Genomic DNA, 54,084 nt, shown 5'->3' on the forward strand with positions numbered 1-54,084 from the left:
CAAGTCGATGTGGTTGACACCAGCACTGGCAGTCACGACGAGTTTGAGTGCCGGTAGTAGCTGAAGGAGGCTTGCATTGACCTTAGTGAACTTGTTACAGAGCATGGCCTGGACTGAGCCTGCATAGGTGGTCAAGAACTGGTGTGGAGGGAGTGGTGACTCCCATGCTTTGAGGATATGGAACTTCTTGGAGAACTCGGATTGGAAAATTGGGAAAGATGGTGGTGGTCGAATTATTAGGAGTTGTGGGAGGTCTTCGATTTCCAAATGGGAGGCCATTGTAGCTTTTTCAGTGATTGGGGGGCTGACAAATTGGATCTATAGGAGATGAATTAGTGAAGTGAAGGAAATGGTTGTCAAAAGACTCAAAACCCAAAATTAGATTCTTTTAACTTTTTTAATTTCAGTTGTTTTTTATTCCTAGATTATTGTAAGCATAAAGAAGTAAAGAACCAAACATAGTGAGTGGGGCACGTCAGCATTGACTGCTATACTCAAGTAGTTTAGTAGCACTCGATTTATTTAAATTTTGGTTTAAGTGTTTAACTTAATTTAATTCTAACAAGAAATTGATATGTATGCTGATAAATCTTTAATGAACACAATTAGTGACTATAATAGTGTATTAAAAGTTTTGGGTCAAAGAAAGTGTGACGAAATTAATAATGACCATGAGAATCACATTTCACTAGTATATTAGAAATTAATAGGAAAATTTAACTCAGTAACTCATTTTTTAGAGCAAATTTTTTTTATAACCCATTTTTTAAAAACTTATTTTTATAACCTTTTTTGAATGTCGACAAAGGTCTAAACTACCCTCCTCATTTTTCACTCTCAGCCTCTCTCTCCCATCCCACACTAATTTCTCCTCTGTCTCCCACCCTCACTCTCAGCCTCTACCCAACCCAGTTTAAGTCATATCAGAGAAATAAATAGGCCTTCTCTTGCATTGATATTGTTTGGGATGAAATGGTTTTTCTGTTAAAATTTGGATTTGCAAGGTTTCTTTTGAATATTGGGTTTGCAAAGGACTGCAATTAGCAACCCATTGAGCACAGCACGGGGAGCAAGGGGAAGAACTTCAAACCACAAGATTTCCTTCTTCTTTTTTTTATTTCTTTAATGTATATTTACAAAAAGTGGTGAATATTTCTTATTGGTTAATGTATATTGATGAAAATTGAAACCAAAACTCTTATTCAAGTTTATAGATTTGGATTTCGATTTACGAGACAAGGGTGGCTTTTTATCTGAGTTTTTTGTATTTCATATCTAAATTGAGTTTTTTATTTTTCTAGGTTATGTCAACTTAATATTATGAGTCGACTATGGTCGACAAGTTGGTCCACGTTGTCCCCAACCTTATTTGTATTTTGAATATGATAAATATGAAGAACAAAATAAGGTAGTTGCAGCAACCATCTAAGGGTAGTTTAGTCCAAAAATTGGCTAAAAAGTCATAAAAGTAATTTTGAAAAAAAAAATAAAAAAGGTTATAAAAACAATTTGCTCAAAAAAGTAGGTTAGTGAGTTAAGGTCTAGAACCATCAAATTTGAAAGGCATTTCCCTATCCAAGTCCGGTAAGTTCCCAACAAGTTCATTCCCACCAAGCTCAACAGCAAACAATTCCGTACAGTTCTCCAAGGATAGTGGTAAGATAGTACAATGATCTAAGGTTTACAAAGTATCCCATAAAGCTTGGAATGCTCCCAGCGAACTTGTTGTTTTCTAAATTTACGGCTTCCAAGCATCCAACAAGCAGGAATTTTCTCAATGAGAAGATTGTTCCCAAGATGAAGGAGTTGTTGTTTTGGACCTTTTGGTGCATCCATCTGATCACAAAAGAAGTGGAACACAGATCCAGAAAATGATGAAGTGGAAAGGTCTAGTGATTTTACTGTGGAGGAAACAAGTGGTAATGAACCATTGAAAATTAGAGGATTTTTAAAAAATTTTAAGGACAAAATTATTTTTCAAAATTTCCCTTTTTAAATTTGTGTCAAGCAATACGGTGCAGTTATAGGGAATTTAGTGACACTAAAAATGTGTCACTAAACAATCCTAAGCTGTTACTTATCTTTTATTTTTCATAGACAATGTTAAATAGGCCAACTAGCAATTTGTCATATTAATCTCGACCAGACGCGATTGCTTTCAGACACATGGAGAATGCCAAGGTTGCTCTCAGCCATAATTCATTGCAATGGTTTTAGCAAGCTTCGGATCTCAACCAATTGAGATTACATGGCCTACAATTTTGATGGCCTGATCAGGCTCCACACCCCCTGCTCCAACATAAAGTGTTGTCATTAGAGACTGGACAATGACAATGACAAGGAGAAACTAGGTCTAAACTTTGAGTGAGATCTTGGTCAGCAAGTTTAAAAAACACCATCAGAAATGGACATTATATAGCTTCTCCTTGCTAAGGAATGATCACTTCCACAAGAACAGAGTTCAGTCAAAAAGCTTCAAGGAAACAAAAGATGGAAAATAAATTACCAGAAAATAGAATCATATTTAGTAATCCACGAATGGGGAAACCAAAGGTTGATTTGAGAAGAAAGCTTCCAAATTGGCCATCATTAGTTCGCTCGCGCTTCGGAAAGATTCCGGAGTAAAAACAGCCTTATGCGGGGACAGAACAACATTGTCCAATGCAAAGAGCTGTTTGGGAGCATGAGGCTCATTCTCAAACACATCCAAACCAGCACCTCCAATCTCTCTGTGCACCAAACACCTGACCAATTCATTCTCATCAATGATAGCCCCACGCCCTACATTCACAATCACCCCCTCTGTTCCCAGTGCAGCTAACACCTCTTTATTAATCATGTGGTGGGTTTCGTCTGTCAATGCACAGCAGATGATGAGAGCATCACTATTAGCTGCAAGTTCACACACATTGGAGTAAAACGGGTATGAGAAAGAGGGCTTTTTGGTCCTTGAGTTGTAGGAGACCCTGCAACCAAAGGCCTCAAGTCTTTTTGGCAACTTCAGAGCCAATGGTTCCTAATCCAACAATCCCAACTCGCTTGCCCCCTAACTGAAATTATCCAGTTGACAGCATTACAAAACATTAGAAAGTTAAAGTAATCATTTGAATTCTCGCCTAAAAAGTAATCATTTGAATATAGAGTAAATTATGCGTTTGGTCCACTTATTATTTTATAAATTCTGTTTTGGTTCACAAATTTTTTTAAGTTCTATACTGGTCCACGAATTGTTTGAAGTGTTCCATTTTTGTCCAAATCGAGCAAAACTGGACAATTTTGCCCCTCAGTTTTGTACCAATGAGTTGACTTTGAGGGACAAAATTGTCCATTTTGGACCAAAATAGAACACATCAGACAATTCATGGACCAATATGAAACTTAAAAAAATTTGTAGACCAAAACGAAATTTATGAAATAATAAGTGGACCAAACGCATAATTTTCTCTTGAATATATATAGTAGAGGTTGAAGAATAGGCTTGTTTGGCACTAATTGGCTTGGACCAAGAGGGTAATTTCCTTTGGAGTTGGGTAGGATATATCAATAAGTTGTTTCCAGAATTCAGACCTTTTAAAAATTAAAATGAAACTCAACACACTCCGTTCGGAATGGTTAGATGGACCATAGGTCCATATCAGATCAATACAAATGAAGGTGAAAAAAACAATTAATTAAGGCCAAAACTTACTTTTGGTCCCCATAGTCTAGGCTAAGTTCTATTTTGGTCTCCATAATTTCAATTGTTCTAATTTTGGTCCTGTAGTTTACATATTGTTGTAATTCAATGACACTATTATTTTTGCTTATTAAATCGTCAAATTCGTTGCATTTTTTGTCGGGTATTTTACAAATCATTGTAATTTTAGTCATGTACTTTACATACCGTTAGAGATTTAGTAACAAATTTAAGGAATTAATGGACGAAAATGATAATGTGTCCTTGAATTGCAATAGTTTATAAACTACGTAATCAGAATAATTAAAACTACAGAGACTAAAGTAGAACTTGACACAAACTACAGAACCAAAAATAAAATTTAGCCATTAATAATATGAATTAATAAAACATTGTTATAACATTTGAGATTCCTAGCAATATTCATTCCAAAATATAATCATCAATCCTACGAAAAAAAAAAAAATGTTGGGTATAGAAGTGATGACCTTGGAACCAAGAGGATAATTTCTTTTGCTAGTCCAAAGCCCTTGTCTCACATACCGATCTGCTGCTGAAATTTGTCTTTGCACATCAATGAACAACCCAACGGCCATATCAGCTACATCTTCTGAGTATGCACTTCCCACAGTGGCTACGGCAATGCCATGCCGCCGGCACTCAACCAAGTCGATGTGGTTGACACCGGCACTGGCACTCACGAACGAGTTTGAGTGCCGGTAGCAGCCGGAGGAGGCTTGCATTGACCTTAGTGAACTTGTTGCAGAGCATGGCTTAGACTGAGCCTGCATAGGTGGTCAAGAACTGGTGTAGAGGGACTGGTGACTCCCATGCTTTGAGGATATGGAACTTCTTGGAGAATTCAGATTGGAAAAGTGAGAAAGATTGTGGTGGGTGAATTATTAGGAGTTGTGGGGGGTCTTGGATTTGCAATTGGAGGGCCATTGTAGCTTCTTCACTGATTGGGGGGTTGACAAATTGGATCTATAGGAGAGGAATTAGTATAGTGAAGGAAATGGTTGTCAAAACCCAAAATTATATTCTTTTAACTTTTTTAATTTCAGTTGTTTTTTATTCCAAGATTATTGTAAGCATAAAGAACCAAACATAGTGAGTGGGGCACGTCAGCATTGACTGCTATACTTAAGTATTTAATAGCACTCGATTTATTTATCAAATTTCATTTCATTTAAATTTTGGTTTAACTTAATTTAATTGTAACAAGAAATTGATATGTATGCTGATAAATATTTGATGAATTAGTGACTATAAGTCTATAATAGTGTATTAAAAGTTTGGGAAAATTATAGTAAAATTTGTTGGAATTGGTAAAACTCTTTCGATTAAATCAAAAGTAAAGTGTATTACGCAGGAATCATCCGCTCCATGCCTCATTTCATAGGGAACCTCAAAGCGGATACTCCAAATTCGGGAGTCCAAGAGTTTTATAAAACATTCTAAGAAAATGATTCCAACTTAAGTGTCGGAGTCAGATCAGGACTCCCACTTTAAAAGTGTATTCGTTATGACTATTAATTCACTTAAGCGTCAAACGTAGATATTCCGTCAAACCCCTTACACTTTCTATCAAAAATTGATCATGTGTCATGCACGCAATCAATTTTTAAGGACGAAATTGACATTTCTCAGTATTAAAATATTTATAAAAGTAAAACTAAAAGAAGAAAATTAATAATAAATAAAAAACAAACTAAAGAAGAAAAATAAAAACAAGGGTTAAATACATTTTTGGTCCACGAACTTTGAGAGATTTCTCAATTTGGTCCACAAATTTCAAAACGTGACAAAAATACCCATGAATTATCCAACTTTTGTCAATTGAGGAAATCTGTTAGCTTCCATCCACAAAGCTAACGGAAACGGCCATGTGAGAAACATGTGACCACATCCCCAAGGGTGGTTTCGTCCATTCAGACCCCCATCCACCCAGTTCCCTATGTCCTTACACTTCCCTCCACTCCCTGCCAATTTTCCCGCCATTGTACATTCATTTTCCCAAAAAAAATCTAATCTTATACTATTTATGTCAGGAGGTAGAGATGTTATTAAGGCTTGGGTTCTGAACAAAATAAAGCATTTAGCATTTAAGAAACATTTGGATTTTTGGATTTTACAGTTGGGTTGTGTGAGAGAAATCTGAAACAAGGAAGAAGATGGATCCAGTTTTTTGTCATTGTTCAAGGTTGGCCCAACAAAAGACATCATGGACTGATGCTAATCCAGGGAGAAGGTTCTTCGCATGTGCAAGATATCAGGTGAGTTTTATTTTGGTTTTAATGAGAGATCAGTGAGGGTCTCATACCTGGTTTTTTATTTCACTATATTTCTTCATGTGACAGAGCCATGGTGGTTGTGGGTTGTTCATGTGGATTGATCCACCCATTTGTGAGCGATCCAAACAAGTGATCCCGGGGCTGTTGAGACGTATTGGGCAACTCGAATCCAACAAGAGTAGAGCAAGAGAACAGATTTTGTGGTTGTTGTTGGTTGTATCTTGGTTGGTGATATTGGTGATGTGGAATGGAAAATGCAAATAGTCATATGGGCAGCTGATGTAGGCTGTGTGGTGGGAAATTTCTAGTGTGATGTAATGCTAGTTTTAGTAATGCTTAGGTATTTCTATTCTATATGCTATGTAATGTATGGGTGTAGGTGGAGTAGTCTATTTTGGCTTGTGGGGTTGGAATATGTACTGACTGCTTTTTCAAATGAATATGTATTGACTCTTTTGAACTAATGAATTCAATGGCTACAAGCACATTGTCTTACTGGACAAATTAATGGAACGTGACCAAATTGACAATTGAAAATTTACATTTGTTTAAAGAACAAAAAGAACAAAAAGATGGGGTTTGTTTAAAGTAAGTGGGGTTTGTGGGATAAAGAACAAAAAGAAATGAAAAAGAAGGTAGGGGGTTGATTAAAGAAAGGAAATGGAATGATGTTGTTGTTTAAAAATATTTGCTTACTAGACAGTTATGGTACCATTTCATTTCATCTGAAAGAATATTGCACAATATTGCCAACATTTTTCCATAAAATATCATTCATACTGATTATAGGATTTTGCCAATAATTGCTACAAAATATACATGAGTGAATTCTCACCAAAATGAACACTACTCTCATACAAATAACATTCATATCTCATCACATGGCCAAAATAACATTATAACTATACCAGGGTAATCTAATTGTGCAATATTTTAACCCCCTGCCAAAATAAGTCAAATTAATAAACTAAAAGTCCCCTAAATAACTAGATTTATAATTTCCATGTACAAGTTCCAAAATAAACACTCTTAAGAGTTAATTCATCAGCTTGATGTCTCAAATTAAGTCAATTTCATGCATACTCCCCACCCAAGTCAGTTTTAGAATTGGCATTCTGTGATGGCATCCATTGAATACTTGACTGAGTATTGGTCTGCCCAGTAGGCTGAAATAAGACATTTCCAGTGGGCTGAGATGAGATATTTCCAGTGGGCTGAGATGAGTGATTCATAGTGGTCTATCTTGTCCTTCTAACTTGTAGTCAAAGTGAGTTATGGCTTCAATTGATTGCAGTGAATTTACATACAAACACAAAAAGTTAAAGGCCTTTATCTGATTGCTTACAGGGCATTTTTTGGCTTGGCTCACATGTGTCTGGCTCCCTTGAGTGTTATGTGCTTGGCTGCTCCCCTGCATTGATTAATTAACTATAGTCAAAGTGTGCATTGATGCTGTGATAGAATATAACAGCAAATAATTACTAAAAGCATACCTGAGTAGCCTTTTTTCTAGGTGGTGCCCTCCTTGATGTTCTAGCTTGTTCTCCACCAGAGGTTCCCTACATGAAACCAGGTGCATATAGTCAAATGAATTAATTAGTAAACAATTACAACCATCTATACCACATCATTTTGATTGTGCCATACCTGAGTTGAATTCTTCTTTCTTTGACAAGACCTGATGTTATGACCTTCTCTACCACACATCCTACACTTGATTTTAATATAAAGCCTCTTCAACTTTGTTGGATCATGCTCATAAGTTGCAGGTACCTCATCTGGCTCTTTGTTTCTATTCTTCTTTGGCCGCCCAGGTTGTTTGTGGTACACTGGGGGAGAAATTGGATGATATCCTATCTTAAACCACTCTTGTTGATCCCTAATTGGATTGATATAAGGCTCATATGCCTTCAGATATGTGGACTTCTTGTAGTACTCATCAATATAGTCATTGGATCATGATTTTTCCAGAAAATTGCAGCAAGGGCATGTGGACATGGGATACCACTCAAGTCCCATTTCCTGCAACTACACTCTTTTGCATTAAGATCCACTGTCAAGGTTGTACCATAGTGACAAGTTACTTGGAATTTCCCTTCCCCATTCCAATGAGCCAAGCACCAACCAGCATCCACTTTGTTCTTCTCCAGTACCTTATGAATTTTAGGCCCAATATCGTCATGCCACTTCTCCACAGCTTGCCTTCTAACTGCCAATATGTTAAAAACATACATCCTAACCCTTTCAAGCATTGTAAGGATTGGTTTGTCTTTTGCTTGAATGATAGCTGCATTGAAGGATTCACATAAGTTGTTAAGCAATATTTCACATTTTAGGAAGGTATGAAAGTGAGACCTAGACCAGTTTGTTGGTGAAAACTTCTGCAACCAGTTATATGCTTCAACATCTGCCTCCTTGATTACATCCATTGCATTGGTGAATTTTCCCATTGTAGTTGCTCTAGCTGCATCCAAAAGCATATTCTTCAATGTGAGGCCTTTATGATCGACTTTAAAATTGTTATAGAAGTGGCGCACACAATGCCTATGGTGAGAGTGAGGTAGCTCAAGTTCAAGAGCAGGAACAAGGCCTTTTTGCTTATCTGTAATGAAGGTCCAACCATAGCTATTGTTGATCTCCAAATCAACCTTCAAATGTTGCAAAAACCAACACCATGAGCTTTTGTTCTCAACCTCTACCACTGCCCAAACAATTGGATATAGTCCATTGTTGGCATCAATACCAACGGCTGCCAACGGTTGCCCTGGATGAGGGCCTTTGATGTCGCAACCATCCAGGCCAATCAAAGGCCTACATCCATTCCTAAACCCTTTCTTTATTGCACCAAAGCATATGTAAAGCCTTTTAAAGATGATCATATTTCCATTATTGTCTGCATCATTCTGCAGTTCAATTGTGCTTTCCGGGTTAGTCCTTCTTAGTTCTTTAGCATAGTCCCAAAGACAAGCATATTCCTCCATATAGGTCCCTTCAACAGCTTTGAGTGCCCTCCTCCTGGCTCTATACAATGATGTCATTGAAATCTTAACAGAGTGGTCTTGTTTAACAGTCTCCCCAAATGCAGTCACATTCCAGTCTTGATTAGTTCTAAATACATTCAAGTATTTCTCTGAGATCCATTTTGCGGTTGCATTTCTGTTTTTCACCATCCTTGAACATTTATGTTTGTCAACAAACTTTCCAACCTGAAATGTACCACTTTCATCTGCCATGTTTGCAGTGATAGTCCAGGGACACTTTCCTTCACACTTTTCCATCATTCTCATAGAATCATTTTTCACAATCTTAATTTGTCTACCAATCTTGATTGCATATGCTCTCACTGTTTCCCTAAACAACTTCTTTGACTCATACCACTGTCCCAATAAAAACTTTGGATTTTTTAGATCTGTCTTAGGATTGAAAATAGGAAATTTTGGCAACTTTTTTTTGGGGTTCCCATTTCCATCATCTTCAGAATCACCATCCACACTTCTCAGCTCATCTTCAGATGCACACTCATCTGCAGACTCCACAATTTCTGGCTCAACCTCATGAATTATTTTCTTTGATGTGCCAACTTGAGTTTTGGTCCTCTTTGAGTCCCAGCACCATCAGTTGTCTTAGCTTGGCTAGGGCCTACATACTCACACTCAGGATCTATACATTCATCAAAATCCAAGTCATCATCAGTTTGCTCATACTCGGAATCCAAAAAGTCAGGATCATCCTCTTCATTATCACCATCCTTTGCTGACTCTACATAGTCCTCAATAAGCACCTCATCTTGTCTCTTGTGTGCATGCATTGACTCATGCATTAGTGGGGACAACTCTTCATCTCCATCAATAACAGGTTCTATAGTAGACAAATAAACATTTATCACTTTGTTAATTGGCACACAGTTACACATATCATACACCTGCAAGTCATTGGTGAGTGCCATCAAGCCATCATCATCTATTGTACCTGGAAGTTTAAAACAAAACTCATAAGCCCCTGTATATCCTTCAACCTTAGCCATGTCTGTCAAGTCTAACATTGACATAAATTTCTTGTAACAATAGTCAAAGTATGTTATTGAGCCACCCACATATATCCTGTGCGACTCATTTGCATCTATATTGAAGAATCGTCCCCCATGGTGCATTTCAACAGTAAAGTGTCCATCATAATTATCTGCAATTTAAGGCAAAACATAAATACACATGAATGTCACTCCTAATATCCATTAGTTCATTTTGTAAAAGAAATCACGTAGTCAATAGATTTAACCATCAATACAATGATAATGCAGACTAATATGGTATACCATAATTTGAATATGAATTTTGACATTAATAACCTGTAGATTTTACTGGTTGTCCTTCTTTTTTTTAGTATGATGGTGGGCCTAAGCCCACAAATTAAACATAAACAGGAACAATCCTAGCTCTACAAAATTGATGGACGTACATGGCTCTAGAAACTTAATGTAATTTCCAATGAATAGATGAGGCCACTACCTCTTGAGTATTTGTCATATGTTTTGGGCAGCATAAAAAAAAGGCAGCATAAAGAAAGTGTGGACTCTAAAAAAAAGGCATCATAAGGGTGCAAATGAGTGTGGACTCTTTCAACTAGTAGTCATTTATTGCAGGGAGTAGTGCTTTGTGTTATATATTGCAGGGAGTAGTACGTGCTTTGTGTTAAGAAAATATATATGATCCAATATGCAATGGCAAAACAAAGAATTAAGATACCAACTCCAACCATGGTAATAACATTGTGAAAATAAATTATTGTATTCAATACATAGATCCATATAAATAATACCCACCAACCAATTGTATCAAAGCTGCCATAACTTATTGCAATGCAACAAAAATAAAACCCTAAAATTCAATATTGGGGGACCACATGAAAAATCCATAATCAGCCAGACATACTAGGACCACAAGTGAAAAAACAAAGGAAAAAGTATAGATCACAATACTAAACAAGAGAATAAACTATAGATCTTGGGTCAAACAGTAACCATACACTGGTTGCAGGCTTATATTAGTCCTTCTTCGAAAATTCATTCTAGCTTTGTTGAAATTTCAGACTCCAAGTGTCACAATAGCACCGATCTTACACCTAGAACTCACACTTTCTCACTTACCAAACAGGAATTCATCTTAACTTTTCTCTGCAAGATTCCTCATGTTTTCTTTCTGCAAGATTCCTTTTGTTTTCTATCTTCAATACTTTACGCAAGGAGTGGAAGGACATAGGGAACTAGGTGGAAAGGGGTCTGAATGGACGAAACCACCATTGGGGATGTGGTCACATGTTTCTCACATGGCCGTTTCCGTTAGCTTTGTGGATGGAAGCTAATAGATTTCCTCAATTGACAAAAGTTGGATAATTCGTGGGCATTTTTGTCACGTTTTGAAATTTGTGGACCAAATTGAGAAATCTCTTAAAGTTCGTGGACCAAAAATGTATTTAACCCTAAAAACAAACTAAAAGAAGAAAAAAAATTAAAAACAAACTCCCTTCCCCACCCAACCCCAGCTCCGTCGCACCCCCCTCCCCCAGTCCCGTCGCACCCCATCCCCCCACCACAACCCTAGCCCGTCACATCTTTTTTTTTTTTTTAATAAATATTTTAATAGTGAGAAAAAAACATTTTAATATTTTAGACGGAAAGTGTTAACGGATTTAACGGAATAGTCTCATTTGACGCTTAAGTGAAGAAGTCTTAACGGATGCACTTTTGAAGTGAGAGTCCTGATCTGGCTCAGACACCTAAGTTGGAGTCATTTTCCTCAATTTTTTCTAAAATTTTTGGGTCAAAGAAAGCCTGACCAAATTAATAATGACCATGAGAATCACATTTCAGTATTTTAATGACCATGAGAATCATGTTCCCGCTTCCTACTCCAACATTCCCAACTCATCCCTTGCCTCCTAAATGAAATTTTCAGTAGACACTAGCACATTAGAAATTAATAAATAGAAAGTTGAGAGCAAGCTTTCCACACATGGAGAATGCAATGCAAAGGTTTGCTTTAACCAGAATTCATTGAAATGGTTTCACCAACCTTCAGATCTCGACCAATCGAGATGACATGACCTACAATTCTGATGCTCTGGTCAGGCTTCACAAGTACAACTTCCACATTCTATAGACTCATAGAATGTATTATATACACATGTAATATGTAAGTTTTTTGTTTTTTTGTTTTTTCCCGAAAATCTACACCCCCTACCCCTATCCCCAAACAGAAAGTGTTGTCATTATAGACAACAATGACAACAAGGACGATGACGATTCAATCATCTGTTTGGCATACATGACACAGTTGGGGATTAACTTTGAGTCTAAAGGAAATCTTAATCTTCGTCATTAGACGAGTTTGAAGACATTACTGCCAATCAAAAGAGATCAGATTCATTGTCATGAATGTTCATAGCTTCTTCTAGTACAAGGAATCAATCACTTCCAAAACAACAGACTTCTGCCGAAAAAGAAAGATTCAAGAAACAAAAGGCAAAAACAAACCAGCAAACAGAATCGTACTTATATGTCATCCATGAATGGAGTAACCAATGGTTTGCTTGAGAAGAAAGCTTCCAAATTGGCAATGATTATTTCACTCGAACTCTTGAAAGATTCCGGAGTAAAAACAGCCCTATGTGGTGATAGAACAACATTGTCCAATGCAAGGAGCTGTTTGGGAACATGGGGCTCATTCTCAAACACATCCAAACCAGCACCATCTCTCTATGTACTAAACACCTCACCAATTCATTCTCATCAATGATAGCCCCACGCCCTACATTCACAATCACTCCCTCTGTTCCCAGTGCAGATAAGACTTCCTTATTAATCATGTGGTGGGTTTGGTCTGTCAATGCACAACAGATGATGAGGGCATCACTATTAGCTGCAAGTTCACACACATTGGAGTAAAAGGGGTATGAGAAAGAAGGCTTTTTGGTCCTTGAGTTGTAGGAGACCCTGCAGCCAAAAGCCTCGAGTCTTTTAGCAACTTCAGAGCCAATGCTTCCTAATCCAACAATCCCAACTCGCTTGCCACCTAACTGAAATCACCAAGTTCACAGTGTTGCATAACAATAGAAAGTAAGCAATCATCCGAATTTACCACTAATTGAAATTTTCTGTGAGGAAATGAGTATTTTAGATAGTTAGTATAGAGTAACGGGACATCTCTTAATGTAAATACTAAATAACCATTTAGCTTTTGATTACTACTGTGGCACTCACCAAATTTGTTTATAATAAGTAAAATACTAACATTTACTGAGATATAATTTCGTCATCAATTGTTTATGGGAAAAAGTACACTAATACACCCTCAATTTGGTGTCTATCTCACTTTGTCTCTTAAAGAAAAAATTGCCTCACTTTGCCCTATGTATTATCAATTTGTTGCAACGGGGGTCTTCCATTCAACTCCATCAAGACTTCAGACTCACCTGTATTAAACTTCCTAAGTTTTGACAGAATTTTGGACCAAATTGGATTTGAAGACCAGCGTTGTAACAAATTCATGAATCATAATATAGGGGGGAGGATATGTGAGTCAATTCTTTTAGACCCCAAAGTTAAGGGGTATAATTGTAGTTTTCCCTTGTTTATATTAAGGAATATCCTTAACAAAGTGCAACCAATATATAGAGTAATTCCACATCCAATGTGGTCCCATAAAATACTATATGGCAATCCTATATACACTTTTATATCAAATGCGTGTCATCTTATACGAGCAAGTGAAATTATGTTGTCGTATAAGATGATATGTTTCCTATATAAAAATGCATTAGAATTGCCATATAAAATATTTCATATGAATGACCCGCATGTGGATGCCAGAATTTCTATAAACATATATTCCTAACTAGAAAACAAAACATCGTCAATCCCAAAGAGAAGAAATGGTGGGAGGGAACAAATAATGACCTTGGAACCAAGAGGGTAATTTCCTTTGCTAGTCCAAAGCCCCTGTCTCACATACCGATCTGCTGCTGAAATGTTTCTAAGCACATCAATGAACAACCCAACAGCAATAGGTGGCCAACAGCAAAGCAGGGCTTGGACTGAGCCTGCATAGGTGGCCAAGTAATGGTGTAGAGGGAGTGGTGACTCCCAGGCTTTGAGGATTTGGAACTTTTCGTAGAACCCAGATGGTTAAAGTGTGAAGGATGTTGGTGGATAGGTGATTAAGAGTTGTGGGAGGTCTTGGGTTCCCAAATCACCATGAACAACATCTTGGATTTGCAATTGGGTCATTGTTGTTTTTTAGTGGTAGGTTTACAACTAGGAAATGGTTGGAAATAGGAGAGGAATAATCAGTGAAGTGAAATGGTTCTGGTTTTGAAACTCAAAATAATCTAATCCAAAAAATAATAAGATTTTTTATTTTTACTTCATATATTTCTTTTGTTTTTTATTCATGAATAATTGAAAGGTCAAATGTTATTATTGATCCCTTTATTTTCTTGGAATTTTCACTTTAGAAATTTTTGTAAGAAAATCGGATGGGCTTTGCACGTAAGTGGTATTTTGAACATTTAACTCTACTTGAATTCTTATGTAAGCCTCTATATGCCATTAAACACAGTTTGTGTGAAAAAATAAGGGTTTTTAGCACTAAATTACAAGTAGGCGCTTTAATAGGCATTTAAGTGAATTAAGATGTCTGAAATGTCACTCACGTGTAAAAAATGTGCTTCCACATTGAATTTTTTATCAACAACTTAAATAAGATTAACATTTTGGACCTAATTGCTATCGTATTAGAAATACAATATTTAAATTACTAAAATAAAAAAAACAAAATCAAAGTAAAAATTTTGTGAAAATACGAAAACCAAAAATGCGATTTGGCCTTATAGAAAACTTAAGAATCAAACATGGTGGGGGTAGGCGGCCAGGGCTGGCCTTGACTTTTGGAAGGCCCACGGGCGAAATCTAAATTAGGCCTTTAATAAAATCTTTTGCAAAATAATTTACAATTAACAAGAAATCAATTAGGAAATTTTCGATCACATCAATAAATTAATTATGAAATTTTTGGTTGAATATCAAGAAAATAATTGAAAAAAATAATAATTTATAGGAATATAAGAGAAAAATCAAAAGGGAAAAACATACACTCAAACATTAATTACTTTATTACTTCAATGAGACCTCTCTAATGTCTTTCAGATTGAAAGAGCCTGTGAAGAACACCAAAAAAGAAAAATCCAGTTTTCCACAAGACTATATGGAGAGGCAGAGATCCGTCTTTGCCAATTCAAAGCAAACATGCTCTTTGAATCCAACTTTCCAGAAAGAAGGCGTGTACTTTTGATGAAAAAAAAGAGAAGAGGTGCAAACCCAAGGGCAAAAATGACCCACTACCATGCATATGAGGATGTTGGCTTGATTCTCTTGTGATTCAGGTGAGAAGCCAAAGAAAAAATAAAACAAGTTGGCCAAACACAAGTTAAGGAAATAAAAAGAAATAAAAAGGTGGCTTTCAACTAATAATCAAGGAAAATTAGGTTGCAGAGTCCAAACTTTATATCTTAGAAGGGTCTATTGGTTTTTTTTTTTTTTTTTTTTGTACAAAGGGGGCCTAAGTCCAAAGAAAGAAACTAGATAACTACAGCTCTGGCACAATAAGTAGAAAGGCCTAGTTACAGCGAAAACATTATACATAGACCCAACAATTATTTTTTTTAATATATATATATATTAATATATACATAATATAAAAATTTATGGGCCCCCCTTGAACCCTAGGCGTCCGTGCCCCCCTTCAGGGCCAGCACTGCAGGCGGCACGTCACCATGACTGTTATACTCAGTATTTTAAATTTTGAGTGAAGAAAGTGTTGAAAATGCATTATTTGGCCACGAGGCCCACGACAGCAACCATGAGGTCCATGAGAATATCGTGATTACTACTGTGATCCATGTTTTGAACTGTTATCAATTTCAAACTTTTTTTGTGCAAAAGACTACATTATCAAAACAGTCTAGAATATCGAGATTACAGTCGAGAAGGTCCAGCAAGTCGATAAGTTGGTCAAGTTCGTGAGTCTATGTAGACTAGAGTAATGTACTAATGTGTATACAAAGAGTGGTCAAAGTCAAAACTATAGAGACCTCTATAAAATGGGTCCACGCTTCCTGCAGGTCAACAAAGTCCTCATTCACTCCCCATAAGTCCTAAGAAATGTTCTGCAAATCCATACCTACTATTCTAGGAAGGGCAATGCTGGGTGCAACCCAAGGGGTGCACTTGCGCATCCACCCCCTCCCCAAAATTATCTTCTGGCAGTATGGGCTTATGATCGGAACTGTTTATATTTTAGATTATCTATAAAGATTATCTCTGTAAAAACTCAATTCAATCAGAAATTATTTGGTTACGTAACTTTTATCAAATAAATAAACGTTTTAGTAAAAAAATCACTCTTTAAATGCATATTGTCCATTTATTCGATAACGTACAATTATATAACCAAACAATCTTCGATTAAGTTGATTTTTTATAGAGAAAATTTTTAATAGGTGCTCTAAAAAATAAACCGTTATGATCGTAAGCCTGCACTGCCGAACAAGGATTTTTAGGGGGAGGGGTGGATGCAATGCACCCAAGTATTTTCCTTCTAGGAAGGACAATGCTTGGGAAAAAATATTTTTAGTCCAAGTGTTTTTTATCTATGTGATTTCAAAACTCCATATGCAGTCCCTCTGTTTTATATCTTTTGCAATATAAAGAAAATTTTAACAAATTTAAATTTAAAATTTTTATTTTTGTTAAAAAATCAAATTGCAAGTTACATACATGATTCTTTGTCATTTTTTTGTAAAACTCACGAGTTTTTTTTTTTTTGGTCAAAAAAACTCATGAGTTTATTAGTTTTAATTTGAGAAAAAATTTCATCTTAGTTATAAAATGTTCTCATTGCAAACAATATAAAACATAATGACCAAATGTGAAGTTTTGAAACCACAATGACCAAATCTGTTTTTAGAGTAAAACACACCAAAATTGTTTTTTTCCCCTAAAAATATTATTCTTATTTGAGATATAGAAACTTTCCATTTCATTTGACTAAAACCCTGTGTGCTGAAATGTGAATTTCATATGTAGTACCTAACAAATTTTTATACAAAACTGTTTAATTCAATAAGCTAGGTATCACACATTCACAGTATAAGGAACGAATTAATGCATGAAACATTCTGAAATTTTTACTTGCATTAATATTACTTCATCATCATAACTAATACAATCACTCTGGTTGCTTCACATGCATCCATTATTAACCTAACCCAAAGTACAAAGGGAAGACAGGGAGAAAAGGCCAAACAACATAAGGACATGCAAACAAGCAGCAAGACCAAACCAAAACCAAACGAATGCATATAACCTAATAAACTCAATCTTTTCCTACCATTTCTCTGATCATTCCAACAATCTTGATAAACCACTCACGCTTCCTTGCGATCGCAACATCCGAAAGTACCACTCCCACTACCAACCCACTCCCAAACCCTGCCAAAACAAATTTCCAATCAAGTTCAAACCCAGTTGAATCATTGTCCCCATTTCGATCTTCAGTTGAAGGCTGCGGTTGAGGGGCCTCGGGATCTCCACATTTCTTTTGCAATGGAGCTCCACACAATCCTGGGTTTCCCTCATATGAAGTGCTATTGAATGAGGTGAGTTGGGTTCCTTGCGGTATAAGACCTGAGAGATTGTTGTAAGAAGCATTGAATTCTGCAAGGAATGTCAGCTTTATCAGTTGTTGCGGGATCTTTCCTGACAGCTTGTTTTGAGAAAGGTCCAATGATTCAAGCAGGGATAAGCTTCCCAAAGATGGTGGGATTGAACCGTTGAAAAGATTATTGGAAATATTGAAGGAGCGAAGCCCTTTTAGGCTCCCAACAAAGTGATCAATCTTCCCCTCAAATTTGTTGTTTGAGAGATCAATGGCTGCAAAAGCTTCTTGAATCTTTGCATAGTATCTATCCACACCTTTATTTGCGATTGTAATCGCGTAACCAAAATCATAATAAATTTCAAGGCCACCAGCTTCATAAGATATGTATGTCGTCATATATGTTGACTGGTTTACAGGGATATTCGATCTCATGATCATGGCAATCTCAGAGAAGACATAGTCAATTAGAAACTCACCTGTGAAATTATTGTGAGACAGATCAAGAATGCGCAAGTCGGGAAAACCATGCATACTGTGTTGAGGTTTGCCTATCACACCGTGGAACTCATTGTACCGCATTGCCAGAATCTTTAACTGTGGAAGAGTCCCTAACCAAAGCGGGAAAACATCACTGAATTTATTGTTTGATAAGAGAAGAAGCTCAAGCATCACACAATTTACCAATGACCTTGGTAATTGCCCCTGCAATTGGTTATGACTGACATCCATCACCCTCAAATTGCCTTTGTTGGTGTATGTTTGCGGAAGAATGCCATGAAAATAGTTATTTCCAAGAAGTAGCAGAATCAGATGGTCACTGAAGTTTCCCAAACACTGTGGAAGCATGCCACTCAAGGTGTTGTTTGACAAATCAAGGACCAGAAGGCGACTCAGCTTGCAAATCATATGTGAAATTTCTCCGGTCAACTTGTTGTTTTGAATTTCATAAGCTACGGTGGAAGGTGGAGGTATCGGTAGTGGCCCATGCAACCGGTTGGACGCAAGCGCAAAGCGTTGGAGGTTAACCCAGGGAAGGACAACCGGAGGTTGGTCAAAGCCTGAAAGGAAGTTGCCATTAAAGTCGATGCTCTTCAAAGTTTGTGTGCTTATGTTCCACATCCATTTGGGTATTAGACCATGGATTTTGCCATAGGACAGGTCCAGCCGCTCCAGACTATTTTGATATCTTAGGAAATAAGGGAACTCTCTTAAGGTGCACGAACCCAACGCTAAAATCGTGAACTGTTGAACATGAGTTGCATTCGTCGTTGTGGGTTCGAACAGCAATTCCAAGTTGTTAGAATATAGTTGGAGTTGATAGAGCTTTTGTAGGTTTTGAAACATGTGAAACTCCACTATACCACTCAAGGAATTAGTTTGCAGATAAAGGATCTCGAGATTCAAGAGATTGGAAAATGATGCAGGAACTGAACCATTCAATCTATTAAAAGCAAGATCTAGGTAAACTAGACTGCTAAAGTTACCTAGCCAAGATGGGATTGGACCAATTAATCCGGTCGCCAACATCCTAAGCACAACCAGTTGGGTAAGGTTTGCAAACGAATTAGGGATCGGACCTTCAAATTTGTTTCTTGAAATGTCCAAATAAGTGAGCTGTCTAAGTTTACCAAGTACAGATGGAACCGGCCCTTGTGAAAAATTGCATACTCCAACATCCAACTCCTTCAATGAATGGAGATTTTCCATCGAAGAAGGCAGGTCTCCGTAAAAACTAGTCTCTGCAATTTTCAGTACTGTGAGTGGACTAGTTCGATTAAATTCAGGCAAATAACCAGTGAGACCCTTGTTGAATCTCACACTAAGAATTTCTAAATTTTGTAGTTTGAAAATTCTTACCGGAAATTCACCAAACAACCCACAATTCCTGAGGGCAAGGGATGTCAAAGATGATAAATTTGCCATGGAATCGGGTACTGTCGAAGATATGTCAATGAAACTGAGATGAAGCTTTTTTAGGCTAGTTAAGTTTTGAACAAGGCTTCTCATAGTGGGTGCATCAAGTTTCAGCAAACCTTGATCCTCATATAATCGATCAACATTGAGAGCTAGATCAAGGTATGACAACTTGGACAAGTGTGAAACTTGGGATGGGATTTGACCAGAAAAGACAGAGGCAGAGAGGTTGAGATATGTGAGCCTCGGAAAATTCCTAATGGCAGTAGGAATTTGAGAGTAATTGAAGTGATTGTCAGCGAGGTTCAGACTTTGAAGATGAACAAGACGGAAGAGGCTACTATTGGAGTTGATAGAGCCATAGAGCCAACTGCTACTAAGATCAAGGTTGATCACATGACCGGACTTTTCATCACACTCAACGCCATCCCATGAGCAGCAGGTGTTATTAACTTCTCCTTCAGCTGGTAATTTCCATGATGAAATCTTTGGATAAGCACCATCATAGCCCGAAGCAGATGCCTTGATGATAAAGCTTTGCTTGAATTGCAGCAAGGCAGAGCTCTCCTCATCATGGCAAGTTGGCTGCTGATGCTGCTGCAAAGTGTATAAAGAGTTAGCAACCATAACATGAAACAACAACAGAACTAGTTTTGGAATCATGGACACACTAAAGAAACAGTACAGGGAGATCCCCATAATAATATGTGTTTTGAAACTTCTGATTCTGCTCCACGAGTCTTGGATGAGAATGGAAGTGAAAGTTAGAGGGCTATTTATAGACTGGCATGGACTCAAATTCCATGTGCATGCAAGAAAGATATTTATCAAACAAAATGGTGGGGTGGGACCGTGGGAGTGGGAACACAATAAAATTTCCAGTACGGTTTGAAAAGTTTGTTCCATACTAGCTTGAAAAACTTGTTAAATGGGTTAGAAAAGATTATCTAGAAAAATGGGTTCCATACTAGAAATTTTCCAGTATGGTTTGAAAAGTTTGTTCCGTACTAGCTTGAAAAACTTGTTAAATGGTTAGAAAAGTTCCATGCTAGAAAGTGATGTCTTCAATTGGTAATGAAATCTTACCCATTGTGCGTCAACCTAACCCATTGTGCATCAACCTTACCCACTCTTACTCATGTCTTTTCTCTGTTTTTAATTTCCTTTTAAGTTTTTTTCATCCATCTCTTCTGTTTTCAGCTTTCTCAATCTTTCATAGGTTTGAAAACCCCTTCTGTTCAACAAGGGAAACCTGCAAGAATGGCTTCCATTTCTGCAATAATGGCACCCTTTCATCAAAATCCCAAAAATCACTTCCAATGACAATAACAACACGCACCGGTCCTTTTCAAACCCAACTCAGAATAACCTAAACAAACAACCTCAACCTTCCATTGTGCGTCAACCTTACCCATTGTGCGTCAACCTTACCCATTGTTTACGCAAACTCTTCACCTGCCGAGTCCACCCAGGTCATGGTCATGTAACGGCGTAACGCACAGACTAAGTCACTAACTCAGCATTAAAAGTTACAACTCAACTTGGACGGCTGTCTAAATAAACTTTCTAGCTCTGTCTCCTCACTATGATGACTATCATGACTTGAACATAAATAGGAAGTGTTGACTGGTTGTTATTTGCTATGCATCAATGCTCTAGCTGAAGTGAACCATATAGCTTGAGATTCAAAAATAATTTCCTAAACTTTTTTAGGTGGACCATTTAGCTGAAGTGAAACCATTAATAAAGGATGATTTTATTCAATAACCCTTTAAAATACCTCTTAAATTTTTTTGACCCCCTAAGATTACTCACAGTGGTAAGAGTGAGAGTGAGAGTAATACATGGCCTGAAAAGTGATTTTATGGCCTGAAAAATAATTCTGTGATCTGAGAGTGATAGTAATATGTGCTGAAGCTATAGTAGTGATACTGAGAGTAATACAGTTGTAATTAATTAAATTACGCCTAATTTTGATTAAATGATGGTTAATTTATAATTTATAACTTAAATATTTATAAAAATTATATCATTAATTTTATTTTAAAGAGATCTTTAATATAAGGTCAATATTGAATATATTTCGATTTATAATTTTATTACCCAAATTATAAATTCTATATTTCAAGTTGTTTGATATTTTTTAATGTTTGAATGCAAAAAAAATGATAAACACAACACAATTCATTATATTTTATAATACAAACAACGACAAACAAATAAAGAAAATCACACTAAACAACTAAAAACTAGAACGAGTACATAAAATTAAAAACAACAACACCCAACAACAAATAAACAATGATGAAACAACAAACACAATCTTCATTGGTTCCCATGAGTGGCCTCGGGCGAATCACGGGCGTGCACGTGCACGTAAACTTTCTTATATTCTCCCCAAAATGAGATATCTGGTTGGGCCTCACTAACTCAGAATTAAAAGTACAACTCAACTTGGACGGCTGTCTAAAGTAGAATTGGGCCCAAACTACATAGACAAAAAAATATAACCAAGTTTTAAAAAGACCTCTAGGGAATGCCAGCACCCTGGTTCATTCATCAATAAATGTACGCCAACATACATACAGTTTCAGATAAGACTAAGGCACACTGATTAGATAAGGCAAGAAAATTCAACAGTTATTAGTCATTACCACTGGCGAACAATTCCACACTATCTTCTACATGTAAATCATACAACTCTTAAACATAAATACCGGTAACAATAACACTACAGTTGTTCATCCTTGTCTTCTTTCATTGCATCAATTTCTTGTACCCTGCATCAGTTCAGAAAAGTGTCAGAAACTTACCAGAAGAGAAATTAAAGCATGCTTGGAATTTATGGAGACACTAACCTGCAAATAGAAATCCATTTAACTATTCACAGCTGGAGAAACCAACGGTCTATTTGAGAAGAATGCTTCCAAATTCGCTGTTACTTGTTCACACAAAGCCATGAAACCTTCCGGCGTATTGGGAGCTGCATGTGGTGACAGTACAACATTATCCAATGCAAAGAGCTCTTTAGGAACATCAGGTTCATTCCCAAACACATCCAAGCCAGCACCTCCAATTTCTCCGCACACCAAACACTGCACCATTTCCTTCTCAAAAATAATTGGTCCACGTCCTACATTCACAATCACCCCCTCTCTTCCCAATGCCAACAATACTTTCTTGTTAATCATGTGGTGGGTTTCAGCAGTCAATGCACAGCAAATGACAAGTGCATCGCTATTTGCTGCAAGTTCACAAACATCTGAATAGAAAGGGTATGAAACAAATGGTTTTTCCTTCCTTGAGTTATACAAGATATTGCAGCCAAAGGCCTCAAGTCTTTTAGCTACTTCTAAGCCAATGTTTCCCAATCCCACAATACCAACTCGCTTGCCTCCTATCTGAAATTTCCATCCACCAAAACCACTTAAATTATTAAAAAAAAAAAATGCATTGTTCAATCACCCATCAAAAATTTTCAATGCTCAACATAATTATCTAAAAAGAACTGCTAAAAGATAGATATATTCCTTTTTCACTACTTGGTCTATTTTAAATTTACCATCTATGGGGCAATTCCTTGTCCTCCAAATTTTGTTCATTAGTTTTGGCAGATATTGATCTTCTACTTGTCTTTTGTCTTAGCAAGGAGAGGATACAAATTCAATTTTGACTCCCTAAACTAAAAAAAAAATAAAACTAACCATCCAAATGCCAAAATGCATTAACGGTAAAAGAAAACAAATTAGGATTAAATACCCAAACACCAAAACTTGAACATTCAATCTTTTCCCTGGAAACAAACAAAACCCAAAAATTGAAAAAAAAAAAATGAAGGTATGTGACCACTAAATCCAAGTTTAAGTAGCTAGAAATGATGACCTTAGAACCAGGAGCATAATCTCCTCTGGTAGCCCAAAGCCCATCTCTGACATACCGATCCGCAGCCGAAATCTTCCTCATGACATCAAGAAACAACCCCACAGCCGTATCAGCAACATCCTCAGCAAAGATTTTAGGGGCGCTGGCAATGGCGACACCGCGCCTTCGACACTCGGGCAAGTCGACGTGGTCGAGGCCTGCGCTGGTGGTGACAATGAGTCTCAAGGAGGGCAGCAATTGGAGGGTGTGGGCGGTGATGAGCGGTCCATTGGCTGAGGAGAGCAGGGCCTGGACTGAGCTTGCATGGGTGGTCAGGAACTGGTCCTGAGGGAGAGGGGAGTCCCAGGCTTTGAGGAAGTGGAACTTGTGGGAGTAGTTGGACTCCAATAGAGTGAAGCATGATGGTGGTCGCAGTACCAGAACTTGTGCGAGGCCCTTGTGGTTCTCATGGACATGGAGTTCACTTGTGGGAGGCCCTTGTGGTGCCATTAGTCATTAGAGTAGACTTTGAGACTCAGAGATTTTTCCCAACTGGGAATTTCGAGTGGGAGAGAAACTTGTGAGCTGGCAGAGCTGCCCTGCACTTTTTTTCTTTTTTCTAAAAAGTTGTGCAGGAAAATGCAATTCTGTACTGTACTGTACTTGTTTTGATTATTCTGCTTATTTATTTATGGCTTTTTTATATTTTTCTTACCTGAAAAAATAATTATATCAATTGATCATCTGAATTAAAAATTTGTTATAATATACTATTTTTGACTAATTTTGTCTAAAATTTTGTTAAAAATAAGAATATTTTAATCTTTTTCAAATTCCTATTGTTAAAAAAAAAAAAATTTGTTTACACTTTACTTACTTTAACACAATAAAAAACTGACTTGAAAATATTAAAACACTCTCATTTTTAACAAAATTTTAGACAAAATGAGGCAGAAGTGGTACATTGCAACAAATTTTTAATTTAGGTGGTAAATTGACACAATTTTTTTTTTAAGTATTGAAATAAGATTGAGTTTAAAGTTTAGGTTAATAAAGTGTAATAAAACCTTTATTTATTTACAAATTTTGTCCAAGATATTATACACACAGGTATTATACATGCATATACAGTCGAACCTAGTATTCTGTCCAAGATTGTACTATATGCTGCTCAGTTCAACTAAACTAGACTCACCAAATTCATTCACTAAATAATATGACAACTTTCATTTCTTCGATTGAAATTTCTTTAGACCTTATTTATTTCTTACAAGTAATAATGTAATATGCATTATTATTATATCAATAGCAAATTAACAAGGTCTAAGAAACAACTAGAAAATTGGTAATCTTATTGTCAACATGTCTACTTGTTTTGAATCAGCACATGCTTAAACCTCTTGGAATTAGGGGTGGGCACGATACGGTATGGTACGGTATGAGCCCCATACCGATACCATACCGAAATTTTTATTCGGTACGGTATCGGTACGGTATGAACATTTTTAAAACTAGTACCATACCATACCAGTGTTCTATGAATTCGGTATGGTTCGGTATGGTTTCGGTATATACCAACATTTTAAACTTTTTTTTTTGTCAAAAAACAATATTTAACAACCAAAAAGAAATATTTTTTCCCAACCAAAAGATAAAACAAAACCCAACTTGTACGTTCCTTTCATTTCTGTTGTGAACTATGACCGATGGTATTGATCCTTAATTAACCATGAAACGACTAATTAAGCACATATATAATTCTAACACAATTCATCATCAACCAGTGTAAACACAGAATTAGAAAAGAAAGCAACTGATCATAAATCACACACCATTCTATATATACATATATATATATACCAATGACAAAGAAACTACAACAATGACAAAAGGAAGAGTAAAACTGTAAACACAAGAGCAACTCAGACCCAAGTATAGAAAGCATAATAATGAAATATATATTAAATAATTAAATTAAAAATATATCGGTACGGTACGGTATTTCACGGTATTGAAAGTTTCATACCTATACCATACCGATTTAGACTCGGTACGATACGGTATCGGTACGGTATATAATCGGTATTATTTTTCGGTATAACATTGACACGGTACGGTATGGTACGGGTTCGGTTTTGATATTTCGGTAGTAAATGCCCACCCCTACTTGGAATAACATCACTAAGTATAATATTTATATAAAAAAAAGAAGTTCTTTACAATCAACAACATTTAAATAAAAGCCTTAAACAATAAGCATCCTATAAACATCACACAAGGATGGGAAATGTGCCACCAAAGTACTTTACAATCTTAGCTTATTTATCTCACCAAAATTATACTCAACTAGTAGTAAACAATTAAGCACTAGGAACATATGGTTCAAAGAGCTTCACACAAGGATTTGCATCATATTGCATAATGTTGGCTGCTCGTTCAAACTCCTCTCTTAAAACTTTTATGCTGTACTTGTCCACCACTCGACCAAGGTCATGGGATGTCTCAAAAGGATCCTCTATACATATCAAATGCCGATCATTCCCAATCCTCCTTGTCCAGTCTTTTTCCCGCTTACTGACCAAATTAACATCACATATAACAATCGGTTAGCTACAATTGCAAGAGATTTCAATATGCATTCAAAATTGGAAATTACTATTATAAGCAATTTGGTCCCATATGAATCTCCTTATAGATCAATAAAAATGATTACAAGCTGGAAAACTTCAACTGCACAAAGGAGGAAACAAGCTATAAAGTAGAGGGGGGTTTAAGGAAGACAAATGACAATTTTCAAAATTGATACTTTATTTTGTATCCAAGAGTCTAATTGTTAATGTTAAAGAACTATTAATGAATGAACTGCTCATGCATGCCGCCATAGTTCATGGAAACTAAAGATTTTATGACTGCTCATGCATGCTGCCATAGTTCATGGAAACTAAAGATTTTATGTTGAACATAAATTAAATTTACAAGGCTCCCTAAGTACACTTTACACTGTATATAATATGAGCACATGACAGTCCCACACATATTGCATATAATTAGTATAAAAACGTTGGGAAATAGTGACGGTTTTTAATACTAGCCAGAGATGAAAATGTATATGATTCTCAAAATCTTTAGAATATTCCACTGATTTAGGAAACAGAAACCCAACATTTATAATGCCCTTCCAAACACATTTAGGAAACAGAAACCCAACATGCTAACTAATAATTATATGACCAACCAAAATTATTTCTTATTTTAATAAAAGATAACAGATTTTATATCTCACCTGATTATGCTTCCAGTACGAACAGATATCACAGAATTTGCATAATCATGACTATAAGCCCAGTAATTGAAAAATGCCCACACAAGTTTAGCAACGGTTTCCTTGTTATGGCGTCCAAACTCTTGGAGTTTGTCTACTTGATCAAAGAAAGAACATTCAATGTTCTCTACATTGATAGAGTATGTTGCTTGCATTCCCTGAAAGAAAACAAGTGTACTGCTTAAACACACATAGAATTATTGAATGTGAGGTCCACCTAGGCCTTGTATGCCTCTAGTTGAAGATGCAAACTAGAACATACCTGTAAGCAAGGAAGAATAGCAGGGCTACGTTGTTGCAAGAAATGGATGCACATCAAAACATACCTGAAAAAAAAAATGAAAAATTAACAATTTTTATGGTAAAGGGCACATAAAATATTTCCTAATCTTGTCCTCATAGACAGCTCTACCACAAGATTTTGCACAATGCAAAGACTATGTTTGCCACTAATTTTGAGAACACAAGGATAGAGTCAAAAGCGAACTTACGCATAGCTAGATAGGGTGCCTTGGTATGTTTCATTGACTCCTCTTGACTTGGCCCAATGTTTGACAATAAAAGCCAGTTGTCGTAATCTTGCATCTATTTTTCCATAATCACGAAGAAGCTTTGTATTTATAACAGCCAAAACATTGTTGATGCATATGTCACATGAGATTCCAGTGACAGGATCCATAAGCTTTACTATTGGAACCCTAGCACGTGTCAATGCCTGAAAACAAACATGAATACTTAAAGATAACTTAAATATGATAGAGGATTACATTAATAGATGCATAATGTGACTATATATCTATATGATATATCATGGATGGGGAATCTAGCACTCTTGACTTAAAGGAATACTAGTTGTAGAAAACACATGCTACAGATTGCAATATAATATCCAATAGTTGTGTATTCATAGTAACTCCATCAAGTAATATTTAGACAAATATATGCTTTGTAAATACAACCCTAAAATTAGATGTGATGGTAACTGCATGAACATTTTTTTTTTTTTTTTCAAAATGAATTAGGAAACTGCTTTAGTAGTGACCAGGTAACCATAAACCCCAAGTTCCATACATGTTTCCATTAGCAACCAAAAGAAGCACTATATCATTTAAACTCAGAGATAATTCAGCCTCTGTTTTTCTACATCACCAAAGCACATTTTCCTTCAAAAGGTTAAAATTCAGGCCAATAGAGAACTTTCTATTGGAGAAACACAACAGTCAATACAATGACCTACACATTGCAAATAGCATCCATCAAGATTTTTCAATGCCAAAATGTGGAGTTTCATCTATCATACAAATTCATAACGGAAAAGCACTGCGATTCACCTGCACATTCTGTAGATTCTCTGATTGCAAAATATCTGCTAGCTTTAGTAAGACCTCAGACTTGTTGATATTTGCATCACCAATTGCAAGGCAGAGATCAATATCACTCTTAGACACGCCAAATGAGTTGCCACATGATCCATAAACATACAGCCGAGCTTCAGGCCATTCTTTGTTAATTAACTTCTCCAATAATGTTAATACTTGCTTCTGCTTGGCCTTCTCTTCCTCAGTTGGTATCAGGGAGTCGTAAATTGCAAGAAAATGAGCATTTAGTCTGTCTATGTCAATGCGGCATTGCATCTGTCTTTTGAAGTTTCTCATTCTTTGGCTAAGTAAGTGTTGTCCTCTGTTATCTGATCTCGAATCCTGATAATAAAATCTGTAAGTAACTATTTTATCTAAGCTCCTCAGATGAAAATTGACTTTCCAAAACCAATTAACAAATATATATATATATACACACACAGTGGCATTAATGCCATCGTAGCTGAGAGTGGGTGAAATGCTTCTCAGAAACAACTCATATGCAGGTCATCAAGTGATATGCCAATAAATGCTCCATGTTTACATATATAGAGATATACAAAGCCATTCAGGTGCAAACGTGCACATGCTCGCACCTGATATTGGGCAATCTGAGTTAAACTCTAACATAAAAGCCGACAAACCAGGTCCGAGCGCTCGATGCAGTAAAATTTTACATTGCCGAGTGCTCAGCAATGGTCACTGAGCACTCGGCACTATGTGCAAACGTTCGCACCTGAATGCGCCTTTATAGATCTATATATATATATATATATATATATATAGAATAATTTTCTCTAGTCAAAGAATTTGGCATAATTCAGACCGCATATTTAGACATAATTTCATATTGACAGCCTAGCAAAAGAAAATTACTTTATTTGTGTATGCATATATATCAACAAAAACTATTTATGGGAAGTATACGGAATGATTGTCATTTCTATACAAATTTATTAACTAGCGGAGCAGTAACAAATTGACCAAAGTAAATAAGCATTCAAACAAACCCTAAGCACATAAATAACACCATATAAGCATGAACTTGAGTTCAAACATTGGCTCCTGTAGGAACAAATTCACTAAATGAATTCCCATAGCATTCAAAACCTTTTTATATCTATCGTAATAGAAAAAAGGTTTAACCTTCTCGCGTGAAGTATGGTGCTGCTTCGCCTCAATCTTGTCATCCATTCCATCCTCAAGCAAGTTCTGGCTTACATCTTCAACCCAATCACTGTCCTTTCTCACCTTATCTCCAATCTCCAAATTCATCATCGACTCTTGAATATCCAATGCAGAAACCGAATGAAGATTGGTGCCGGTGGGTGGACCAGGGTGATCAAGCTGTGCACCGAGCCCCAATCCACAAGCCCCATTGCCTTGAATTTGACCATCTTCACTTGCCAATCTTCTCACTCTCTCATTGTCAAAAGAAGCATCTCTGTTCCTCACAAATTCACTAGAACTCGGCTTCTCCCTATACACATTGTGCTCCAAACCTCTCCTATTCCCAGAATCCCAGTTCCCTCCTCCCCTCAGCTTGTTCCCAAAACCAGGCGGCGGCGTATTCCTATGAAATTGCTTCCCACTTCCCCCGCCCCTGCCGCCACCACCAACACCTCCACCTCCACCTCCCACTCGTCGTTCTTGCTCACGAGAATCATAATTCCCATGCCGAAACTCATTTGATGTGGAAGAGTTGTTCGAATTCAATTGGAGATTCCTGTCCAAGCCATTACTGAGCGTGGAAACCTCAGAGGAAGTGTTGCCATTCAGTGAGCTCTCGGGAGGGTTGTGAATAATATCGCTGGGCAAATAACTAAACTTGAGCTTGTGTTCTTGGTGCTGGTTCTGCTGGACAAGGTTTTGGATGGCATCGTTCGGACCCGGAAACCCTACCTTCCTGAAATCGTCTGCTGCTGCGATTTGATTTCCGGGGAATTGGTTACCGGCGAAATGGGGGAACTGATTCGGAGTCGGAGGAGAAAGAGACGGATAGGGGTTTTGGGGAAACCCTAGGAAGTTGAAAGGAGGAGGAGAGTGGGTGGTGGACCAGGGAGAAGGGTTGGGAAGTTGATGATGATCTCGGCCGTTGGATGCCCACGGCGGTATCGGCGGGAACGGGAGGGTGGGGCCCACAGCTGCCACCGCCGGATCAAGCCCTAGAGATTGTTGTTGTCGTTGCTGCTGTTGTTGTTGTAGTTGTTGCAGTTGTTGTTGAAGGTGTTGTTGTTGTTGTTGTTGTTGCGGCGACGGTGCCTGCTGGAGGTGGGACTTTTGAAGCAAGGAGAGGAGGAATTCACCGCCGTTAGCCGTCGGCAAGGGCGGCGCGTCACCTGCACCGCCGGCCATTGAGCTGGGATGGGCTGGGTTTCAGTTTTGGGGACTCTCTCTAGTGTGAAGCGAAGTGGGTCAGTTGGCAAAGTGTCACTAAAGAGGAGTGTGATGAATATGATTGTTAATCAACTTAACCATGTTTAGTTTCTGCTTGGGTTGGGATTAGGGAATAGAAATAGAAATAGTTCATAAATATCTTTTTTGTTTATAAGAAATAGTTCATAAATATTTTGGGAAGCGCTATTAACAATTTAACACTCCAAAAAAATAATCTTGCACTCCTCTAATATTTTTAGAGTTTTGCTATATGCACACCTTACTTTCTCTCATTGCACACCCTTTTCTTTAAATTTTTAAAATTACAAATTTAACCCAACATAAAAAGACAATAAAAGACAAAAACAAAAAACATAATACACCCCACCCTCAGCCACAACTCGCCGCCGTCAAGGTCGTCGACGATTCACTCGCCCTTTCCCTTTCTCTCTCTTTGCACTCTCATTGTCTCTTTCCCTCTCTCTCTTCTCTCCATTTCTCTCTCTCTTTTGTCCCTCTCGATTATGTCTATTGCAGAAGCCAGCGACCTTGCCGGCCTCCGATTATCAACGGTCAAATGGTTTCTGATTAACCTAATTTTTTGCAAGCACGATCCTTCAATGGAGACAAAAAAAAGTAGACATTCCGATTATCAAAATACAATGTGGAATGGGCCCCATGAGAAATCTCACATTTAGTGTTAAATGTGGGATGGGGCAGATGGGTACATTGTATATAGTTTTTCAACAATCCGAACGTCTATTTTTTAGGCCTCTAGATCATTCTTGCAAAAAATTAGCCAAATCGAAAATCATTTACCTATCTAACTTTGATCAAATAATTAGAGGAACCAAATATTTTCAATAAAACCGTCTATTTGTTTGATCAAAATTAGATAGGCAAATGATTTCTGATTTGGCTAATTTTTTGTAATAATGATTTATGAATAGAGGCCTAAAAAATAGACAGCTCGGATTGTTGAAAAACTACATGGAATGGGCTCATTCGCCTCATCCCAGATTTAATAATAAATATGAGATCTCACACTTAAAACTCCCTAAATATATATATATATATATTGTTTTTCGCTCCTTATACTAAGGAGATTGGATCCCTGCAACTTATGTTGTATTGGGGAAATTACTTTGGAAATGTCTTACTCAAAACGAGATAAATTTATCTCATTAGGTAGGCTAATTCGAAAAAAATATTATAATCGGATATGAACTCCTTCCATCTTTGAAAATAAAGAAAATGGTATGTTTAGGCAACATTGATAGGCATAAATTTTCTCTGCATGACGTCTGTTCTTTAACTAAAGAATGAACGCATATGTTTTATGGCTTTTTTTTCACTATTTGATCTTAAATTTGGCATGAATTAATTATTTAGGGTATAAATCATCAATTCAGACCTATTCCTTAGTTTTAACTCTCATGATTTTGAGTTCTCATTTCTTGGTTAGAATTTAGATTTTAACACCCAAGTTTTGGGCGGTAATATAACTTCGAACAATTACGTACTCTATATCCTAAACTATACAACCCGGCCTATATCCTAACATGCATGTTGAACCCTGTAAAACATGGCCTAAAAATGACAAAATGTTATAGAAATACCAATGTCCATTGTTTAGTTAGAAACAAACGTCCTGCAAAGAGAATTTGTGCAAGAATATAAATTGGATATGGAAAAGACATGTATGATAGACTGGATTGGAGTTTTGGATGAAGTTACTGTTAACAGAAATTTGGGTTTCCTTGCGAGATTATGTATATCCTATGGATACCGTATAACATAAAAATGATACATTTAATTGAGAAAGTTTATAAATTATTAATGAAAAAGTGAATATGTCAATCTCTAAAAAGTAAAATGTGTTTCCATGTCATATAGGTTTATTATAATTTTTTTCCGAATTAATTGGAGAAATAGTCCTTCAACTTTTCCTCGATTCCCACTTTAGTCTTTCAATTCATTTTTTAAACCAAAGGGCCCTTAAACTTTTCCAGTTTTTCCACTTTGGTCTATCCCGTCTATTTTGTTAAGATTTCTGTTAAAATTCGTCATGTGCCTCTCACATGATCACTTTAAAAAAATAAATGTCCATCCATAAAAAAAGAAAAAATTTGATGATAGTTTAAATTAATATTTTAATGTGAATGGATAATTTTGTCTTTAAAAAAGTGGTAAGAGGTATGTGACCAATTTTATCAGAAATCTTAACGAAATAGACAAAATGAATTAAAGCGAGAAAACTATAATAATTTAAGGACTTCTCCGTTTAAAAAACAAATTGGAGAACTAAAGTGGAAATCGATGAAAAGTTGAAGAACTATTGCTACAATTAACTCTTTTTTTCCTTGCAAATGAAAGAGTTGAATAATGGAATACAGTACCTTTTGTTTCTTCCTCTCCCTATGAAGCTAAGAAGGTGACCTACTTTATTCATACTTAACATTATCATTGAAAGAAAAAAAGATTATTATGTTTATATTAAAAAGAATCAAATCCTGAAATTATCTAACCCTTTTTAATTCCATAAATCATGTGAGAATTTCATCATTTCTTAAAAGACTTGAGAATGTCAAACTTACTGTTAGTTGATGATTATCTTATCTTTATTAAATCCTCAAACAACTAAGCTTCAACAATTCGGACTTTATCACAAATATTTTGATTATTTTATCTCTCAACAAATATGCATGAATCTGATAGGGATGAGTTAACTCAATTGCAGCCGAAGGTTATGTGAAGATATACCAAGGACGAGGCCACTTAATTTGACATCATTTCTATGATTTGTATTGGCTTCAATCCTTCAATCCTGAGGTTATTTAGCGGGACAACGAAAAAGGGGATCATACAGCCTTGCCATCAACCAATCAAACACATGACTTGTTCATATTTTTTCCATGAATGATGAAAATTTGACTTTATTTACTCAATAGGTGGACATGGAGGGAATAATAAAGGTTATGAAGTATAATTTTTGTTGCATGTCACATGGACCAACAAGAGGATTGGGGTCTATTGGCTCTATAATGGGGATTTCAAAGGATAAAAATAGCAAAGGATTTCAATATGTGATCAATCAAAAATCATCTTAAGAATTTGGGGTTTTATAATAGTTAGTAAGAAATAGTACCAATGTTAATTCATTAACAAAATTTAAAAATTTATTCATTACCTAATATTAGTTTCTCCCAATATCTCACTTATATGTGATTTTTAAGATACATTGCTATATATATTTTGACATAATGGAGGCCTACTATTGATCTCATTTATTTCTAAAAAGTAAGAAACTACCACATTATTTGCCACATTAGTCACTAACTTTTGCCAATTTTGAATGAAATGAAGAAAGTAACTTACAAATAATTAATCTTCTCCCTCAAAACAAAAAAATAATAATAATCTTTTTTATGATATTTGAACTTAAGACCTCGTCTCATAAATAGAAGAATGTGTGCCACTATTAGACCAAATGAGAGATTTGTTACTAAAGAGTTATGTTGACTCATTAGTACTACTAGAATAATGAACTTCTAAACCATAATCGATGTTGTCCTTCTCATTATTCCACCTTCTGGATCATGTCCCTTCATCTATGATAGAACTTGGAATATTTTTCTTTAATATATTGGAGGGAATAAAATTTTTTACCTAATATAATTCTAACACATTACGTGGTGTTCTTTTACAACTTGGAAGGGCTTAAAAATTAAAATATTGATAAACCACAATATGGTATGCCCTTGGATTGTTTATGTCCAGCCTTGTCCTGAGATTTGAGGCCATCAATATTCAAAGGTCTTGCAACCCAAGACCACGATGGGCTTTAGCCCAAGTGCCCAACCTAATGAGGTCCGACCGAAGCTTGCTTGGGCCTTGTTTTCTGTACCATTAATCTCCAAGGACCAACCTACATTTGCCTTTTGCCCCATTTGAGATTAGGCATGGAACGACCCACAAATCTCAATGAGCCTCGTCATATATTAGCCTAGTGGGATCTTGCTCCTCTGCCTTTTCTTTCCTAAGCTAAACAAAATCCGACTTAATTGTCATACTAAGTTTTGGGGCTTATTGTCTAGATAAGAGAATTTTTTGTCAAATACAAAGCAAGTTCACTGATTATAGTAATTTATGAAAATACAATTGATATCAAGTAAGTTGACTGTTAAGTTAGACTATATGTTGGCGTGAGTCAACTTAAAGATTGATTTAGAGAAAATCATGGGGTTTATTATGTAATTAATTCAAGGGTTGGTGGAGACTGGAGAGCTGGCTTTCATATGTACCATTTATGTATTCTTGTAACCTGTATATAAACCTCCAATTGAAGATGAATATATATAATTATCAGAAAATACTCTCCCTAAACACGTTTTTAGCAAACTTGTTTGAGGCAATTGATTCGAAGCCCAATATCTGTAAGTACTCTAAAGTCTAAACAGTGACATGGGGGGAGAATAAGACAGGGAGGGGAAAAAACAGGGGAAACTCACGAAAAGGGGTGATGAGGAAGGAGAAGGCAAACAAAGATTCAAAGCGATATCTTTTCTCTCCTTTTTTTTTTTTTTTTTTGCTAATATCGTAGTTATATTTGTTATGTTGAACTAAAACTTTACAACGTAATTTTTCCAACTCATGATACGAAAAAGGGTGATGAGGAAGGAGAAGGCAATCAAAGCGATATCTTTTCTCTTTCTTTTTTCTTCGCCAATTTCGTAGTTATATTTGTTATGTTGAACTAAAACTTTACAACATAATTTTTCAACCTAGTGATATGTATACGTTTTTTTTATCACCGGTAAAAGTTGACGGATTCATGTTTTTACAACATAGATTTTTCACTATATAGATATAAATTCTATGTTTTTTGTTTTTTTTTTTAGTTAGGTAAAGGAGATTGAACCTTAATGCAAAGTGGGTAATTTTACAACTCTTTCTTTCAACTGGCATGGACTACCCAACAACTGAGATATAGACTCCACGTTTAAATCTTTATTGCAAAACCAACTTATTTTTTTAACAACAAAGTGAATAACAAGAGTATTGTGAATGTATTTTAGTTACCTATAAATGCTGCATGGGATAAGGAACCCTCTGGTCCCCTTAGAACTATTCAACATCACATTGGCATTAAGCTCACCCAAATCTTAATTATCTCCCTACACACACGCATATATATATATATATATATATATATATATGTAAATTAAAGCCATTTAACTCTCTCAAACCCAACTACTCTAAATTCTTAACCCGATATCAACTGCTGCGTTTGTGCATATATATGTATGCAGATGAATAGATGAAAAACCTTCCCATGCATACCTATGTAATTCATCTTTGTGCCTCGACGTAATCATCACTTAACATCCACCAATCAAACAACAAAATGTCAAAATTCGACCCCTACACCCACCTCAACATCCTCCACAACCCCGCCAACGACACCCTCACCCGCCTCAACTGCCCCCCGACCACCGCCTCCAGCTCGGACCCCTGTCCGGGCGAGGCGGTGGTCTCCAAGGACGCAACCCTAAACCCGGAAACCAAGACCTGGGTCCGGATCTTCCGACCCGACAAGCTCCCATCCAACGACAACACCGTGGCCCGCCTCCCAATCATCATCTACTTCCACCATGGCGGTTGGATCCTCCTCTCCGCCGCCGACTCCACCATCCACCTCAACTGCTCCCAGATCACCTCCGAAGTCCCCGCCATCGTCGTCTCCGTAAATTACCGCCTTGCCCCCGAGAGCCGCCTCCCAGCCCAGTACCACGACGCCATGGACGCGATCCACTGGGTCCGGGCCCAGAGCCTCGACCCAATGGGCGAGCAGTGGATCCGCGACTACGCTGACCTGTCCCGGTGCTACTTGTACGGATGCGGCTGCGGGGGCAATATCGTCTTTTTCTCCGGACTAAAAGCGTACCAGCTCAATCTCGAGCCGCTCAAGATCTCCGGGATTATTATGAACCAGCCCATGTTTGGCGCCGAGCAGAGGACCGAGTCCGAGCTGCGATTCGCTACGGACCAGCTCCTGCCATTGCCTGTACTCGACCTCATGTGGGCCCTGGTCTTGCCCAAAACGACCGACCGGAACCACCGGTATTGTAATCCGATGATGGACGGCCCGCAGAAGGAGATGATCAAACGGCTGGGACGGTGTTTGGTCATCGGGTTCGGTGGGGACCCCATGGTGGACCGGCAGCAAGAGTTTGTGACGTTGCTGGTGTCGTGTGGGGTCCGCGTTGACGCGCGGTTTGATGATTTGGGGTTCCATAATATTGATTTTGTTGATACGCGGCGGGCGGCTGCCGTTTTGAACATTGTTAAGGAGTTTATCATATGATTTTAATTTAGCTGTGAATAAGAAGGTAGATTTCGAATTCTTTTTTTATTTTCTTAAATTTGATTGATGAATATATGAGAGGATTTAAATTGAAGGAGATTAATTTGGAGATGGATATAGAGTGTGTCAAGTGACAATAACAAATCCTTTTGCAATTTGTGTAGAATAGCGGATTAACCGATTAAATTATGATTGATTCAATTTTACTGCAGTGCTTCTCATTAAATAAGTTTCACAAAAAAATTGTATTCTCTTTTCATATAGGAATATATTTTTCATGAGTTAGATGTATACATATAACTCTGGTAGCTAGGAAAGTTTTTTTCCTCATATAAATGGGATTAAGAACGATATAATGTGGTCTAATTTTTGTCAAATTCTCCGTTGCACATACATTAATGAGCGATCTTTCTAATTTGTACTCTTTTCCAATCCTCCAATCCTCCCTGGTGGATTTAAAAATTGAGTTGAGTTTAAACACATTCATGTCATCAACAAATAAAGTCATTTTCATCTCTTCCTCTTTAGCTAATAAGATTACTCTTAAGACATTGTATAGTTTGTATTATTCATTTTGTATTTCTTGATTTACTTCATGTGTTTTTGTCTCATACAGTGATTCAGTTATAAGTTGTATAAAACTAAAGAAATGAAGATGACTATATTTGTTGTTGTGTATCATCATGTTGGATTATATTTTTAGAGGAGTCTTTTACTTACTTTCCAAGAAAAATTTGGAATTGTATCTCTATATTTAGTGTGAGCATATTTATGCGGTTATGCACTTTTTGAATAGGATTTATTTTCTAAATTTAATGATTGCTTCAGTAGAAAATATAACTTTCAAATTTATATAATAAAAAATAATTATTTTTAAATCTTAAAATTTATCGGGTCTAAATGGTTGAGATTATTTCAGCTTAAATTCAATGGTCAATTATCTATATCCCAAATTTACTTTGTCGTCTCTCTCTTCTTAATTAATTTTCCTTTAATTATCTTTCTTTAATTAATTTCTCCTTAATTTCACATATTCAATTTTTTTTTGGTCTTTCATTTGAGCTAAACAATTAGATTTGTTTGTATTTGTGATTTGAGAATAAAAATAGGAGAAGCCTATTAAACTGATTACGCTTGCCAAAATATCGGTATTTGCGCAATAAAAAAAGTCGCTTCACACTCTCAAGAGCGAGTGTGGAAAGACTAGTCTTCTATATAATAAAAGAGAACAGTTTTTTAATTATCTCCAGGTCCGAATGAATGAAATCATTTCGCTTTAAATCCAATGGTCGGTTATCTATTTTCCAAATTTATTTTCTTGTCCATGAGAATTAATTTGATGTCTCTCTCTCCTTAATTAATTGCATGCCTCTTTCTTTATAATTAATTTTTTTAAATTTACTTTTTGTTATCTATTAAATTAAATGTTAATAATTATAAACCCCCTAGTTAGAGATAAAATCTCTCATAACCTCCACCCAAAATCTACCTCTCTTATAACCCCCAATCTTACACTTAATATTTTCCTAAACCCCCTAGTCAACTAATACCCAGTCAACTTTGACTCCCCATATTTTAATTTTCCAGTTTTACCCCTTTTGTTTTATTTTCATTTTCAGCCAACTAATACTCTCTCTCTCTCTCTCTCTCTCTCTCCTATCTATTGCCTCTCTCCCCTCTGCGTCTCTCTCTCTCCCCGCTGCTGTCGCCGGCGCGTGCGCCGCCGTCTGGCGACGGTTGCCGGCGAGACCGGTCCCATCAGACTCGCATCTCCTTCCTCTTCCTCCCTATGTCCTCCACGTGCCGTTAAACTAAACGTCGACGCCGGATCGCCGCGACTACGATCGGTGGTGCTCGCCGGCGATCTGCCTTTTTCGACGGAGTTGGAATGCCGGACCACCCAAGTTTTCTTCCTCTCGACGTCCTGAGCACGATGGTATGCTCGGATTCTCCATCCGATCAGCCACGGCGGCAGATCGATGCCACAAAGGCCGCGGCTTCTCCGCCGGCGATCTGCCTTTTTCGGCGGAGTTGGAATGCCAAACCACCCAAGCCTTCTTCCTCTCGACGTCCTGAGCACGATGGTGTGCTCAGATTTTCCATCTGATCAGCCACGGCGGCAGATCGAAGCCACAAAGGCCGCGGCTTCTCCGCCGGCGATCTGGCTTTTCCGGCAGCCATTTCCGTCGAGTCAGGTACTAATATTCTTCTCCTCATTGTACTCTTCAATGCTATGTGTTTGGATTGGACCAATTGCTGATGAATCAAAAAACCCCAAATCGAACCTCATTGTGTGTTGTTGTAACTGTGTATAGGGAACTTTAAGCCTACATTTATTGATTAAATAGTTTCAGTTCGTGAAACAGTTTCAGGTCGTGAAACAGTTTCAGCTCGTGAAACAGTTTCAGCTCATGAAACAGTTTCAGCTCGTGAAACATGAGTTTTAAATGAATTTTGAATGAAATTATGGTTCTGAAATATGATGAATCAAATTTGCAGGTAGAAACAGATCGAGGCAGTGGCGACTGTCGTGTACTCGTCGCGCGTGAGATGATCGGACGACGTTGTATTGTTGGCTACTCCTCTCATCTCAATGGCTTATTGTATTGTTATTGTTTTTTTTTTTTTATAAGGTTGCTGTGTTCTTTTTAGTGAAACGGAATTCAGTAAAGGTGTAACTGTTTTAGTGAAGTGTAATTGTTTTAGTAAAGGTGTAATTGTTTTTTAATTAAGGTGTAATTGCATTTTAGTCGAGGTGTAATTGTTTCATCACTTAATTCAGTTTCAGTAAGTGAATTCATAACTGAATTCTTCAATTTAGTGTAACTGAATTTCTGAAATTCAGTTTCAGTGTAATTGAATTCTTGAAATTCAGTTTCAGTGTAACTGAATTTTTGAAATTCAGTTTCAGTGTAACTGAATTTTTGAAATTCAGTTTCAGTGTAACTGAATTTTTGAAATTCAGTTTTAGTGTAATGAAATTCAATTTCAGTGTTTGATTTTAGTTTTAGTGAAATATTGAGTTTTAGCAAAAACTTCAATTCCAAAAAAAAAAAAAAAAAAAAAACAGTTTCACCAAAATACAGTTACAATGACGTCAGCATGTGTCAGCATGCGTCAGCGCGCGTCAGCATGCGTCAGAAGGGTAATTTAGGATTATAAGTTTTAGGGGGTTTTGAAAGAGTTTCTAGATGTGTGGGGGTTTAGACAAATTTTTTTGGTGAGTAGGGTGTTTAAAATTAGGCACTAATTAAATTAATTATACTCGTCAAAATATTAATATCTGCGCAATAAAAAGAACCGTTCCGCATTCGCTCGAGGCTAGTTTCATAATAAATTAGAACCAATATATTAGAAGAAAAAAAAAAACCACATATATTTGAGAGCTTTTTTATTTATGTTTAGTATTTGAGGAAGTCCGAAGTAGAAGACTTACAATCGAACCAACGATAAGTAAACATAATTTTAAGTTTTATCAAAAGTATATAATAAAAATGTAAAATCCAAGTAAGCCTCCCTCGCGCTCAAATCAGATGGTGGATTTTGCAACAACATCAGTCTCGCATGCACAACAAGACTCGATAAAATCCTTAATAATCTGGTACAGACCTTGAGCCTTGCTGGGATCAAAGAGCTCAATACCATGGAACCCACCTTCTTCAAATTTAGCTACCACGTGCACCCCATGCGCTTCTAACAACGCCACAAACTCCCGCTGCTTATCCACCAGTGGGTCCCCACCGAACCCTCTAACCAAACACCTCTGCAACCGTCCGATCCTCGCATCACCACCCTTCACCGTCGGATTACAATACTCGTGGTCACGGTTAACTCCCTTAGGCAAAGCCAGGGCCCACATCAAGTCATTAGCAACCAGCGGCAAAATCCGATCGTTGATCAACCTGATCTCGGACTGAGTCCGCTGGGCCCCACCGAAATAAGGTTGGTTCAATATCAGCCCTCGGATCGTCAACGGCGAGAGGTCCACATCGGAAACGCGTAGACCCGCGTGGTAGGCGATATTAGCCCCGGCGCTGCTTCCCATGATAAAGCATTTGGAGAAGTCGACGGAATCTTTCAGCCACGAATCGCAGCCGTCGGTTTTGATGACCTGGTCGCGGACCCACGTGATGGCTTCGACGGCGTCGTCGTAGGCGGCGGGGAGGGGGTGTTCAGGAGCCAAGCGGTACTCGACGGAAAGGACGAGCGCGTGGAGAGTACGCGCCATGCGGGCGCAGGAGTCGTGGAAGGGCTGGTGGGCGGCGCTGAAGAGGACGAAGCCGCCGCCGTGGAAGTAGAGGAGGAGAGGGAGGTTGGGGTTTGGGGGGAGAGGGTGGGGCTTGAAGAGGCGGAGGAAGGTTTTGGCAGTGGGGTTGAGGGGGAGGTCCTTGGAGAGGACGAGTTGCGCTGAGTCGGACTCGGTTGACTCGGTCGGGGCTAATGTGGGGAATCGGGTGAGGCGGGTGAGTGAGCCGTCTGGGTTTGGGACGATGTTGAGGAACTTGTACGGGTCGATTGAGGTTGTGGTTGTTGAAGAAGGTTGATCTGCCATTGTTGGTCTGTCAAGTGTTTGAGTAAAGGACTAATGGTCTGGTTGTGGGAGAGAATGAATGAGTGATGAAATAGAAGGGAAATGGGTTGGTGGGTGTAGTAAATGTGGGTACGTGGATTGTGACTTGTGACCTTGGTGTTGATTGAAATTTGAAAATATGGGTACGTACTACGTGTTATTGAAAATGTATTTGGATGAAATTTTTACCATTAACAAATTTCATTAGAATTTCAGTTAAACAGTAAAAAACTAGACGGTGTCATAAATTTGGATTTTAATAAATTTTAGAAGTTTAATAAAATTTAAGTGTTTTCAATTAAAATTTTAAAATTTTTTATAGAAATCTAAGTATTTTCAACTCGAATTTTAATAGTTTCTTTAAAAATTCAAGTGTCCCTAAAAACTCATGGATTTTATTAAGTGATGAATTTGAATGAATTTTATTCATATAACAAAGATCATGAGAATTTCAGTCAATTCCCCTTAATGGATTCTATAAAATCTGCAATCTTTAAAATCCATGAAAATCCCAATTAGGGACACCCTCCTTAATTATAGGGCAATCCTCCAATTTTATTATGGATCTCACTTGAATTTGCGAACTTTACGATTTATATGGCTACCAATTTTTTTGCGTTACTCACTTCAATTATGTTCGTTAACTTACTTTCAAATGTGTGCACATGGCAAGCAGATACTTAGCTAATTAGTGATGTTTTATTCACATCAATCGTGTCCGTCAATTTTATTTAAATTTCCTTCAAATATGTGCACATGACACGCACATGCTTGGCTGATTAGTAAGTTTTTATCCCCCAAATCAAGTAAGTGCTCATCACGTGCACAAGATTTGACGAAAAATTGAAAAAAATTGACAAATAACTGAAGTAAGTAACGTGAAAAAATTAGTGAACCATAAAATGAAAAAATAAAATTCACCGACTGAAACGAGACTCCAGGTAAAATTTCCAAACTATTGTTATAAGTAGCCAAACAAAACATGTTTGAATATTTGTGTCAAATAACCAAAAAAAATGGTGAAGGCCTTAATTCACATAATTTAGAGAAGAAAAAACAAAGGACATGACTCATGAGGATGAGGTGATGAACAACTGTTTTTTTGCCTGCTATTCAATTCTTGAATGTCGTTACAGCTCAACAAGAGAATTTGCTACTATGCATGTGAATATGTAATAATATAGTTGTTTGATTATCTGATCTATCCACAGGCCATGGAGATGCATGCACCATAGCCTATCTCCTCAACAAGATCTCTAAGTCTCTAACCTAACCCAAAAAGTAAGGCATTAATTGATTACGAGCCTCCTACAGTCCCTATTATCTTTGTAATTGCATCCGTGTGAAGCCGCAACCATGAAGTAATTTTCCAAAAGGATGAATGTAAAGCGAGCTGTAAATTCTAAGTTCCAACTGCACAAACATTTGAATCCGAAAATATTTGACGTGTGATCTGTCATTTGAGAGTAATTGCATCATTGCATGTATTTTTTTTTTTTTTTAAACCGTGATGAATGAATATTTGGTGAGAATTTTTTAGTTTGGGCTTTCGACTAGTGAAGATTACAACGTAAAACATGTCTTTGTATATCGTAAAACTAAGTATTCTTCTAGTATAAGTTCTAGGATATTAGATTGTCATCTTTTGATTTTGCCCTCCTCAAAAGTTCAATTGAAGAAAGGCTGTATATTCAGACCAAAAAAATAAAATAAAGGCTATATATCAATAGATGAGTACTCAATTACCAAAAATAGAAGTTGAATACTCTTATTTTGAGACTATATAATATAGAGTGCTGCAATTTGCACACCATTTTTTTTCTTTTTACACACCCCTCATCACTTAATTAGTGATTTTACAAATTTATCCTATTATGAAAAGACCTTAAAATCCTCCCCAACACACCCCATCTTATCTCCTCTCTTTCTTCCCTCCCAATTAATTAACTGTGCCTTGCCCAGCACATTAACAATCCCCATTTCAGTCTCTGTCTGCGACCACCCCAGCCCAGCCCAGCCCCGTCTCGTCGGAGACTACCCCCAGTGACCACCCTTTCTGGCTCTCTCTCTCTCTCTCCCTCTCTCTGGCTTCTCTCCCCTTATGCTTGCAGCACCACTGTGTGCAACAGTCAGCACCTTCCTCCACCGCACCTTCCAGCCACAGCACCGTCGAAGCCACTCGCGCGCAGCATCGTCGAAGCCACCTGCACGCATTTCTGCTCGCACCAACCCAGCCACACCACCCTGCCCCGCCCTTCTGCTCGCACCAACCCAGCCACACCACCCTGCCCCGCCCTTCTGCTCGCACCAACCCAGCCACACCACTCTGCCCCGCCCTTCTGCTCTCACCAACCAGCCACACCACCCTGCCCTGCCTTTCTGCTCGCACCAACCCAGCCACACCACCCTGCCCCGCCCTTCTGCTCGCACCAACCCAGCCACACCATCCTGCCCCGCCTCTCTCTCTCTCTCTCTCTCTCTCTCTCTCTCTCTCTCTCTCTCTCTCTCTCTCCTCTCGCCCAAGCAAACAGCCAAAAACTAAATATATATATATATATATATATATTTGTAACTGGTTCGGCACTACAGTGCCGAACATCAAGAAAACCATTCGGAAATACAGTGTCGAACACTTTCAGTCAATGTTCGGCTGGTGACTGCCGAATGAAACGAAAAATTTCGGAAGTGCAGTGCCGAACTACCTGCAACGTTAACAATCCCCAACCCGAAAATTAAATCTTAAACTCTAAAAAACCCACACTCCAAATGGTCTAAAACATACAAAAAATGTGTTAGGATGGATGTTTGGGGTGAACCAAAGGACTTTTAATTTTTGGTGTTGCGGGGAGAGCGGTGAGAAAGGGGCTGGGTGTGTGTGTGTGTTTTTTTTTTTTGTTTGAATAGATGGGGTGTGTTGAATAAAAAGGGGGTATTAGGGTAATTAGAGGGGTGTGTTAAAAGAGAAATTTTAAATTTACAAAAAGAGAATAGAGGTGTGCAAAAAGAAAAAAAGAGTGTGCAAATAGCAGCACTCATAATATATGATTGATATTAATTGGAAAACGATGGAGAAATGAGGCTCATTAATGTCAATCAATATAACCCAACAGTAAACCAATAGAGTAAGGGAATTTTTTTTTTTTGGGTCGAAGCAACAATGCATTAAATCAACCCAAAAGGCATTTAAAATACAAAGCAGCCCAAAGACTCAACAGAAATTAACAAAAGCCTAAACAAGCAGACTAAACAAAGCCAATCAAATAGACCCAACAAAATAAAAGTTATAATCTTAGGCTGAAGGGGTGGATCAGGAGAGCCACGCCGCCCAGAATTAGAAGAAAAGGTTACCGTGGGGTGGGAAGCATCAGAGAAGCTCACAAAAGCTCCAACATCTCATCACAACGGCACCGAAAAGAAACTACAACCACCAAGAGGAGCCAATGAGGCACTGAAGTAACCGAGGAAGATGAGGGTACTAACACACGAGCCGAAGCGCACATTTTCCAATAAATTCACGAAAAAATCACTTTTGCCACGATCCAACCATCATCGCCGAATATCCAACAAAGATGACAGACCGGGAGATAAGGACCAGTGAAAGTAGCGACTGCCCAGCACTTAGTGACAAGGGGTGGAGACAAAGGAAAAATGGAGGGGAAACCTCCTAATATGAGCATCCAGCTCCAAACAAACCACCACAAGAGGGTGGAGCAAACGCATAATGAAATTGAAGGGTCACCATAAAAGAGGGTGAAGCTACTCTCAAAAAGAGAGAACTAGGAAAACTTGGAGTGACTAAGCTCCAATCTAACCACCACAAGAGGGGGAACAAAACAACACAATAAAATTGAAAAGTCACCACAAGAGAAGGTGAAGCTGCTCTCAAAAAGAGAGAAATGGGAAAATTTGGATTGAGAACAGAGGGATGTGGGCATGGCTGGGTGAGGAGGAGGGGGTGGGTCGGGCTTGTTGTGGGGCTTGTTATGGGGGGAGGGCAGGGGGGTGGCAGGGGGGAGGTGGTGCTGCAAGGGGGGAGGAATGAGGACGGCGGGGAAGGGAGAAGCAGTGCTGCAAGGGAGAAGGGAGGCTATGCGGAAAGGTGGAGGGGAGGGGAGGGGAGGGAGAGGGAAGTGGGAGAGGGGAGAGGAGGGGGAGGTGGCGGCTGACTCTCAAACCAGCAGGCTGCAATTGAGAGCTAGCCACATGGAATATAGTACAGGTGAACATAGGATTGAGTTGGAAGGGGTGGGAAATTAGCCGAGTCATGATATACATAGTACAATCAAATCAAATGAGGATTTCATATGACAATAGAATTTTTGAAAATACTTTGGATTAAATCAATTTCAAAATGCTTGTAAAAGTAGAAAATAAAATATTAAGTCCAATAGCTAGGCTAATAATGACTTGCATTGGTGTGCAGTTGAAGGTCGTAGAATTCACCTAAATTCAACCCCTCTTCCTCTTAATTAAAAGAAAAAAAAAAAACTGCCTCCACCGATCGTCAAAACCCCAAACAAACCACTGCTCGTCGCCACTCGCCACCCGCCACCTGCCGACGTTCAACCCGCCCAACCTGATCAATAACGGGTCAATTTCGGTCTGGAGCTTCCACCGACCGTCGACAACCAACCCGCCCACCACCCAGCCAGCCAGCCAGCCACTCCTTTCTTTTATCTTCTCTTCTCATCTAGCTTCTTCTTCTCTTCTCTTCTCTGCAAATCATAACAACCTTCACATCCACCATCTTCTCTACTCTCCAGCCCAGATGCATCCTCTCTCAGCCCAAACTGCCATAAACCTGCATAACCCGTAACCCGACTACACCCCCAACTGACCATACCAAAAAGAAATGGGTCAATGGAAGGTCGACACCACCGCAAACCAAGCCTCTCGGTTGATCGACAATTTGGGTCCAAAACCGACCCACCCCGACCGATGCCCACCCCTAACTGGAAGGAAACGTGCACTTGATTGCAAAAGTGAATCATAGAATAATAAAGCATCCGTTTCATTAATCAAGAAACCATGATGCCCTTGGAATTAGCTCAAATGATGAAACGTTAAAGAAATTGATTAAAACTACAAGCCCAAGAAAAAAAAGAAATTGATTAAAACTAAAATAGGTTAAGGATTTAATTCCTTCCGATGTAACCAAAAAGGAATCATGAGCCAAACTCAGCCTAATTAAGGGTTGATGAGGTTTCTCAGTCTACAAAAAGGCCTTAAGATTTAAGAAAATGTAAATTCCATGCATGATAAAATGCAAATTCACAATTAATATTAGGGTCATTGGCTAAATGGTGCAAGCAAATATTTCAAATTCTAATTTATTACATCATAAGTGTGAAGTGTGAACTCCACAAAACCATATTTAGTTTTGGAGAGGGCATTTGGCAAAATTCATACAGGTCCCAAATTCCCAAATACAAGACTGAGACAGAGAACCATACCCACACAAGCTCACAAATGGTGATTGATATATAGCCATGATAAATCTGGATCATTTTGAACCTTTTCACTTTGAAAGAAAGTTCTCACTCCTTAAAGACTAATACAACAAATGAACTCCTGAGGTTTCTTTTCTATCTCCAACAAGTAACAATCACCTCTCTCTCTTGGTGTGAGCAATATAAAAGGGCATTTGCTGATGTGGTATAAATACAAAGAATTTACTCTCTCTCTCTCTCTCTCTCTCTCTCTCTCTCTCTCTCTCTCTCTCTCTCAAACAAACACACACACACACACACACACACACACACACACATAGAAGTCATACTCACACAGATGCCATAAAAATGAAGTTATATTCCTCACAATGCTGTCTACCACAGACTGGAATCACATTCTGTTCAGAAGTTGACTTTTAAGTATCAACAAGTTCCACATCAGAGGGATACAATGGAATCCGTTTTCCTTCAGATCAGTGGCATATCGTGCCTCAATAACAATGGGTTTTGGGTTGCAAGAGGAACATGTGTTTTATTATCACATTTATGCTCATTGCAGTTACCATAAAGTATGTACAATACCAGTAGTACTGGTACTAAATATGGATGCAGTTCAAATCCCCACATAAGACAAAGATTCAGAAACCAGAAAATTGGTTTGATGTGCAGGAACTGAAGACTTCAGCATCCTACTGATCTCAAAATCATCACTAGCAATGAAATTTGATTATGTGACGTGTAATTGTGGTGTGTCAAAAATAACAGCGGCCTTATGATCAGCATGAATTAGGAAAAATAGGATTTCCGGAATTAAATAGAAAACAAAGCCCAAAAAAAGAAGTCCAAAAATGAACTTTATCCCAGAGAAATATCCTTCTATATCCTTCTATTTCTCTATGTCCAAACAACCTATCAAATTATCATCACTGTAGCCTTACCCCATCCCACCACCAAAAGCAAGCAACGGTGAGAACAGTGAAGGAAAAATGGTCAATAAACCTAAGAATTGAATGCCTCATATATGCTGCCCTACCCAAACACCCACACACCCACAAAACTGAGTGACAGAGCTACAGTGGTTAACTATCAGTTTGTAATGGGACCAAGATTTGTCCCCTTCTACTGAAATTGATGCCTACTTCAGCACAAAAATCAGCCTGCTTTTAAAAGCTAGCAGACAATTTTAAAGGCAATATCTTCCGGGGCCCTAAAAGGTCCTAAAAGTCACAAAAAGCAAGCAACTCATTTAAGTCCCAGGATATAGAGGAAATTTGTGGATTAGATAGTGGCCTACTAATGGCCTCATCATGCCAAAGCAAAAGCAATGTTTCCATTTCTTAACTTTTACTATAAATCATGGGATTCCTAATTGTCAACAACATCTCCAAGGAGCAAAGAGCAGTTAAGTTGCTTTGTAAAAAGTTTTTAAGTCCAGGAAAAACTTGGGAACAACCAAGCAAATAAAATAAAAAAAGAGCCTGAATTTATAAAACTTATGCAAATTTCTTTCCCTTTAAGCATCAATTTTCTACACAACATGATAATTAGAAAGGACCTACAAAAGTACACTCTACAGTTAATGAAATCCGAAACACTCACCGGGCCTTCTTCCGGGACTTGAACGGAAAATTGGAAGGCGGAGAAGGCGAAAACTCGAAAGGCAAATGGGGTGGCTCGGCTTCACCCAAAAGCATCCCCACAATCTCCTTCATGGTGGGTCGCTTGCCGGGTGTTCTCTGCAGACACAGCAATGCAATTGTGATACAAAGCAATGCCTCTTCCTTATCCAAAGAATGTATAGACTGGTCTACAAGGTCCAAAAGCTTCCCATTGCGAGCAAGCTGCCTGGCCCATGAAATCAGATTGGCCCTCTCAAATTCCGACATGGGCGAGGCCGTTACTTGCAGCGGCCTCCGCCCGGAAATCAAGACCAAAACCAAGACCCCAAAGCTGTAGACATCACATTTCTCAGAGAGCTGGCCACCACCACCATATTCAGGGGCAACATAACAAACTGTGCCTCTCATGCTTGGTGTGCTACTAATACCACCACTCTTTGGTATATCTCCACCACAAGTACTAGCCCAATCTTGGCTATTCCTCCTCCCACTTCTGAGCTCACCACCACCCAACCCATCCAACCACCAATCAATGCTGCTTCTACTACTCCTGCTCTTGCTTTTCCTCTTCTTCCTCTCTTGCCCACCCAAATCCTCATCCTTTTGCCACCACAATTCGCCACCACCACCACTCGAATCCAAACCCCTCTTCTTCTTCTTCCTCTTTTTCTTCGCAAGCTCCTCGCAAAACTCCTCCTTCCACCATTCCCTCGGCTTCCGATTCTTCTCCTTCTTCTTCACCCTCTCCTCATCCAAAGATGCCCACCATTCCAATCTCTTCTTCCGCTTCTTGGGCTCAGCCGCCGAGCTCGGAGAAGCAACCCATTCGCTTTTGGGCCTCTCTTTCTTAATCTCACTCCCAATCCACTCCATCACATAGTCCTTAACCCTCCCAGACTCAGACCCACCACCTCCACCTCCTCCGCCGCCATTGTCCTGCTTCCACCACCAGTCCCTCCCGGACCCTCCTTTAATCCTCTTCCCACCAACCAACTCTCTCTCTCTCTCACTCTCAACACTACACTTATCCAAACACACTTCCGGCGACACCGCCGCCACCGTCGTCTCCTCCGAATCCAAAACCCGAACCACACAACACTCCGGCGACCGACCCAGACCCTCTTCGAACCCACCAGTCACCACACTCACACTCACACTCTCCTCCTCCAAAATCGACCCATTATCATCCCCACCCCCACCCCCAACCACCACTCCCTCCTCCCTCTTCTCCTTCTCCACACACTCTCTCTCCTCCCCTTCCTCCACCACCACCACCACGCCATGCTCCCCCTGCTCCTCCCCCTCCGTGGTCTTCAACCTCGCGAGCCCGAAATCCCCAATCTTGGCATTGAAATCCGAGTCCAGCAGCACATTGCTGGGCTTCACGTCCCCGTGAATCACCGGCGGGTCACAATCATTGTGCAAATACTCGAGCCCACGAGCCACATCCAGAACCACACCGAACCGCTTCTTCCAGTCCATGAGCTCCGCGCACTTCCGGTCCAGCAGAGCCTCCTGGAGGCTCCGATTCGGCATGAGCTCGTAGACCAAGCACAGCTTCCGTCCCCGGCGGTCGGTGGCGAAGCCCAGGAGAGAGAGAATGTGGGGGTTGCTGAGGTTCAGAGCCAGCGAGAGCTCGTTGTGGAACTCGCGCTCGCCTTGCAGAGAGCCCTCCGGGTCCATCAGCTTCACGGCGAGGGATTGGCCGGAGGGGAGGGTGGCTTTGTAGACAGAGCCGAAGCCACCGTGGCCCAGCCGGTTCGAAGCCGAGAACGAGCCGGTGGCTCGCCGGAGAAGAGAGTAAGAGAATCGCCGCCGCTGCTGCTGCTGGTTACTGTTGTTGTTTTTGGTGGTGGTGGTGGTGCTTCCATGGTGGTGATCGAATGGGGTTGTGCGGTTGTAGGAGAGCTTGCGGTAGAGGAAGATGATGAAGATGAGGATGGAGAGGAGGGTTAGGGTTAGGGTTGAGGTTAGGAGTGGAAGGAGGAGGCGGTTTCGGTGGTGGTGGTTATGTGGTGGTGGTGGTGGCAATGGAAATGGCGGTGTGGGACGGGATGGCATGGTTGTAAATAAGAGTGGAAAGGAGGGGTTTTTAGTTAGAGAGTCATGTCTGTGAGTAATGGAAAGGAAAGTAGTTTTTATGGATTTGTATTGAGTGAGACTGAGTGCTTCTTCAAGTATTCAACTATGGATAGTCCACCGAGAGCGAAAGGTAAAAAGCATTTGGCTGTGACCGTAGGCCCTGAAGCTCTAATAAAGTTAAGCCTTCTCCACGTGTTGGCTTTTCGTTGGGTTGTCTTTTTCTTTTCCAACTCGCCGAGAGATGGCTATTATAATATGGCGGGATAGGTAGTTTCTGGTTGGGGATTTGACTCTCACGCGCCACCTCGATGCAAAATGATAGGCCACGTGGGTGATGGGACCCACTCGTTGAAAGATGGATCTAACGCGCTGAAGGGGTCGCGTGTGATGGATGTGCGAGTGCTCTGTTAATCTGTTGCTGGCTTGGTGCTTGCTTGTTTGTTGTTCCAAATTTACGCATAGAGCGCATTTTAGCGCAGGTGATCATTGATGCGCAGGGCTTTGACTTCTCTTGAAAAGGTCTGTGACTCTGTGTGCAGTTAATGAGTGTGCTGCCGCTAAGCTAATTGCTGTTACATAAATCGTCCCTTTTCCTGTTAAGCTGTTTTTTCGGTGGTTCTTTTGACAAAATGCAAAAAGTCGTATATGGATTTGTTGAATATTTTATCAAACAGTTTCCTTATAATCTAACCATCTAAGCCACAATATTAAAAAGAAAAACTATTTAGCAAGTTACAAACTTAAAAATCCTTGACCAAGCAACTTAAAAGAGTAGAAATTGGTTTACCTGAATATTTTATAACAAACATATTATAAAGAAAGGTGATTGATTAGTTCAAAACAAAATTTATAAAATGGTGAATGTATTATGCCGCAACATACAACATAAAAATTTTAAAAGTTTATTACTCTTTACTACTATTTAACCAGATAATTTGTACACATTAAGTGTATCCATCAACGTAAATTAGACCGTTGAGTACTCAACAGTTGTATCGATAGTTTGAACTATAGTTGCATATGCATTTATCCCTTGATTTTTTTTCTTGACCCCCCCCCCCCCAAGAAATTCAGAGAAATTGAGAGCATCAAGCATTCCAATTTTCGAATTCTCTTTAGGTTGTTACTATGTTTCTTTTATTTCTTTTCAATTTTTATGTAGTTCTCAAAAATTAAAGATCAAAACCTTTGTGTTTTTCGTCTTTTATTTTTTGTTGCTTTATTTCTTGCATATAAGTAGGTTTATTGTTTTATTTATTGTTTTCTTAGATTAAGATAGTGTTAGATTATATGTTTTACAATTTATAGTCGTATAATTTCAGTTAATTCCAAACATTGCTTTGTTTTTATTTTATTTTTACTGTTAATTATTATTTACTTGATTTTTATTTCACACTCATCACTCGCACATTTACATTCATTTTCACTTATGGCATAACTATTACACTAATTATGAGTCACATTACCCTGAGTCTTTACAGACAAAGCAACAAAACCTTTGCAACCGAAATGTGTTTCTTCCTCAATCCATGGTCGACTGACCAAAAATCAGTTTCAGTGCAAATCATCAACATGAAGGAGATTGAATGTTAATTCACTGAATCAAATACTTGTTGGCAAATACAAACGCCTTTGGTTACATAAATATTCAATAGAAAGCGAAGAAAATATTTAAGGGTATTTTAGTAATTAGAAAGGTAGATTTTGACTTTTGCAACATCGTAAAGGGAATCTGACCGTAGACTTATAGATTTTACGAGAGAGGAAGAGGTCAAAAGATACAACAAGAAGAAGTTATGCAGGGAGTGACGAGTGAGTGAGAGACTGAGATCGTGTGAGTCCCACCCTTTTCCATTTACGTTATTTATATATTAATTTTTGTTGGCATAAATTATTTATTTATTTTATTTAATTTTCTCTCTCGAAAATCGAACCCACGCTTGGTGGGGGTCTGACCCGTGCGAGAGTGATGTTTCCCAGACCGTTGTGCTTGCGATGATGATGATTAAGAACTGATCAAAACAATTTCGTACCACCCATTAATTATTAAATTAGATATTAAAATTGTGGGGGGTTTTTGAGATTTTTATTATATTATTATGACTAATTGTGGTTTGTGGGGGTTTAAATTTAACACTATGATAAGGTGAATTGTGAAAGAAATGTGGACCTTATTTAATAATGTTTTTTATTTTACAGTTCAACGTGAATATATTCCCTGCACGATTTTCTATGATACATACCACGTGTCACGTGTTTGGGTGGCTGGAGAGTTTGTCATTGCCAATTTAATTGGCATTGGTCTCTAATTTCAGTATTTTAATTATTGGGTATTGGGTACAAATGTTGGGGAACAGTTGGAATTTTTATCATGATTATTATAAAGGAATTGGGCAACTCATTCGGGTCCGCACTCATGCTAATCCTATGAAATGAATAGTCAAATAGATGTTTAAAAATAAAGGAATTGGGCAACTCATTCGGGTCCGCACTCATGCTAATCCTATGAAATGAATAGTCAAATAGATGCTTTTTAAACATGTTATTGTGAAATGTGAACGAGAACGTATTTTTTTGTGATATTGACTTTTTAGTGGTATCTTAAAAAATGAGATTTTTAATTAGATATTGTAATTTTACATTATATAAACTAAAGTCTTATAATTTATACAATTTTAACTAAATTTTAATAATATTATAATTATTACTCGTTACATAATATTAATCCATTAATATTTTTTTTTTTCATGCATATTAGGCATTGAGTGTTTAGTAGGCATTGCTAAGTGTTCATCAATGCATTTTTACTTCTTTTTCGAGTTCTCATTATTGGTTTATTGACTTTATGTTAAATTTTAACTTTTCAATTATATCCTCATCTATTATTTATTTTGAAATAATAACAAAACAAGTTTATCAAAAAATAAGCAATAAATATTTTTCCAAGAGGGGTAAAAACAAAACTCAAGCTGAAGCAAAGGTTTTATTTTCCTTCAATAAGGACATTAGATTCCCTTAGAATTGATTTCTTCTCCTTGGACTTAGCAAACGTGAAAAGAATTAATTTATCATTCCCAGACCCCTAAAATTTGAACCTAACGAAACATTAGAATAATTTTAGAGTTAAAAGCTAACATACTACATTTACAAACCTTATTTTATATTTTAAAACTTTAGGAGGGTATGAGGTTAATTAACCTGTATCCTATACTGTCAAAAAATAAATCCATAAATTTTTAGTCTAAATAAGAAAATTAATAAGAATTAAACTCTAGTTTTTTGTTTTATTTTCCCCAAAATTGGGTATTTTATGTAATTCTGGATAAAAATTTAACGAGGGCAGACCAGGAGTGGAGTTGATCACGAGGCTATTATCCTTTTGAGAGTGAGCAGCAGCAGATTAAAATGGTGGCAGTGTGAATAAGTGGCTGCCTTCTTGCAACCTTTTTATGTATAGCCTGTACTCTCTGCGACTCACTTATTG

General features: G+C 38.0%; 8 protein-coding genes and 1 pseudogene across 8 annotated transcripts in view; 1 reads left to right on the top strand and 8 right to left on the bottom strand.

Moving 5' to 3' along the window:
- The window catches only part of LOC147290733 (glyoxylate/hydroxypyruvate reductase HPR3-like), a 1,629-nt gene extending 1,322 nt beyond the window's left edge, over positions 1 to 307 (bottom strand). The window contains exon 1 of the mRNA XM_086237896.1: positions 1 to 307. This exon is cut by the window's left edge and continues 177 nt beyond it. Coding sequence (XP_086094022.1) covers positions 1 to 279 — 279 coding nt within the window. The 5' untranslated portion in view covers positions 280 to 307.
- A 2,217-nt stretch (positions 308 to 2,524) lies between these two features.
- LOC147290734 (glyoxylate/hydroxypyruvate reductase HPR3-like) lies at positions 2,525 to 4,621 on the bottom strand (annotated as a pseudogene).
- Positions 4,622 to 12,365: 7,744 nt separating this feature from the next.
- On the bottom strand, positions 12,366 to 14,251 carry LOC147290735 (glyoxylate/hydroxypyruvate reductase HPR3-like). Its single transcript, XM_086235829.1, is given in 4 exon segments — positions 12,366 to 12,720; positions 12,723 to 13,041; positions 13,922 to 14,064; positions 14,218 to 14,251. Coding segments are annotated over 4 exon segments (699 nt in total). The 3' UTR covers positions 12,366 to 12,517.
- Positions 14,252 to 17,195: 2,944 nt separating this feature from the next.
- Positions 17,196 to 20,325, bottom strand: LOC147290736 (receptor-like protein 6). Its single transcript, XM_086236965.1, has one exon. The coding sequence runs from the start codon at positions 20,292 to 20,294 to the stop codon at positions 17,397 to 17,399; it is 2,898 nt and encodes a 965-aa protein (XP_086093091.1). The 5' UTR covers positions 20,295 to 20,325; the 3' UTR covers positions 17,196 to 17,396.
- Positions 20,326 to 21,838: 1,513 nt separating this feature from the next.
- LOC147290737 (glyoxylate/hydroxypyruvate reductase HPR3-like) lies at positions 21,839 to 24,077 on the bottom strand. The gene is made up of 3 exons (XM_086237286.1): positions 23,478 to 24,077; positions 22,454 to 22,996; positions 21,839 to 22,375 (listed from the first exon to the last, which is right to left on the bottom strand). The coding sequence occupies exons 1-2, from the start codon at positions 23,964 to 23,966 to the stop codon at positions 22,472 to 22,474; spliced, it is 1,014 nt and encodes a 337-aa protein (XP_086093412.1). The 5' UTR covers positions 23,967 to 24,077; the 3' UTR covers positions 21,839 to 22,375; positions 22,454 to 22,471.
- Positions 24,078 to 25,623: 1,546 nt separating this feature from the next.
- On the bottom strand, positions 25,624 to 30,569 carry LOC147290738 (Nucleotidyltransferase family protein). Its single transcript, XM_086238763.1, has 6 exons — positions 29,283 to 30,569; positions 28,110 to 28,478; positions 27,270 to 27,493; positions 27,041 to 27,104; positions 26,740 to 26,936; positions 25,624 to 26,030 (listed from the first exon to the last, which is right to left on the bottom strand). The coding sequence occupies exons 1-6, from the start codon at positions 30,489 to 30,491 to the stop codon at positions 25,817 to 25,819; spliced, it is 2,277 nt and encodes a 758-aa protein (XP_086094889.1). The 5' UTR covers positions 30,492 to 30,569; the 3' UTR covers positions 25,624 to 25,816.
- A 5,220-nt stretch (positions 30,570 to 35,789) lies between these two features.
- LOC147290739 (alpha/beta-Hydrolases superfamily protein) lies at positions 35,790 to 36,926 on the top strand. Its single transcript, XM_086238452.1, has one exon. It carries the CDS (start codon positions 35,920 to 35,922, stop codon positions 36,877 to 36,879), a length of 960 nt encoding a protein of 319 aa, XP_086094578.1. The 5' UTR covers positions 35,790 to 35,919; the 3' UTR covers positions 36,880 to 36,926.
- Positions 36,927 to 40,255: 3,329 nt separating this feature from the next.
- Positions 40,256 to 41,547, bottom strand: LOC147290740 (alpha/beta-Hydrolases superfamily protein). The gene has a single exon (XM_086237851.1). The coding sequence runs from the start codon at positions 41,429 to 41,431 to the stop codon at positions 40,409 to 40,411; it is 1,023 nt and encodes a 340-aa protein (XP_086093977.1). The 5' UTR covers positions 41,432 to 41,547; the 3' UTR covers positions 40,256 to 40,408.
- Positions 41,548 to 47,991: 6,444 nt separating this feature from the next.
- On the bottom strand, positions 47,992 to 51,166 carry LOC147290741 (Protein kinase superfamily protein). Its single transcript, XM_086237850.1, has one exon. It carries the CDS (start codon positions 50,577 to 50,579, stop codon positions 48,495 to 48,497), a length of 2,085 nt encoding a protein of 694 aa, XP_086093976.1. The 5' UTR covers positions 50,580 to 51,166; the 3' UTR covers positions 47,992 to 48,494.
- Between the last annotated feature and the right edge of the window lie 2,918 nt (positions 51,167 to 54,084).

Source organism: Dryas octopetala, chromosome 3 (assembly GCF_963921425.1).
Source record: "Dryas octopetala chromosome 3, drDryOcto1.1, whole genome shotgun sequence".
Taxonomy (NCBI): domain Eukaryota; kingdom Viridiplantae; phylum Streptophyta; class Magnoliopsida; order Rosales; family Rosaceae; genus Dryas; species Dryas octopetala.

Excerpts from the sequence above, each read along its gene's own strand:
- LOC147290736 (XM_086236965.1), bottom strand. The coding sequence starts at position 20,294 with ATGGGGATCTCCCTGTACTGTTTCTTTAGTGTGTCCATGATTCCAAAA.
- LOC147290737 (XM_086237286.1), bottom strand. The coding sequence starts at position 23,966 with ATGGCACCACAAGGGCCTCCCACAAGTGAACTCCATGTCCATGAGAAC. Across the intron at positions 22,997-23,477 it reads ATTATGCTCCTGGTTCTAAG|ATAGGAGGCAAGCGAGTTGG; the intron begins GTCATCATTTCT and ends TGGAAATTTCAG.
- LOC147290738 (XM_086238763.1), bottom strand. The coding sequence starts at position 30,491 with ATGGCCGGCGGTGCAGGTGACGCGCCGCCCTTGCCGACGGCTAACGGC. Across the intron at positions 28,479-29,282 it reads ACCATACTTCACGCGAGAAG|GATTCGAGATCAGATAACAG; the intron begins GTTAAACCTTTT and ends TTTTATTATCAG. Across the intron at positions 27,494-28,109 it reads AGAATCTACAGAATGTGCAG|GCATTGACACGTGCTAGGGT; the intron begins GTGAATCGCAGT and ends GTTTGTTTTCAG.
- LOC147290739 (XM_086238452.1), top strand. The coding sequence starts at position 35,920 with ATGTCAAAATTCGACCCCTACACCCACCTCAACATCCTCCACAACCCC.
- LOC147290740 (XM_086237851.1), bottom strand. The coding sequence starts at position 41,431 with ATGGCAGATCAACCTTCTTCAACAACCACAACCTCAATCGACCCGTAC.
- LOC147290741 (XM_086237850.1), bottom strand. The coding sequence starts at position 50,579 with ATGCCATCCCGTCCCACACCGCCATTTCCATTGCCACCACCACCACCA.